Below are 64,859 nucleotides of genomic sequence, written 5' to 3'. Positions count from 1 at the left end.
GCCTCTCTGTTTCAGCCCCACTGTTTCAGCCCTTCTGTTTCAGCCCCTCTGTATCAGCCCCATCGTTTCAGCCCCTCTGTTTCGCGCCCTCTGTTTCAGCCCCTCTGTTTCAGCCCCTCTGTTTCAGCCCCTCTGTTTCTCGCCCTCTGTATCAGCCCCACTGTTTCTCGCCCTCTCTTTCAGCACCTCTGTTTCAGCCCCTCTGTTTCAGCCACTCTGTTTCCGCCCCTCTGTTTCTCGCCCTCTGTTTCAGCCCCTCTGTTTCTCGCCGTCTGTTTCAGCCCCTCTGTTTCAGCCCCGCTGTATCAGCCCCTCTGTATCAGCCCCTCTGTTTCAGCCCCTCTGTTTCTCGCCCTCTGTTTCTCGCCCTCTGTTTCTCGCCTTCTGTTTCTCGACCTCTGTTTCTCGCCCTCTGGTTCAGCCCATCTGTTTCAGCCCCTCTGTTTCAGCCCGTCTGTTTCTCGCCATCTGTTTCTAGCCCACTGTTTCTCGCCCTCAGTTTCAGCCCCTCTGTTTCAGCCCCTCTGTTTCAGCCCCTCTGCTTCAGCTCCTCTGTTTCTCGCCCTCTGTTTCAGCCCCTCTGTTTCAGCCTCTCTGTTTCAGCCCCACTGTTTCAGCCCTTCTGTTTCAGCCCCTCTGTATGAGCCCCATCGTTTCAGCCCCTCTGTTTCGCGCCCTCTGTTTCAGCCGCTCTGTTTCAGCCCCTCTGTTTCTGCCCCTCTGTTTCTCGCCCTCTGTTTCAGCCCCTCTGTTTCTCGCCCTCTCTTTCAGCACCTCTGTTTCAGCCCCTCTGTTTCAGCCACTCTGTTTCCGCCCCTCTGTTTCTCGCCCTCTGTTTCAGCCCCTCTGTTTCTCGCCCTCTGTTTCAGCCCCTCTGTTTCAGCCCCGCTGTATCAGCCCCTCTGTTTCAGCCCCTCTGTTTCAGCCCCTCTGTTTCTCGCCCTCTGTTTCTCGCCCTCTGTTTCTCGCCTTCTGTTTCTCGCCCTCTGTTTCTCGCCCTCTGTTTCAGCCCCTCTGTTTCAGCCCCTCTGTTTCAGCCCGTCTGTCTCTCGCCCTCTGTTTCTCGCCCACTGTTTCTCGCCCTCTGTTTCAGCCCCTCTGTTTCAGCCCCTCTGTTTCAGCCCCTCTATTTCAGCTCCTCTGTTTCTCGCCCTCTGTTTCAGCCCCTATGTTTCAGCCCCTCTGTTTCAGCCCCTCTGTTTCAGCCCCTCTGCTTCAGCCCCTCTGTTTCTCGCCCTCTTTTTCTCGCCCTCTGTTTCAGCCCATCTGTTTCAGCTCCTCTGTTTCAGCCCCTCTGTTTCAGCCCCTCTGTTTCATCCCCTCTGTATCTCGCCCTCTGTTTCTCGCCCTCTGTTTCTCGCCCACTGTTTCTCGCCCTTTGTTTCTCGCGCTCTGTTTCTCGCCCTCTGTTTCAGCAACTCTGTTTCAGCCCCTCTGTTTCAGCCCCTCTGTTTCTCGCCCTCTGTTTCAGCCCCTCTGTTTCAGCCCCTCTGTATCAGCCCCTCTGTTTCAGCCCCTCTGTTTCTCGCCCTCTGTTTCAGCCCCTCTGTTTCAGCCCCGCTGTATCAGCTCCTCTGTTTCAGCCCCTCTGTTTCAGCCCCTCTGTTTCTCGCCCTCTGTTTCTCGCCCTCTGTTTCTCGCCTTCTGTTTCTCGACCTCTGTTTCTCGCCCTCTGTTTCAGCCCCTCTGTTTCAGCCCCTCTGTTTCAGCCCGTCTGTTTCTCGCCATCTGTTTCTAGCCCACTGTTTCTCGCCCTCTGTTTCAGCCCCTCTGTTTCAGCCCCTCTGTTTCAGCCCCTCTGCTTCAGCTCCTCTGTTTCTCGCCCTCTGTTTCAGCCCCTCTGTTTCAGCCTCTCTGTTTCAGCCCCACTGTTTCAGCCCTTCTGTTTCAGCCCCTCTGTATCAGCCCCATCGTTTCAGCCCCTCTGTTTCGCGCCCTCTGTTTCAGCTCCTCTGTTTCAGCCCCTCTGTTTCAGCCCCTCTGTTTCACGCCCTCTGTTTCAGCCCCACTGTTTCTCGCCCTCTCTTTCAGCACCTCTGTTTCAGCCCCTCTGTTTCAGCCACTCTGTTTCCGCCCCTCTGTTTCTCGCCCAATGTTTCAGCCCCTCTGTTTCTCGCCGTCTGTTTCAGCCCCTCTGTTTCAGCCCCGCTGTATCAGCCCCTCTGTTTCAGCCCCTCTGTTTCAGCCCCTCTGTTTCTCGCCCTCTGTTTCTCGCCCTCTGTTTCTCGCCTTCTGTTTCTCGACCTCTGTTTCTCGCCCTCTGTTTCAGCCCATCTGTTTCAGCCCCTCTGTTTCAGCCCGTCTGTTTCTCGCCATCTGTTTCTAGCCCACTGTTTCTCGCCCTCAGTTTCAGCCCCTCTGTTTCAGCCCCTCTGTTTCAGCCCCTCTGCTTCAGCTCCTCTGTTTCTCGCCCTCTGTTTCAGCCCCTCTGTATCAGCCTCTCTGTTTCAGCCCCACTGTTTCAGCCCTTCTGTTTCAGCCCCTCTGTATGAGCCCCATCGTTTCAGCCCCTCTGTTTCGCGCCCTCTGTTTCAGCCGCTCTGTTTCAGCCCCTCTGTTTCAGCCCCTCTGTTTCTCGCCGTCTGTTTCAGCCCCTCTGTTTCTCGCCCTCTCTTTCAGCACCTCTGTTTCAGCCCCTCTGTTTCAGCCACTCTGTTTCCGCCCCTCTGTTTCTCGCCCTCTGTTTCAGCCCCTCTGTTTCTCGCCCTCTGTTTCAGCCCCTCTGTTTCAGCCCCGCTGTATCAGCCCCTCTGTTTCAGCCCCTCTGTTTCAGCCCCTCTGTTTCTCGCCCTCTGTTTCTCGCCCTCTGTTTCTCGCCTTCTGTTTCTCGCCCTCTGTTTCTCGCCCTCTGTTTCAGCCCCTCTGTTTCAGCCCCTCTGTTTCAGCCCGTCTGTCTCTCGCCCTCTGTTTCTCGCCCACTGTTTCTCGCCCTCTGTTTCAGCCCCTCTGTTTCAGCCCCTCTGTTTCAGCCCCTCTATTTCAGCTCCTCTGTTTCTCGCCCTCTGTTTCAGCCCCTATGTTTCAGCCCCTCTGTTTCAGCCCCTCTGTTTCAGCCCCTCTGCTTCAGCCCCTCTGTTTCTCGCCCTCTTTTTCTCGCCCTCTGTTTCAGCCCATCTGTTTCAGCTCCTCTGTTTCAGCCCCTCTGTTTCAGCCCCTCTGTTTCATCCCCTCTGTATCTCGCCCTCTGTTTCTCGCTCTCTGTTTCTCGCCCACTGTTTCTCGCCCTTTGTTTCTCGCGCTCTGTTTCTCGCCCTCTGTTTCAGCCCCTCTGTTTCAGCCCCTCTGTTTCAGCCCCTCTGTTTCTCGCCCTCTGTTTCAGCCCCTCTGTTTCAGCCCCTCTGTTTCAGACCCTCTGTTTCAGCCCCTCTGTTTCTCGCCCTCTGTTTCAGACCCTCTGTTTCAGCCCCTCTGTTTCAGCCCCTCTGTTTCTCGCCCTCTGTTTCTCGCCCTCTGTTTCAGCCCCTCTGTTTCAGCCCCTCTGTATCAGCCCCTCTGTTTCAGCCCCTCTGTTTCTCGCCCACTGTTTCTCGCCCTCTGTTTCTCGCCCTCTGTGTCTCGCCCTCTGTTTCAGCCCCTCTGTTTCAGCCCCTCTGTTTCAGCCCCTCTGTTTCAGCCCCTCTGTTTCTCGCTCTCTGTTTCAGCCCCTCTTTTTCAGCCCCTCTGTTTCAGCCCCTCATGTTTCAGCCCCTCAGTTTCTCGCCCTCTGGTTCTCGCCCTCTGTTTCAGCCCCTCTGTTTCTCGCCCTCTGTTTCAGCCCCTCTGTTTCTCGCCCTCTGTTTCAGCCCCTCTGTTTCAGCCTCGCTGTTTCAGCCCCTCTGTTTCAGCCCCTCTGTTTCAGCCCCTCTGTTTCAGCCCCTCTGTTTCAGCCCCTCTGTTTCTCGCCCTCTGTTTCAGCCCCTCTGTTTCTCGCCCTCTGTTGCAGCCCCTCTGTTTCAGCCCCTCTCTTTCAGCCCCTCTGTTTCAGCCCCTCTGTTTCTCGGCATCTTTTTCTCGCCCTCTGTTTCAGCCCATCTGTTTCAGCCCCTCTGTTTCAGCCCCTCTGTTTCAGCCCCTGTGTTTCAGCCCCTCTGTTTCAGCTCCTCTGTTTCAGCCCCTCTGTTTCAGCCCCTCTGTTTCTCGCCCTCTGTTTCTCGCCCTCTGTTTCAGCCCCTCTGTTTCTCGACCTCTGTTTCAGCCCCTCTGTTTCTCGCCCTCTGTTTCAGCCCCTCTGTTTCAGCCCCTCTGTTTCAGCCCCTCTGTTTCAGCCCCTCTGTTTCTCGCCCTCTGTTTCAGCCCCTGTGTTTCAGCCACTCTGTTTCTCGCCCTCTGTTTCAGCCCCTCTGTTTCAGCCCCTCTGTATCAGCCCCTCTGTTTCAGACCCTCTGTTTCTCGCCCTCTGTTTCTCGCCCTCTGTTTCAGCACCGCTGTTTCAGCCCCTCTGTTTCAGCCCCTCTGTTTCAGCCCCTCTGTTTCAGCCCGTCTGTCTCTCGCCCTCTGTTTCTCGCCCACTGTTTCTCGCCCTCTGTTTCAGCCCCTCTGTTTCAGCCCCTCTGTTTCAGCCCCTCTATTTCAGCTCCTCTGTTTCTCGCCCTCTGTTTCAGCCCCTCTGTTTCTCGCCCTCTCTTTCAGCACCTCTGTTTCAGCCCCTCTGTTTCAGCCACTCTGTTTCCGCCCCTCTGTTTCTCGCCCTCTGTTTCAGCCCCTCTGTTTCTCGCCCTCTGTTTCAGCCCCTCTGTTTCAGCCCCGCTGTATCAGCCCCTCTGTTTCAGCCCCTCTGTTTCAGCCCCTCTGTTTCTCGCCCTCTGTTTCTCGCCCTCTGTTTCTCGCCTTCTGTTTCTCGCCCTCTGTTTCTCGCCCTCTGTTTCAGCCCCTCTGTTTCAGCCCCTCTGTTTCAGCCCGTCTGTCTCTCGCCCTCTGTTTCTCGCCCACTGTTTCTCGCCCTCTGTTTCAGCCCCTCTGTTTCAGCCCCTCTGTTTCAGCCCCTCTATTTCAGCTCCTCTGTTTCTCGCCCTCTGTTTCAGCCCCTATGTTTCAGCCCCTCTGTTTCAGCCCCTCTGTTTCAGCCCCTCTGCTTCAGCCCCTCTGTTTCTCGCCCTCTTTTTCTCGCCCTCTGTTTCAGCCCATCTGTTTCAGCTCCTCTGTTTCAGCCCCTCTGTTTCAGCCCCTCTGTTTCATCCCCTCTGTATCTCGCCCTCTGTTTCTCGCCCTCTGTTTCTCGCCCACTGTTTCTCGCCCTTTGTTTCTCGCGCTCTGTTTCTCGCCCTCTGTTTCAGCCCCTCTGTTTCAGCCCCTCTGTTTCAGCCCCTCTGTTTCTCGCCCTCTGTTTCAGCCCCTCTGTTTCAGCCCCTCTGTTTCAGACCCTCTGTTTCAGCCCCTCTGTTTCTCGCCCTCTGTTTCAGACCCTCTGTTTCAGCCCCTCTGTTTCAGCCCCTCTGTTTCTCGCCCTCTGTTTCTCGCCCTCTGTTTCAGCCCCTCTGTTTCAGCCCCTCTGTATCAGCCCCTCTGTTTCAGCCCCTCTGTTTCTCGCCCACTGTTTCTCGCCCTCTGTTTCTCGCCCTCTGTGTCTCGCCCTCTGTTTCAGCCCCTCTGTTTCAGCCCCTCTGTTTCAGCCCCTCTGTTTCAGCCCCTCTGTTTCTCGCTCTCTGTTTCAGCCCCTCTTTTTCAGCCCCTCTGTTTCAGCCCCTCATGTTTCAGCCCCTCAGTTTCTCGCCCTCTGTTTCTCGCCCTCTGTTTCAGCCCCTCTGTTTCTCGCCCTCTGTTTCAGCCCCTCTGTTTCTCGCCCTCTGTTTCAGCCCCTCTGTTTCAGCCTCTCTGTTTCAGCCCCTCTGTTTCAGCCCCTCTGTTTCAGCCCCTCTGTTTCAGCCCCTCTGTTTCAGCCCCTCTGTTTCTCGCCCTCTGTTTCAGCCCCTCTGTTTCTCGCCCTCTGTTGCAGCCCCTCTGTTTCAGCCCCTCTCTTTCAGCCCCTCTGTTTCAGCCCCTCTGTTTCTCGCCCTCTTTTTCTCGCCCTCTGTTTCAGCCCATCTGTTTCACCCCCTCTGTTTCAGCCCCTCTGTTTCAGCCCCTCTGTTTCAGCCCCTCTGTTTCAGCTCCTCTGTTTCAGCCCCTCTGTTTCAGCCCCTCTGTTTCTCGCCCTCTGTTTCTCGCCCTCTGTTTCAGCCCCTCTGTTTCTCGACCTCTGTTTCAGCCCCTCTGTTTCTCGCCCTCTGTTTCAGCCCCTCTGTTTCAGCCCCTCTGTTTCAGCCCCTCTGTTTCAGCCCCTCTGTTTCTCGCCCTCTGTTTCAGCCCCTGTGTTTCAGCCACTCTGTTTCTCGCCCTCTGTTTCAGCCCCTCTGTTTCAGCCCCTCTGTATCAGCCCCTCTGTTTCAGACCCTCTGTTTCTCGCCCTCTGTTTCTCGCCCTCTGTTTCAGCACCGCTGTTTCAGCCCCTCTGTTTCAGCCCCTCTGTTTCAGCCCCTCTGTTTCAGCCCCTCTGTTTCTCGCCCTCTGTTTCTCGCCCTCTGTTTCTCGCCCTCTGTTTCTCGCTCTCTGTTTGTCGCCCTCTGTTTCTCGCCCTCTGTTTCAGCCCCTCTGTTTCAGTCCCTCTGTTTCAGCCCCTCTGTTTCAGCCGCTCTGTTTCTCGCCCTCTGTTTCAGCCCCTCTGTTTCTCGCCCTCTGTTTCAGCCCCTCTGTTTCTCGCCATCTGTTTCAGCCCCTCTGTTTCAGCCCCTCTGTTTCTCGCCCTCTGTTTCTCGCCCTCTGTTTCTCGCCCTCTGTTTCTCGCTCTCTGTTTCTCGCCCTCTGTTTCTCGCCCTCTGTTTCACCCCCTCTGTTTCAGCCCCTCTGTTTCAGCCCCTCTGTTTCGCTCCCTCTGTTTCAGCCCCTCTGTTTCAGCCCCTCTGTTTCAGCACCTCTGTTTCAGCCCCTCTGTTTCTCGCCATCTGTTAAAGCGCCTCTGTTTCTCGCCCTCTGTTTTAGCCCCTCTGTTTAAGCCCCGTTGTATCAGCACCTCTGTTTCAGCCCCTCTGTTTCAGCCCCTCTGTTTCTCGCCCTCTGTTTCTCGCCCTCTGTTTCTCGCCTTCTGTTTCTCGCCATCTGTTTCTCGCCCTCTGTTTCAGCCCCTCTGTTTCAGCCCCTCTGTTTCAGCCCGTCTGTTTTTCGCCCTCTGTTTCTCGCCCACTGTTTCTCGCCCTCTGTTTCAGCCCCTCTGTTTCAGCCCCTCTGTTTCAGCCCCTCTGTTTCAGCTCCTCTGTTTCTCGCCCTCTGTTTCAGCCCCTCTGTTTCAGCCTCTCTGTTTCAGCCCCACTGTTTCAGCGCCTCTGTTTCAGCCCCTCTGTTTCAGCCCCTCTGTTTCTCGCCCTCTGTTTCAGCCCCTCTGTTTCTCGCCCTCTGTTGCAGCCACACTGTTTCAGGCCCTCTGTTTCAGCCCCTCTGTTTTTGCCCTCTTTTTCTCGCCCTCTGTTTCAGCCCATCTGTTTCAGCCCCTCTGTTTCAGCCGCTCTGTTTCAGCCCCTCTGTTTCAGCCCCTCTGTATCTCGCCCTCTGTTTCTCGCCCTCTGTTTCTCGCCCACTGTTTCTCGCCCTCTGTTTCTCGCCCTCTGTTTCTCGCCCTCTGTTTCAGCCCCTCTGTTTCAGCCGCTCTGTTTCAGCCCCTCTGTTTCTCGCCCTCTGTTTCAGCCCCTCTGTTTCAGCCCCTCTGTTTCAGACCCTCTGTTTCAGCTCCCCTGTTTCTCGCCCTCTGTTTCAGACCCTCTGTTTCAGCCCCTCTGTTTCAGCCCCTCTGTTTCTCGCCCTCTGTTTCTCGACCTCTCTTTCAGCCCCTCTGTTTCAGCCCCTCTTTTTCAGCCCCTCTGTTTCAGCCCCTCATGTTTCAGCCCCTCAGTTTCTCGCCCTCTGTTTCTCGCCCTCTGTTTCAGCCCCTCTGTTTCTCGCCCTCTGTTTCAGCCCCTCTGTTTCTCGCCCTCTGTTTCAGCCCCTCTGTTTCTCGCCCTCTGTTTCAGCCCCTCTGTTTCAGCCTCTCTATTTCAGCCCCTCTGTTTCAGCCCCTCTGTTTCAGCCCCTCTGTTTCTCGCCCTCTGTTTCAGCCCCTCTGTTTCTCGCCCTCTGTTTCAGCCCCTCTGTTTCAGCCCCTCTGTTTCAGCCCCTCTGTTTCTCGCCCTCTTTTTCTCGCCCTCTGTTTCAGCCCATCTGTTACAGCCCCTCTGTTTCAGCCCCTCTGTTTCAGCCCCTCTGTTTCAGCCCCTCTGTTTCTCGCCCTCTGTTTCTCGCCCTCTGTTTCTCGCCCACTGTTTCTCGCCCTCTGTTTCTCGCTCTCTGTTTCTCGCCCTCAGTTTCAGCCCCTCTGTTTCAGCCCCTCTGTTTCAGCCCCTCTGTTTCTCGCCCTCTGTTTCTGCCCCTCTGTTTCATCCCCTCTGTTTCAGACCCTCTGTTTCAGCCCCTCTGTTTCTCGCCCTCTGTTTCAGACCCTCTGTTTCAGCCCCTCTGTTTCAGCCACTCTGTTTCTCGCCCTCTGTTTCTCGCCCTCTGTTTCAGCCCCTCTGTTTCTCGACCACTGTTTCAGCCCCTCTGTTTCTCGCCCTCTGTTTCAGCCCCTATGTTTCAGCCCCTCTGTTTCAGCCCCTCTGTTTCAGCCCCTCTGCTTCAGCCCCTCTGTTTCTCGCCCTCTTTTTCTCGCCCTCTGTTTCAGCCCATCTGTTTCAGCTCCTCTGTTTCAGCCCCTCTGTTTCAGCCCCTCTGTTTCATCCCCTCTGTATCTCGCCCTCTGTTTCTCGCCCTCTGTTTCTCGCCCACTGTTTCTCGCCCTTTGTTTCTCGCGCTCTGTTTCTCGCCCTCTGTTTCAGCCCCTCTGTTTCAGCCCCTCTGTTTCAGCCCCTCTGTTTCTCGCCCTCTGTTTCAGCCCCTCTGTTTCAGCCCCTCTGTATCAGCCCCTCTGTTTCAGCCCCTCTGTTTCTCGCCCTCTGTTTCAGCCCCTCTGTTTCAGCCCCGCTGTATCAGCTCCTCTGTTTCAGCCCCTCTGTTTCAGCCCCTCTGTTTCTCGCCCTCTGTTTCTCGCCCTCTGTTTCTCGCCTTCTGTTTCTCGACCTCTGTTTCTCGCCCTCTGTTTCAGCCCCTCTGTTTCAGCCCCTCTGTTTCAGCCCGTCTGTTTCTCGCCATCTGTTTCTAGCCCACTGTTTCTCGCCCTCTGTTTCAGCCCCTCTGTTTCAGCCCCTCTGTTTCAGCCCCTCTGCTTCAGCTCCTCTGTTTCTCGCCCTCTGTTTCAGCCCCTCTGTTTCAGCCTCTCTGTTTCAGCCCCACTGTTTCAGCCCTTCTGTTTCAGCCCCTCTGTATCAGCCCCATCGTTTCAGCCCCTCTGTTTCGCGCCCTCTGTTTCAGCTCCTCTGTTTCAGCCCCTCTGTTTCAGCCCCTCTGTTTCACGCCCTCTGTTTCAGCCCCACTGTTTCTCGCCCTCTCTTTCAGCACCTCTGTTTCAGCCCCTCTGTTTCAGCCACTCTGTTTCCGCCCCTCTGTTTCTCGCCCAATGTTTCAGCCCCTCTGTTTCTCGCCGTCTGTTTCAGCCCCTCTGTTTCAGCCCCGCTGTATCAGCCCCTCTGTTTCAGCCCCTCTGTTTCAGCCCCTCTGTTTCTCGCCCTCTGTTTCTCGCCCTCTGTTTCTCGCCTTCTGTTTCTCGACCTCTGTTTCTCGCCCTCTGTTTCAGCCCATCTGTTTCAGCCCCTCTGTTTCAGCCCGTCTGTTTCTCGCCATCTGTTTCTAGCCCACTGTTTCTCGCCCTCAGTTTCAGCCCCTCTGTTTCAGCCCCTCTGTTTCAGCCCCTCTGCTTCAGCTCCTCTGTTTCTCGCCCTCTGTTTCAGCCCCTCTGTATCAGCCTCTCTGTTTCAGCCCCACTGTTTCAGCCCTTCTGTTTCAGCCCCTCTGTATGAGCCCCATCGTTTCAGCCCCTCTGTTTCGCGCCCTCTGTTTCAGCCGCTCTGTTTCAGCCCCTCTGTTTCAGCCCCTCTGTTTCTCGCCGTCTGTTTCAGCCCCTCTGTTTCTCGCCCTCTCTTTCAGCACCTCTGTTTCAGCCCCTCTGTTTCAGCCACTCTGTTTCCGCCCCTCTGTTTCTCGCCCTCTGTTTCAGCCCCTCTGTTTCTCGCCCTCTGTTTCAGCCCCTCTGTTTCAGCCCCGCTGTATCAGCCCCTCTGTTTCAGCCCCTCTGTTTCAGCCCCTCTGTTTCTCGCCCTCTGTTTCTCGCCCTCTGTTTCTCGCCTTCTGTTTCTCGCCCTCTGTTTCTCGCCCTCTGTTTCAGCCCCTCTGTTTCAGCCCCTCTGTTTCAGCCCGTCTGTCTCTCGCCCTCTGTTTCTCGCCCACTGTTTCTCGCCCTCTGTTTCAGCCCCTCTGTTTCAGCCCCTCTGTTTCAGCCCCTATATTTCAGCTCCTCTGTTTCTCGCCCTCTGTTTCAGCCCCTATGTTTCAGCCCCTCTGTTTCAGCCCCTCTGTTTCAGCCCCTCTGCTTCAGCCCCTCTGTTTCTCGCCCTCTTTTTCTCGCCCTCTGTTTCAGCCCATCTGTTTCAGCTCCTCTGTTTCAGCCCCTCTGTTTCAGCCCCTCTGTTTCATCCCCTCTGTATCTCGCCCTCTGTTTCTCGCTCTCTGTTTCTCGCCCACTGTTTCTCGCCCTTTGTTTCTCGCGCTCTGTTTCTCGCCCTCTGTTTCAGCCCCTCTGTTTCAGCCCCTCTGTTTCAGCCCCTCTGTTTCTCGCCCTCTGTTTCAGCCCCTCTGTTTCAGCCCCTCTGTTTCAGACCCTCTGTTTCAGCCCCTCTGTTTCTCGCCCTCTGTTTCAGACCCTCTGTTTCAGCCCCTCTGTTTCAGCCCCTCTGTTTCTCGCCCTCTGTTTCTCGCCCTCTGTTTCAGCCCCTCTGTTTCAGCCCCTCTGTATCAGCCCCTCTGTTTCAGCCCCTCTGTTTCTCGCCCACTGTTTCTCGCCCTCTGTTTCTCGCCCTCTGTGTCTCGCCCTCTGTTTCAGCCCCTCTGTTTCAGCCCCTCTGTTTCAGCCCCTCTGTTTCAGCCCCTCTGTTTCTCGCTCTCTGTTTCAGCCCCTCTTTTTCAGCCCCTCTGTTTCAGCCCCTCATGTTTCAGCCCCTCAGTTTCTCGCCCTCTGGTTCTCGCCCTCTGTTTCAGCCCCTCTGTTTCTCGCCCTCTGTTTCAGCCCCTCTGTTTCTCGCCCTCTGTTTCAGCCCCTCTGTTTCAGCCTCTCTGTTTCAGCCCCTCTGTTTCAGCCCCTCTGTTTCAGCCCCTCTGTTTCAGCCCCTCTGTTTCAGCCCCTCTGTTTCTCGCCCTCTGTTTCAGCCCCTCTGTTTCTCGCCCTCTGTTGCAGCCCCTCTGTTTCAGCCCCTCTCTTTCAGCCCCTCTGTTTCAGCCCCTCTGTTTCTCGGCATCTTTTTCTCGCCCTCTGTTTCAGCCCATCTGTTTCAGCCCCTCTGTTTCAGCCCCTCTGTTTCAGCCCCTGTGTTTCAGCCCCTCTGTTTCAGCTCCTCTGTTTCAGCCCCTCTGTTTCAGCCCCTCTGTTTCTCGCCCTCTGTTTCTCGCCCTCTGTTTCAGCCCCTCTGTTTCTCGACCTCTGTTTCAGCCCCTCTGTTTCTCGCCCTCTGTTTCAGCCCCTCTGTTTCAGCCCCTCTGTTTCAGCCCCTCTGTTTCAGCCCCTCTGTTTCTCGCCCTCTGTTTCAGCCCCTGTGTTTCAGCCACTCTGTTTCTCGCCCTCTGTTTCAGCCCCTCTGTTTCAGCCCCTCTGTATCAGCCCCTCTGTTTCAGACCCTCTGTTTCTCGCCCTCTGTTTCTCGCCCTCTGTTTCAGCACCGCTGTTTCAGCCCCTCTGTTTCAGCCCCTCTGTTTCAGCCCCTCTGTTTCAGCCCGTCTGTCTCTCGCCCTCTGTTTCTCGCCCACTGTTTCTCGCCCTCTGTTTCAGCCCCTCTGTTTCAGCCCCTCTGTTTCAGCCCCTCTATTTCAGCTCCTCTGTTTCTCGCCCTCTGTTTCAGCCCCTCTGTTTCTCGCCCTCTCTTTCAGCACCTCTGTTTCAGCCCCTCTGTTTCAGCCACTCTGTTTCCGCCCCTCTGTTTCTCGCCCTCTGTTTCAGCCCCTCTGTTTCTCGCCCTCTGTTTCAGCCCCTCTGTTTCAGCCCCGCTGTATCAGCCCCTCTGTTTCAGCCCCTCTGTTTCAGCCCCTCTGTTTCTCGCCCTCTGTTTCTCGCCCTCTGTTTCTCGCCTTCTGTTTCTCGCCCTCTGTTTCTCGCCCTCTGTTTCAGCCCCTCTGTTTCAGCCCCTCTGTTTCAGCCCGTCTGTCTCTCGCCCTCTGTTTCTCGCCCACTGTTTCTCGCCCTCTGTTTCAGCCCCTCTGTTTCAGCCCCTCTGTTTCAGCCCCTCTATTTCAGCTCCTCTGTTTCTCGCCCTCTGTTTCAGCCCCTATGTTTCAGCCCCTCTGTTTCAGCCCCTCTGTTTCAGCCCCTCTGCTTCAGCCCCTCTGTTTCTCGCCCTCTTTTTCTCGCCCTCTGTTTCAGCCCATCTGTTTCAGCTCCTCTGTTTCAGCCCCTCTGTTTCAGCCCCTCTGTTTCATCCCCTCTGTATCTCGCCCTCTGTTTCTCGCCCTCTGTTTCTCGCCCACTGTTTCTCGCCCTTTGTTTCTCGCGCTCTGTTTCTCGCCCTCTGTTTCAGCCCCTCTGTTTCAGCCCCTCTGTTTCAGCCCCTCTGTTTCTCGCCCTCTGTTTCAGCCCCTCTGTTTCAGCCCCTCTGTTTCAGACCCTCTGTTTCAGCCCCTCTGTTTCTCGCCCTCTGTTTCAGACCCTCTGTTTCAGCCCCTCTGTTTCAGCCCCTCTGTTTCTCGCCCTCTGTTTCTCGCCCTCTGTTTCAGCCCCTCTGTTTCAGCCCCTCTGTATCAGCCCCTCTGTTTCAGCCCCTCTGTTTCTCGCCCACTGTTTCTCGCCCTCTGTTTCTCGCCCTCTGTGTCTCGCCCTCTGTTTCAGCCCCTCTGTTTCAGCCCCTCTGTTTCAGCCCCTCTGTTTCAGCCCCTCTGTTTCTCGCTCTCTGTTTCAGCCCCTCTTTTTCAGCCCTTCTGTTTCAGCCCCTCATGTTTCAGCCCCTCAGTTTCTCGCCCTCTGTTTCTCGCCCTCTGTTTCAGCCCCTCTGTTTCTCGCCCTCTGTTTCAGCCCCTCTGTTTCTCGCCCTCTGTTTCAGCCCCTCTGTTTCAGCCTCTCTGTTTCAGCCCCTCTGTTTCAGCCCCTCTGTTTCAGCCCCTCTGTTTCAGCCCCTCTGTTTCAGCCCCTCTGTTTCTCGCCCTCTGTTTCAGCCCCTCTGTTTCTCGCCCTCTGTTGCAGCCCCTCTGTTTCAGCCCCTCTCTTTCAGCCCCTCTGTTTCAGCCCCTCTGTTTCTCGCCCTCTTTTTCTCGCCCTCTGTTTCAGCCCATCTGTTTCACCCCCTCTGTTTCAGCCCCTCTGTTTCAGCCCCTCTGTTTCAGCCCCTCTGTTTCAGCTCCTCTGTTTCAGCCCCTCTGTTTCAGCCCCTCTGTTTCTCGCCCTCTGTTTCTCGCCCTCTGTTTCAGCCCCTCTGTTTCTCGACCTCTGTTTCAGCCCCTCTGTTTCTCGCCCTCTGTTTCAGCCCCTCTGTTTCAGCCCCTCTGTTTCAGCCCCTCTGTTTCAGCCCCTCTGTTTCTCGCCCTCTGTTTCAGCCCCTGTGTTTCAGCCACTCTGTTTCTCGCCCTCTGTTTCAGCCCCTCTGTTTCAGCCCCTCTGTATCAGCCCCTCTGTTTCAGACCCTCTGTTTCTCGCCCTCTGTTTCTCGCCCTCTGTTTCAGCACCGCTGTTTCAGCCCCTCTGTTTCAGCCCCTCTGTTTCAGCCCCTCTGTTTCAGCCCCTCTGTTTCTCGCCCTCTGTTTCTCGCCCTCTGTTTCTCGCCCTCTGTTTCTCGCTCTCTGTTTGTCGCCCTCTGTTTCTCGCCCTCTGTTTCAGCCCCTCTGTTTCAGTCCCTCTGTTTCAGCCCCTCTGTTTCAGCCGCTCTGTTTCTCGCCCTCTGTTTCAGCCCCTCTGTTTCTCGCCCTCTGTTTCAGCCCCTCTGTTTCTCGCCATCTGTTTCAGCCCCTCTGTTTCAGCCCCTCTGTTTCTCGCCCTCTGTTTCTCGCCCTCTGTTTCTCGCCCTCTGTTTCTCGCTCTCTGTTTCTCGCCCTCTGTTTCTCGCCCTCTGTTTCACCCCCTCTGTTTCAGCCCCTCTGTTTCAGCCCCTCTGTTTCGCTCCCTCTGTTTCAGCCCCTCTGTTTCAGCCCCTCTGTTTCAGCACCTCTGTTTCAGCCCCTCTGTTTCTCGCCATCTGTTAAAGCGCCTCTGTTTCTCGCCCTCTGTTTTAGCCCCTCTGTTTAAGCCCCGTTGTATCAGCACCTCTGTTTCAGCCCCTCTGTTTCAGCCCCTCTGTTTCTCGCCCTCTGTTTCTCGCCCTCTGTTTCTCGCCTTCTGTTTCTCGCCATCTGTTTCTCGCCCTCTGTTTCAGCCCCTCTGTTTCAGCCCCTCTGTTTCAGCCCGTCTGTTTTTCGCCCTCTGTTTCTCGCCCACTGTTTCTCGCCCTCTGTTTCAGCCCCTCTGTTTCAGCCCCTCTGTTTCAGCCCCTCTGTTTCAGCTCCTCTGTTTCTCGCCCTCTGTTTCAGCCCCTCTGTTTCAGCCTCTCTGTTTCAGCCCCACTGTTTCAGCGCCTCTGTTTCAGCCCCTCTGTTTCAGCCCCTCTGTTTCTCGCCCTCTGTTTCAGCCCCTCTGTTTCTCGCCCTCTGTTGCAGCCACACTGTTTCAGCCCCTCTGTTTCAGCCCCTCTGTTTTTGCCCTCTTTTTCTCGCCCTCTGTTTCAGCCCATCTGTTTCAGCCCCTCTGTTTCAGCCGCTCTGTTTCAGCCCCTCTGTTTCAGCCCCTCTGTATCTCGCCCTCTGTTTCTCGCCCTCTGTTTCTCGCCCACTGTTTCTCGCCCTCTGTTTCTCGCCCTCTGTTTCTCGCCCTCTGTTTCAGCCCCTCTGTTTCAGCCGCTCTGTTTCAGCCCCTCTGTTTCTCGCCCTCTGTTTCAGCCCCTCTGTTTCAGCCCCTCTGTTTCAGACCCTCTGTTTCAGCTCCCCTGTTTCTCGCCCTCTGTTTCAGACCCTCTGTTTCAGCCCCTCTGTTTCAGCCCCTCTGTTTCTCGCCCTCTGTTTCTCGACCTCTCTTTCAGCCCCTCTGTTTCAGCCCCTCTTTTTCAGCCCCTCTGTTTCAGCCCCTCATGTTTCAGCCCCTCAGTTTCTCGCCCTCTGTTTCTCGCCCTCTGTTTCAGCCCCTCTGTTTCTCGCCCTCTGTTTCAGCCCCTCTGTTTCTCGCCCTCTGTTTCAGCCCCTCTGTTTCTCGCCCTCTGTTTCAGCCCCTCTGTTTCAGCCTCTCTATTTCAGCCCCTCTGTTTCAGCCCCTCTGTTTCAGCCCCTCTGTTTCTCGCCCTCTGTTTCAGCCCCTCTGTTTCTCGCCCTCTGTTTCAGCCCCTCTGTTTCAGCCCCTCTGTTTCAGCCCCTCTGTTTCTCGCCCTCTTTTTCTCGCCCTCTGTTTCAGCCCATCTGTTACAGCCCCTCTGTTTCAGCCCCTCTGTTTCAGCCCCTCTGTTTCAGCCCCTCTGTTTCTCGCCCTCTGTTTCTCGCCCTCTGTTTCTCGCCCACTGTTTCTCGCCCTCTGTTTCTCGCTCTCTGTTTCTCGCCCTCAGTTTCAGCCCCTCTGTTTCAGCCCCTCTGTTTCAGCCCCTCTGTTTCTCGCCCTCTGTTTCTGCCCCTCTGTTTCATCCCCTCTGTTTCAGACCCTCTGTTTCAGCCCCTCTGTTTCTCGCCCTCTGTTTCAGACCCTCTGTTTCAGCCCCTCTGTTTCAGCCACTCTGTTTCTCGCCCTCTGTTTCTCGCCCTCTGTTTCAGCCCCTCTGTTTCTCGACCACTGTTTCAGCCCCTCTGTTTCTCGCCCTCTGTATCAGCCCCTCTGTTTCAGCCCCTCTGTTTCTCGCCCTCTGTTTCAGCCCCTCTGTTTCTCGCACTCTGTTTCAGCCCCTCTGTTTCTTCCCCTCTGTATCAGCCCCTCTGTTTCAGCCCCTCTGTGTCTCGCCGTCTGTTTCCCGCCGTCTGTATCTCGCCCTCTGTTTCTCGCACTTTGTTTCAGCCCCTCTGTTTCAGCCCCTCTGTTTCAGCTCCTCTGTTTCAGCCCCTCTGTTTCATCCCCTCTGTTTCTCGCTCTCTGTTTCAGCCCCTCTGTTTCAGCCCCTCTGTTTCAGCCCCTCTGTTTCAGCCCCTCTGTTTCTCGCCCTCTGTTTCTCGCCCTCTGTTTCAGCCCCTCTGTTTCTCGACCTCTGTTTCAGCCCCTCTGTTTCTCGCCCTCTGTTTCAGCCCCTCTGTTTCAGCCCCTCTGTTTCAGCCCCTCTGTTTCAGCCCCTCTGTTTCTCGCCCTCTGTTTCAGCCCCTCTGTTTCAGCCCCTCTGTCTCTCGCCCTCTGTTTCAGCCCCTCTGTTTCAGCCCCTCTGTATCAGCCCCTCTGTTTCAGACCCTCTGTTTCTCGCCCTCTGTTTCTCGCCCTCTGTTTCAGCCGCTCTGTTTCAGCCCCTCTGTTTCAGCCCCTCTGTTTCAGCCCCTCTGTTTCTCGCCCTCTGTTTCTCGCCCTCTGTTTCTCGCCCTCTGTTTCTCGCTCTCTGTTTGTCGCCCTCTGTTTCTCGCCCTCTGTTTCAGCCCCTCTGTTTCAGTCCCTCTGTTTCAGCCCCTCTGTTTCAGCCGCTCTGTTTCTCGCCCTCTGTTTCAGCCCCTCTGTTTCTCGCCCTCTGTTTCAGCCCCTCTGTTTCTGGCCATCTGTTTCAGCCCCTCTGTTTCAGCCCCTCAGTTTCTCGCCCTCTGTTTCTCGCCCTCGGTTTCTCGCCCTCTGTTTCTCGCTCTCTGTTTCTCGCCCTCTGTTTCTCGCCTTCTGTTTCACCCCCTCTGTTTCAGCCCCTCTGTTTCAGCCCCTCTGTTTCGCGCCCTCTGTTTCAGCCCCTCTGTTTCAGCACCTCTGTTTCAGCTCCTCTGTTTCAGACCCTCTGTTTCTCGCCATCTGTTTCAGCCCCTCTGTTTCAGCCCCTCTGTTTCAGCCCCTCTGTTTCCGCCCCTCTGTTTCTCGCTCTCTGTTTCAGCCCCTCTGTTTCTCGACCTCTGCTTCAGCCCTTCTGTTTCAGCCCCTCTGTATCAGCCCCTCTGTTTCAGCCCCTCTGTTTCTCGCCCTCTGTTTCAGCCCCTCTGTTTCAGCCCCGCTGTATCAGCCCCTCTGTTTCAGCCCCTCTGTTTCAGCCCCTCTGTTTCTCGCCCTCTGTTTCTCGCCCTCTGTTTCTCGCCTTCTGTTTCTCGACCTCTGTTTCTCGCCCTCTGTTTCAGCCCCTCTGTTTCAGCCCCTCTGTTTCAGCCCGTCTGTTTCTCGCCATCTGTTTCTAACCCACTGTTTCTCGCCCTCTGTTTCAGCCCCTCTGTTTCAGCCCCTCTGTTTCAGCCCCTCTGCTTCAGCTCCTCTGTTTCTCGCCCTCTGTTTCAGCCCCTCTGTTTCAGCCTCTCTGTTTCAGCCCCACTGTTTCAGCCCTTCTGTTTCAGCCCCTCTGTATCAGCCCCATCGTTTCAGCCCCTCTGTTTCGCGCCCTCTGTTTCAGCCCCTCTGTTTCAGCCCCTCTGTTTCAGCCCCTCTGTTTCTCGCCCTCTGTTTCAGCCCCACTGTTTCTCGCCCTCTCTTTCAGCACCTCTGTTTCAGCCCCTCTGTTTCAGCCACTCTGTTTCCGCCCCTCTGTTTCTCGCCCTCTGTTTCAGCCCCTCTGTTTCTCGCCGTCTGTTTCAGCCCCTCTGTTTCAGCCCCGCTGTATCAGCCCCTCTGTTTCAGCCCCTCTGTTTCAGCCCCTCTGTTTCTCGCCCTCTGTTTCTCGCCCTCTGTTTCTCGCCTTCTGTTTCTCGACCTCTGTTTCTCGCCCTCTGTTTCAGCCCATCTGTTTCAGCCCCTCTGTTTCAGCCCGTCTGTTTCTCGCCATCTGTTTCTAGCCCACTGTTTCTCGCCCTCAGTTTCAGCCCCTCTGTTTCAGCCCCTCTGTTTCAGCCCCTCTGCTTCAGCTCCTCTGTTTCTCGCCCTCTGTTTCAGCCCCTCTGTTTCAGCCTCTCTGTTTCAGCCCCACTGTTTCAGCCCTTCTGTTTCAGCCCCTCTGTATGAGCCCCATCGTTTCAGCCCCTCTGTTTCGCGCCCTCTGTTTCAGCCGCTCTGTTTCAGCCCCTCTGTTTCAGCCCCTCTGTTTCTCGCCCTCTGTTTCAGCCCCGCTGTTTCTCGCCCTCTCTTTCAGCACCTCTGTTTCAGCCCCTCTGTTTCAGCCACTCTGTTTCCGCCCCTCTGTTTCTCGCCCTCTGTTTCAGCCCCTCTGTTTCTCGCCCTCTGTTTCAGCCCCTCTGTTTCAGCCCCGCTGTATCAGCCCCTCTGTTTCAGCCCCTCTGTTTCAGCCCCTCTGTTTCTCGCCCTCTGTTTCTCGCCCTCTGTTTCTCGCCTTCTGTTTCTCGCCCTCTGTTTCTCGCCCTCTGTTTCAGCCCCTCTGTTTCAGCCCCTCTGTTTCAGCCCGTCTGTCTCTCGCCCTCTGTTTCTCGCCCACTGTTTCTCGCCCTCTGTTTCAGCCCCTCTGTTTCAGCCCCTCTGTTTCAGCCCCTCTATTTCAGCTCCTCTGTTTCTCGCCCTCTGTTTCAGCCCCTATGTTTCAGCCCCTCTGTTTCAGCCCCTCTGTTTCAGCCCCTCTGCTTCAGCCCCTCTGTTTCTCGCCCTCTTTTTCTCGCCCTCTGTTTCAGCCCATCTGTTTCAGCTCCTCTGTTTCAGCCCCTCTGTTTCAGCCCCTCTGTTTCATCCCCTCTGTATCTCGCCCTCTGTTTCTCGCCCTCTGTTTCTCGCCCACTGTTTCTCGCCCTTTGTTTCTCGCGCTCTGTTTCTCGCCCTCTGTTTCAGCCCCTCTGTTTCAGCCCCTCTGTTTCAGCCCCTCTGTTTCTCGCCCTCTGTTTCAGCCCCTCTGTTTCAGCCCCTCTGTATCAGCCCCTCTGTTTCAGCCCCTCTGTTTCTCGCCCTCTGTTTCAGCCCCTCTGTTTCAGCCCCGCTGTATCAGCCCCTCTGTTTCAGCCCCTCTGTTTCAGCCCCTCTGTTTCTCGCCCTCTGTTTCTCGCCCTCTGTTTCTCGCCTTCTGTTTCTCGACCTCTGTTTCTCGCCCTCTTTTTCAGCCCCTCTGTTTCAGCCCCTCTGTTTCAGCCCGTCTGTTTCTCGCCATCTGTTTCTAGCCCACTGTTTCTCGCCCTCTGTTTCAGCCCCTCTGTTTCAGCCCCTCTGTTTCAGCCCCTCTGCTTCAGCTCCTCTGTTTCTCGCCCTCTGTTTCAGCCCCTCTGTTTCAGCCTCTCTGTTTCAGCCCCACTGTTTCAGCCCTTCTGTTTCAGCCCCTCTGTATCAGCCCCATCGTTTCAGCCCCTCTGTTTCGCGCCCTCTGTTTCAGCCCCTCTGTTTCAGCCCCTCTGTTTCAGCCCCTCTGTTTCACGCCCTCTGTTTCAGCCCCACTGTTTCTCGCCCTCTCTTTCAGCACCTCTGTTTCAGCCCCTCTGTTTCTCGCCCTCTGTTTCAGCCCCTCTGTTTCAGCCCCTCTGTATCAGCCCCTCTGTTTCAGCCCCTCTGTTTCTCGCCCTCTGTTTCAGAACCTCTGTTTCAGCCCCTCTGTTTCAGCCCCTCTGTTTCTCGCCCTCTGTTTCTCGCCCTCTGTTTCAGCCCCTCTGTTTCAGCCCCTCTGTATCAGCCCCTCTGTTTCAGCCCCTCTGTTTCTCGCCCACTGTTTCTCGCCCTCTGTTTCTCGCCCTCTGTTTCTCGCCCTCTGTTTCTCGCCCTCTGTTTCTCGCCTTCTGTTTCTCGACCTCTGTTTCTCGCCCTCTGTTTCAGCCCCTCTGTTTCAGCCCCTCTGTTTCAGCCCCTCTGTTTCTCGCCCTCTGTTTCTCGCCCTCTGTTTCTCGCCTTCTGTTTCTCGCCCTCTGTTTCTCGCCCTCTGTTTCAGCCCCTCTGTTTCAGCCCCTCTGTTTCAGCCCGTCTGTCTCTCGCCCTCTGTTTCTCGCCCACTGTTTCTCGCCCTCTGTTTCAGCCCCTCTGTTTCAGCCCCTCTGTTTCAGCCCCTCTATTTCAGCTCCTCTGTTTCTCGCCCTCTGTTTCAGCCCCTATGTTTCAGCCCCTCTGTTTCAGCCCCTCTGTTTCAGCCCCTCTGCTTCAGCCCCTCTGTTTCTCGCCCTCTTTTTCTCGCCCTCTGTTTCAGCCCATCTGTTTCAGCTCCTCTGTTTCAGCCCCTCTGTTTCAGCCCCTCTGTTTCATCCCCTCTGTATCTCGCCCTCTGTTTCTCGCCCTCTGTTTCTCGCCCACTGTTTCTCGCCCTTTGTTTCTCGCGCTCTGTTTCTCGCCCTCTGTTTCAGCCCCTCTGTTTCAGCCCCTCTGTTTCAGCCCCTCTGTTTCTCGCCCTCTGTTTCAGCCCCTCTGTTTCAGCCCCTCTGTATCAGCCCCTCTGTTTCAGCCCCTCTGTTTCTCGCCCTCTGTTTCAGCCCCTCTGTTTCAGCCCCGCTGTATCAGCCCCTCTGTTTCAGCCCCTCTGTTTCAGCCCCTCTGTTTCTCGCCCTCTGTTTCTCGCCCTCTGTTTCTCGCCTTCTGTTTCTCGACCTCTGTTTCTCGCCCTCTGTTTCAGCCCCTCTGTTTCAGCCCCTCTGTTTCAGCCCGTCTGTTTCTCGCCATCTGTTTCTAGCCCACTGTTTCTCGCCCTCTGTTTCAGCCCCTCTGTTTCAGCCCCTCTGTTTCAGCCCCTCTGCTTCAGCTCCTCTGTTTCTCGCCCTCTGTTTCAGCCCCTCTGTTTCAGCCTCTCTGTTTCAGCCCCACTGTTTCAGCCCTTCTGTTTCAGCCCCTCTGTATCAGCCCCATCGTTTCAGCCCCTCTGTTTCGCGCCCTCTGTTTCAGCCCCTCTGTTTCAGCCCCTCTGTTTCAGCCCCTCTGTTTCACGCCCTCTGTTTCAGCCCCACTGTTTCTCGCCCTCTCTTTCAGCACCTCTGTTTCAGCCCCTCTGTTTCTCGCCCTCTGTTTCAGCCCCTCTGTTTCAGCCCTCTGTATCAGCCCCTCTGTTTCAGCCCCTCTGTTTCTCGCCCTCTGTTTCAGACCCTCTGTTTCAGCCCCTCTGTTTCAGCCCCTCTGTTTCTCGCCCTCTGTTTCTCGCCCTCTGTTTCAGCCCCTCTGTTTCAGCCCCTCTGTATCAGCCCCTCTGTTTCAGCCCCTCTGTTTCTCGCCCACTGTTTCTCGCCCTCTGTTTCTCGCCCTCTGTGTCTCGCCCTCTGTTTCAGCCCCTCTGTTTCAGCCCCTCTGTTTCAGCCCCTCTGTTTCAGCCCCTCTGTTTCTCGCTCTCTGTTTCAGCCCCTCTTTTTCAGCCCCTCTGTTTCAGCCCCTCATGTTTCAGCCCCTCAGTTTCTCGCCCTCTGTTTCTCGCCCTCTGTTTCAGCCCCTCTGTTTCTCGCCCTCTGTTTCAGCCCCTCTGTTTCTCGCCCTCTGTTTCAGACCCTCTGTTTCAGCCTCTCTGTTTCAGCCCCTCTGTTTCAGCCCCTCTGTTTCAGCCCCTCTGTTTCTCGCCCTCTGTTTCAGCCCCTCTGTTTCTCGCCCTCTGTTTCAGCCCCTCTGTTTCTCGCCCTCTGTTGCAGCCCCTCTGTTTCAGCCCCTCTCTTTCAGCACCTCTGTTTCAGCCCCTCTGTTTCTCGCCCTCTTTTTCTCGCCCTCTGTTTCAGCCCATCTGTTTCAGCCCCTCTGTTTCAGCCCCTCTGTTTCAGCCCCTCTGTTTCAGCCCCTCTGTTTCAGCTCCTCTGTTTCAGCCCCTCTGTTTCAGCCCCTCTGTTTCTCGCCCTCTGTTTCTCGCCCTCTGTTTCAGCCCCTCTGTTTCTCGACCTCTGTTTCAGCCCCTCTGTTTCTCGCCCTCTGTTTCAGCCCCTCTGTTTCAGCCCCTCTGTTTCAGCCCCTCTGTTTCAGCCCCTCTGTTTCTCGCCCTCTGTTTCAGCCCCTGTGTTTCAGCCACTCTGTTTCTCGCCCTCTGTTTCAGCCCCTCTGTTTCAGCCCCTCTGTATCAGCCCCTCTGTTTCAGACCCTCTGTTTCTCGCCCTCTGTTTCTCGCCCTCTGTTTCAGCACCGCTCTTTCAGCCCCTCTGTTTCAGCCCCTCTGTTTCAGCCCCTCTGTTTCAGCCCCTCTGTTTCTCGCCCTCTGTTTCTCGCCCTCTGTTTCTCGCCCTCTGTTTCTCGCTCTCTGTTTGTCGCCCTCTGTTTCTCGCCCTCTGTTTCAGCCCCTCTGTTTCAGTCCCTCTGTTTCAGCCCCTCTGTTTCAGCCGCTCTGTTTCTCGCCCTCTGTTTCAGCCCCTCTGTTTCTCGCCCTCTGTTTCAGCCCCTCTGTTTCTCGCCATCTGTTTCAGCCCCTCTGTTTCAGCCCCTCTGTTTCTCGCCCTCTGTTTCTCGCCCTCTGTTTCTCGCCCTCTGTTTCTCGCTCTCTGTTTCTCGCCCTCTGTTTCTCGACCTCTGTTTCACCCCCTCTGTTTCAGCCCCTCTGTTTCAGCCACTCTGTTTCGCGCCCTCTGTTTCAGCCCCTCTGTTTCAGCCCCTCTGTTTCAGCACCTCTGTTTCAGCCCCTCTGTTTCTCGCCCTCTGTTTCAGCCCCTCTGTTTCTCGCCCTCTGTTGCAGCCCCTCTGTTTCAGCCCCTCTCTTTCAGCACCTCTGTTTCAGCCCCTCTGTTTCTCGCCCTCTTTTTCTCGCCCTCTGTTTCAGCCCATCTGTTTCAGCCCCTCTGTTTCAGCCCCTCTGTTTCAGCCCCTCTGTTTCAGCCCCTCTGTTTCAGCTCCTCTGTTTCAGCCCCTCTGTTTCAGCCCCTCTGTTTCTCGCCCTCTGTTTCTCGCCCTCTGTTTCAGCCCCTCTGTTTCTCGACCTCTGTTTCAGCCCCTCTGTTTCTCGCCCTCTGTTTCAGCCCCTCTGTTTCAGCCCCTCTGTTTCAGCCCCTCTGTTTCAGCCCCTCTGTTTCTCGCCCTCTGTTTCAGCCCCTGTGTTTCAGCCACTCTGTTTCTCGCCCTCTGTTTCAGCCCCTCTGTTTCAGCCCCTCTGTATCAGCCCCTCTGTTTCAGACCCTCTGTTTCTCGCCCTCTGTTTCTCGCCCTCTGTTTCAGCACCGCTCTTTCAGCCCCTCTGTTTCAGCCCCTCTGTTTCAGCCCCTCTGTTTCAGCCCCTCTGTTTCTCGCCCTCTGTTTCTCGCCCTCTGTTTCTCGCCCTCTGTTTCTCGCTCTCTGTTTGTCGCCCTCTGTTTCTCGCCCTCTGTTTCAGCCCCTCTGTTTCAGTCCCTCTGTTTCAGCCCCTCTGTTTCAGCCGCTCTGTTTCTCGCCCTCTGTTTCAGCCCCTCTGTTTCTCGCCCTCTGTTTCAGCCCCTCTGTTTCTCGCCATCTGTTTCAGCCCCTCTGTTTCAGCCCCTCTGTTTCTCGCCCTCTGTTTCTCGCCCTCTGTTTCTCGCCCTCTGTTTCTCGCTCTCTGTTTCTCGCCCTCTGTTTCTCGACCTCTGTTTCACCCCCTCTGTTTCAGCCCCTCTGTTTCAGCCACTCTGTTTCGCGCCCTCTGTTTCAGCCCCTCTGTTTCAGCCCCTCTGTTTCAGCACCTCTGTTTCAGCCCCTCTGTTTCTCGCCATCTGTTAAAGCGCCTCTGTTTCTCGCCCTCTGTTTCAGCCCCTCTGTTTAAGCCCCGTTGTATCAGCACCTGTGTTTCAGCCCCTCTGTTTCAGCCCCTCTGTTTCTCGCCCTCTGTTTCTCGCCCTCTGTTTCTCGCCTTCTGTTTCTCGCCATCTGTTTCTCGCCCTCTGTTTCAGCCCCTCTGTTTCAGCCCCTCTGTTTCAGCCCGTCTGTTTTTCGCCCTCTGTTTCTCGCCCACTGTTTCTCGCCCTCTGTTTCAGCCCCTCTGTTTCAGCCCCTCTGTTTCAGCCCCTCTGTTTCAGCTCCTCTGTTTCTCGCCCTCTGTTTCAGCCCCTCTGTTTCAGCCTCTCTGTTTCAGCCCCACTGTTTCAGCGCCTCTGTTTCAGCCCCTCTGTTTCAGCCCCTCTGTTTCTCGCCCTCTGTTTCAGCCCCTCTGTTTCTCGCCCTCTGTTGCAGCCACTCTGTTTCAGCCCCTCTGTTTCAGCCCCTCTGTTTTTGCCCTCTTTTTCTCGCCCTCTGTTTCAGCCCATCTGTTTCAGCCCCTCTGTTTCAGCCGCTCTGTTTCAGCCCCTCTGTTTCAGCCCCTCTGTATCTCGCCCTCTGTTTCTCGCCCTCTGTTTCTCGCCCACTGTTTCTCGCCCTCTGTTTCTCGCCCTCTGTTTCTCGCCCTCTGTTTCAGCCCCTCTGTTTCAGCCGCTCTGTTTCAGCCCCTCTGTTTCTCGCCCTCTGTTTCAGCCCCTCTGTTTCAGCCCCTCTGTTTCAGACCCTCTGTTTCAGCTCCCCTGTTTCTCGCCCTCTGTTTCAGACCCTCTGTTTCAGCCCCTCTGTTTCAGCCCCTCTGTTTCTCGCCCTCTGTTTCTCGACCTCTGTTTCAGCCCCTCTGTTTCAGCCCCTCTGTATCAGCCCCTCTGTTTCAGCCCCTCTGTTTCTCGACGTCTGTTTCTCGCCGTCTGTATCTCGCCCTCTGTTTCTCGCCCTTTGTTTCAGCCCCTCTGTTTCAGCCCCTCTGTTTCAGCCCCTCTGTTTCAGCCCCTCTGTTTCATCCCCTCTGTTTCTCGCTCTCTGTTTCAGCCCCTATGTTTCAGCCCCTCTGTTTCAGCCCCTCTGTTTCAGCCCCTCTGCTTCAGCCCCTCTGTTTCTCGCCCTCTTTTTCTCGCCCTCTGTTTCAGCCCATCTGTTTCAGCCCCTCTGTTTCAGCCCCTCTGTTTCAGCCCCTCTGTTTCAGCCCCTCTGTTTCTCCCCCTCTGTTTTAGCCCCTCTGTTTCTCGCCCACTGTTTCTCGCCCTCTGTTTCTCGCGCTCTGTTTCTCGCCCTCTGTTTCAGCCCCTCTGTTTCAGCCCCTCTGTTTCTCGCCCTCTGTTTCAGCCCCTCTGTTTCAGCCCCTCTGTTTCAGACCCTCTGTTTCAGCCCCTCTGTTTCTCGCCCTCTGTTTCAGACCCTCTGTTTCAGCCCCTCTGTTACAGCCCCTCTGTTTCCGCCCCTCTGTTTCTCGCCCTCTGTTTCAGCCCCTCTGTTTCAGCCCCTCTGTATCAGCCCCTCTGTTTCAGCCCCTCTGTTTCTCGCCCGCTGTTTCTCGCCCTCTGTTTGTCGCCCTCTGTTTCTCGCCCTCTGTTTCAGCCCCTCTGTTTCAGCCCCTCTGTTTCAGCCCCTCTGTTTCAGCCCCTCTGTTTCTCGCTCTCTGTTTCAGACCCTCTTTTTCAGCCCCTCTGTTTCAGCCCCTCATGTTTCAGCCCCTCAGTTTCTCGCCCTCTGTTTCTCGCCCTCTGTTTCAGCCCCTCTGTTTCTCGCCCTCTGTTTCAGCCCCTCTGTTTCTCGCCCTCTGTTTCAGCCCCTCTGTTTCAGCCTCTCTATTTCAGCCCCTCTGTTTCAGCCCCTCTGTTTCAGCCCCTCTGTTTCTCGCCCTCTGTTTCAGCCCCTCTGTTTCTCGCCCTCTGTTTCAGCCCCTCTGTTTCAGCCCCTCTGTATCAGCCCCTCTGTTTCTCGCCCTCTTTTTCTCGCCCTCTGTTTCAGCCCATCTGTTACAGCCCCTCTGTTTCAGCCCCTCTGTTTCAGCCCCTCTGTTTCAGCCCCTCTGTTTCTCGCCCTCTCTTTCTCGCCCACTGTTTCTCGCCCTCTGTTTCTCGCCCTCTGTTTCTCGCCCTCTGTTTCAGCCCCTCTGTTTCAGCCCCTCTGTTTCAGCCCCTCTGTTTCTCGCCCTCTGTTTCTGCCCCTCTGTTTCAGCCCCTCTGTTTCAGACCCTCTGTTTCAGCCCCTCTGTTTCTCGCCCTCTGTTTCAGACCCTCTGTTTCAGCCCCTCTGTTTCAGCCACTCTGTTTCTCGCCCTCTGTTTCTCGCCCTCTGTTTCAGCCCCTCTGTTTCTCGACCACTGTTTCAGCCCCTCTGTTTCTCGCCCTCTGTATCAGCCCCTCTGTTTCAGCCCCTCTGTTTCTCGCCCTCTGTTTCAGCCCCTCTGTTTCTCGCACTCTGTTTCTGCCCCTCTGTTTCTTCCCCTCTGTATCAGCCCCTCTGTTTCAGCCCCTCTGTGTCTCGCCGTCTGTTTCCCGCCGTCTGTATCTCGCCCTCTGTTTCTCGCACTTTGTTTCAGCCCCTCTGTTTCAGCCCCTCTGTTTCAGCTCCTCTGTTTCAGCCCCTCTGTTTCATCCCCTCTGTTTCTCGCTCTCTGTTTCAGCCCCTCTGTTTCAGCCCCTCTGTTTCAGCCCCTCTGTTTCAGCCCCTCTGTTTCTACCCCTCTGTTTCTCGCCCTCTGTTTCAGCCCCTCTGTTTCTCGACCTCTGTTTCAGCCCCTCTGTTTCTCGCCCTCTGTATCAGCCCCTCTGTTTCAGCCCCTCTGTTTCAGCCCCTCTGTTTCAGCCCCTCTGTTTCTCGCCCTCTGTTTCAGCCCCTCTGTTTCAGCCCCTCTGTCTCTCGCCCTCTGTTTCAGCCCCTCTGTTTCAGCCCCTCTGTATCAGCCCCTCTGTTTCAGACCCTCTGTTTCTCGCCCTCTGTTTCTCGCCCTCTGTTTCAGCCCCTCTGTTTCAGCCCCTCTGTTTCAGCCCCTCTGTTTCAGCCCCTCTGTTTCTCGCCCTCTGTTTCTCGCCCTCTGTTTCTCGCCCTCTGTTTCTCGCTCTCTGTTTGTCGCCCTCTGTTTCTCGCCCTCTGTTTCAGCCCCTCTGTTTCAGTCCCTCTGTTTCAGCCCCTCTGTTTCAGCCGCTCTGTTTCTCGCCCTCTGTTTCAGCCCCTCTGTTTCTCGCCCTCTGTTTCAGCCCCTCTGTTTCTCGCCATCTGTTTCAGCCCCTCTGTTTCAGCCCCTCTGTTTCTCGCCCTCTGTTTCTCGCCCTCTGTTTCTCGCCCTCTGTTTCTCGCTCTCTGTTTCTCGCCCTCTGTTTCTCGCCATCTGTTTCACCCCCTCTGTTTCAGCCCCTCTGTTTCAGCCCCTCTGTTTCGCGCCCTCTGTTTCAGCCCCTCTGTTTCAGCACCTCTGTTTCAGCCCCTCTGTTTCAGACCCTCTGTTTCTCGCCATCTGTTTCAGCCCCTCTGTTTCAGCCCCTCTGTTTCAGCCCCTCTGTTTCCGCCCCTCTGTTTCTCGCTCTCTGTTTCAGCCCCTCTGTTTCTCGACCTCTGCTTCAGCCCTTCTGTTTCAGCCCCTCTGTATCAGCCCCTCTGTTTCAGCCCCTCTGTTTCTCGCCCTCTGTTTCAGCCCCTCTGTTTCAGCCCCGCTGTCTCAGCCCCTCTGTTTCAGCCCCTCTGTTTCAGCCCCTCTGTTTCTCGCCCTCTGTTTCTCGCCCTCTGTTTCTCGCCTTCTGTTTCTCGACCTCTGTTTCTCGCCCTCTGTTTCAGCCCCTCTGTTTCAGCCCCTCTGTTTCAGCCCGTCTGTTTCTCGCCATCTGTTTCTAGCCCACTGTTTCTCGCCCTCTGTTTCAGCCCCTCTGTTTCAGCCCCTCTGTTTCAGCCCCTCTGCTTCAGCTCCTCTGTTTCTCGCCCTCTGTTTCAGCCCCTCTGTTTCAGCCTCTCTGTTTCAGCCCCACTGTTTCAGCCCTTCTGTTTCAGCCCCTCTGTATCAGCCCCATCGTTTCAGCCCCTCTGTTTCGCGCCCTCTGTTTCAGCCCCTCTGTTTCAGCCCCTCTGTTTCTCGCCCTCTGTTTCAGCCCCACTGTTTCTCGCCCTCTCTTTCAGCACCTCTGTTTCAGCCCCTCAGTTTCAGCCACTCTGTTTCCGCCCCTCTGTTTCTCGCCCTCTGTTTCAGCCCCTCTGTTTCTCGCCGTCTGTTTCAGCCCCTCTGTTTCAGCCCCGCTGTATCAGCCCCTCTGTTTCAGCCCCTCTGTTTCAGCCCCTCTGTTTCTCGCCCTCTGTTTCTCGCCCTCTGTTTCTCGCCTTCTGTTTCTCGACCTCTGTTTCTCGCCCTCTGTTTCAGCCCATCTGTTTCAGCCCCTCTGTTTCAGCCCGTCTGTTTCTCGCCATCTGTTTCTAGCCCACTGTTTCTCGCCCTCAGTTTCAGCCCCTCTGTTTCAGCCCCTCTGTTTCAGCCCCTCTGCTTCAGCTCCTCTGTTTCTCGCCCTCTGTTTCAGCCCCTCTGTTTCAGCCTCTCTGTTTCAGCCCCACTGTTTCAGCCCTTCTGTTTCAGCCCCTCTGTATGAGCCCCATCGTTTCAGCCCCTCTGTTTCGCGCCCTCTGTTTCAGCCGCTCTGTTTCAGCCCCTCTGTTTCAGCCCCTCTGTTTCTCGCCCTCTGTTTCAGCCCCTCTGTTTCTCGCCCTCTCTTTCAGCACCTCTGTTTCAGCCCCTCTGTTTCAGCCACTCTGTTTCCGCCCCTCTGTTTCTCGCCCTCTGTTTCAGCCCCTCTGTTTCTCGCCCTCTGTTTCAGCCCCTCTGTTTCAGCCCCGCTGTATCAGCCCCTCTGTTTCAGCCCCTCTGTTTCAGCCCCTCTGTTTCTCGCCCTCTGTTTCTCGCCCTCTGTTTCTCGCCTTCTGTTTCTCGCCCTCTGTTTCTCGCCCTCTGTTTCAGCCCCTCTGTTTCAGCCCCTCTGTTTCAGCCCGTCTGTCTCTCGCCCTCTGTTTCTCGCCCACTGTTTCTCGCCCTCTGTTTCAGCCCCTCTGTTTCAGCCCCTCTGTTTCAGCCCCTCTATTTCAGCTCCTCTGTTTCTCGCCCTCTGTTTCAGCCCCTATGTTTCAGCCCCTCTGTTTCAGCCCCTCTGTTTCAGCCCCTCTGCTTCAGCCCCTCTGTTTCTCGCCCTCTTTTTCTCGCCCTCTGTTTCAGCCCATCTGTTTCAGCTCCTCTGTTTCAGCCCCTCTGTTTCAGCCCCTCTGTTTCATCCCCTCTGTATCTCGCCCTCTGTTTCTCGCCCTCTGTTTCTCGCCCACTGTTTCTCGCCCTTTGTTTCTCGCGCTCTGTTTCTCGCCCTCTGTTTCAGCCCCTCTGTTTCAGCCCCTCTGTTTCAGCCCCTCTGTTTCTCGCCCTCTGTTTCAGCCCCTCTGTTTCAGCCCCTCTGTTTCAGACCCTCTGTTTCAGCCCCTCTGTTTCTCGCCCTCTGTTTCAGACCCTCTGTTTCAGCCCCTCTGTTTCAGCCCCTCTGTTTCTCGCCCTCTGTTTCTCGCCCTCTGTTTCAGCCCCTCTGTTTCAGCCCCTCTGTATCAGCCCCTCTGTTTCAGCCCCTCTGTTTCTCGCCCACTGTTTCTCGCCCTCTGTTTCTCGCCCTCTGTGTCTCGCCCTCTGTTTCAGCCCCTCTGTTTCAGCCCCTCTGTTTCAGCCCCTCTGTTTCAGCCCCTCTGTTTCTCGCTCTCTGTTTCAGCCCCTCTTTTTCAGCCCCTCTGTTTCAGCCCCTCATGTTTCAGCCCCTCAGTTTCTCGCCCTCTGTTTCTCGCCCTCTGTTTCAGCCCCTCTGTTTCTCGCCCTCTGTTTCAGCCCCTCTGTTTCTCGCCCTCTGTTTCAGCCCCTCTGTTTCAGCCTCTCTGTTTCAGCCCCTCTGTTTCAGCCCCTCTGTTTCAGCCCCTCTGTTTCTCGCCCTCTGTTTCAGCCCCTCTGTTTCTCGCCCTCTGTTTCAGCCCCTCTTTTTCTCGCCCTCTGTTGCAGCCCCTCTGTTTCAGCCCCTCTCTTTCAGCCCCTCTGTTTCAGCCCCTCTGTTTCTCGCCCTCTTTTTCTCGCCCTCTGTTTCAGCCCATCTGTTTCAGCCCCTCTGTTTCAGCCCCTCTGTTTCAGCCCCTCTGTTTCTCGTCCTCTGTTTCTCGCCCTCTGTTTCTCGCCCACTGTTTCTCGCCCTCTGTTTCTCGCCCTCTGTTTCTCGCCCTCTGTTTCAGCCCCTCTGTTTCAGCCCCTCTGTTTCAGCCCCTCTGTTTCTCGCCCTCTGTTTCTGCCCCTGTGTTTCAGCCCCTCTGTTTCAGACCCTCTGTTTCAGCCTCTCTGTTTCTCGCCCTCTGTTTCAGACCCTCTGTTTCAGCCCCTCTGTTTCAGCCACTCTGTTTCTCGCCCTCTGTTTCTCGCCCTCTGTTTCTGCCCCTCTGTTTCTCGACCACTGTTTCAGCCCCTCTGTTTCTCGCCCTCTGTATCCGCCCCTCTGTTCCAGCCCCTCTGTTTCTCGCCCTCTGTTTCAGCCCCTCTGTTTCTCGCCCTCTGTTTCAGCCCCTCTGTTTCATCCCCTCTGTATCAGCCCCTCTGTTTCAGCCCCTCTGTGTCTCGCCGTCTGTTTCCCGCCGTCTGTTTCTCGCCCTCTGTTTCTCGCCCTTTGTTTCAGCCCCTCTGTTTCAGCCCCTCTGTTTCAGCTCCTCTGTTTCAGCCCCTCTGTTTCATCCCCTCTGTTTCTCGCTCTCTGTTTCAGCCCCTCTGTTTCAGCCCCTCTGTTTCAGCCCCTCTGTTTCAGCCCCTCTGTTTCTCGCCCTCTGTTTCTCACCCTCTGTTTCAGCCCCTCTGTTTCTCGACCTCTGTTTCAGCCCCTCTGTTTCTCGCCCTCTGTTTCAGCCCCTCTGTTTCAGCTCCTCTGTTTCAGCCCCTCTGTTTCAGCCCCTCTGTTTCTCGCCCTCTGTTTCAGCCCCTCTGTTTCAGCCACTCTGTTTCTCGCCCTCTGTTTCAGCCCCTCTGTTTCAGCCCCTCTGTATCAGCCCCTCTGTTTCAGACCCTCTGTTTCTCGCCCTCTGTTTCTCGCCCTCTGTTTCAGCACCTCTGTTTCAGCCCCTCTGTTTCAGCCGCTCTGTTTCTCGCCCTCTGTTTCAGCCCCTCTGTTTCTCGCCCTCTGTTTCAGCCCCTCTGTTTCTCGCCATCTGTTTCAGCCCCTCTGTTTCAGCCCCTCTGTTTCTCGCCCTCTGTTTCTCGCCCTCTGTTTCTCGCCCTCTGTTTCTCGCTCTCTGTTTCTCGCCCTCTGTTTCTCGACCTCTGTTTCACCCCCTCTGTTTCAGCCCCTCTGTTTCAGCCACTCTGTTTCGCGCCCTCTGTTTCAGCCCCTCTGTTTCAGCCCCTCTGTTTCAGCACCTCTGTTTCAGCCCCTCTGTTTCTCGCCATCTGTTTCAGCCCCTCTGTTTCAGCCCCTCTCTTTCAGCCCCTCTGTTTCCGCCCCTCTGTTTCTAGCTCTCTGTTTCAGCCCCTCTATTTCTCCACCTCTGCTTCAGCCCTTCTGTTTCAGCCCCTCTGTATCAGCCCCTCTATTTCAGCCCCTCTGTTTCTCGCCCTCTGTTTCAGCCCCTCTGTTTCAGCCCCTCTGTTTCAGCCCCTCTGTTTCTCGCCCTCTGTTTCAGCCCCTCTGTTTCTCGCCCTCTCTTTCAGCACCTCTGTTTCAGCCCCTCTGTTTCAGCCACTCTGTTTCCGCCCCTCTGTTTCTCGCCCTCTGTTTCAGCCCCTCTGTTTCTCGCCCTCTGTTTCAGCCCCGCTGTTTCAGCCCCGCTGTATCAGCCCCTCTGTTTCAGCCCCTCTGTTTCAGCCCCTCGGTTTCTCGCCCTCTGTTTCTCGCCCTCTGTTTCTCGCCTTCTGTTTCTCGACCTCTGTTTCTCGCCTTCTGTTTCAGCCCCTCTGTTTCAGCCCCTCTGTTTCAGCCCGTCTGTTTCTCGCCCTCTGTTTCTCGCCCACTGTTTCTCGCCCTCTGTTTCAGCACCTCTGTTTCAGCCCCTCTGTTTCAGCCCCTCTGCTTCAGCTCCTCTGTTTCTCGCCCTCTGTTTCAGCCCCTCTGTTTCAGCCTCTCTGTTTCAGCCCCACTGTTTCAGCCCTTCTGTTTCAGCCCCTCTGTATCAGCCGCTCTGTTTCAGCCCCTCTGTTTCTCGCCCTCTGTTTCAGCCCCTCTGTTTCAGCCCCTCTGTTTCCGCCCCTCTGTATCTCGCCCTCTGTTTCAGCCCCTCTGTTTCTCGCCCTCTGTTTCAGCTCCTCTGTTTCAGCCCCGCTGTATCAGCCCCTCTGTTTCAGCCCCTCTGTTTCAGCCCCTCTGTTTCTCGCCCTCTGTTTCTCGCCCTCTGTTTCTCGCCTTCTGTTTCTCGCCCTCTGTTTCTCGCCCTCTGTTTCAGCCCCTCTGTTTCAGCACCTCTGCTTCAGCCCGTCTGTTTCTCGCCCTCTGTATCTCGCCCACTGTTTCTCGCCCTCTGTTTCAGCCCCTCTGTTTCAGCCCCTCTATTTCAGCTCCTCTGTTTCTCGCCCTCTGTTTCAGCCCCTCTGTTTCAGCCTCTCTGTTTCAGCCCCACTGTTTCAGCCCCTCTGTTTCAGCCCCTCTGTTTCAGCCCCTCTGTTTCTCGCCCTCTGTTTCAGCCGCTCTGTTTCTCGCCCTCTGTTTCAGCCCCTCTGTTTCTCGCCCTCTGTTGCAGCCCCTCTGTTTCAGCCCCTCTGTTTCAGCCCCTCTGTTTCTCGCCCTCTTTTTCTCGCCCTCTGTTTCAGCCCATCTGTTTCAGCCCCTCTGTTTCAGCCCCTCTGTTTCAGCCCCTCTGTTTCAGCCACTCTGCATCTCGCCCTCTGTTTCTCGCCCTCTGTTTCTCGCCCACTGTTTCTCGCCCTCTGTTTCTCGCCCTCTGTTTCTCGACCTCTGTTTCAGCCCCTCTGTTTCAGCCCCTCTGTTTCAGCCCCTCTGTTTCTCGCCCTCTGTTTCAGCCCCTCTGTTTCAGCCCCTCTGTTTCAGACCCTCTGTTTCAGCCCCTCTGTTTCTCGCCCTCTGTTTCAGACCCTCTGTTTCAGCCCCTCTGTTTCAGCCCCTCTGTTTCTCGCCCTCTGTTTCTCGCCCTCTGTTTCAGCCCCTCTGTTTCAGCCCCTCTGTATCAGCCCCTCTGTTTCAGCCCCTCTGTTTCTCGACGTCTGTTTCTCGCCGTCTGTATCTCGCCCTCTGTTTCTCGCCCTATGTTTCAGCCCCTCTGTTTCAGCCCCTCTGTTTCAGCCCCTCTGTTTCAGCCCCTCTGTTTCATCCCCTCTGTTTCTCGCTCTCTGTTTCAGCCCCTATGTTTCAGCCACTCTGTTTCAGCCCATCTGTTTCAGCCCCTCTGCTTCAGCCCCTCTGTTTCTCGCCCTCTTTTTCTCGCCCTCTGTTTCAGCCCATCTGTTTCAGCCCCTCTGTTTCAGCCCCTCTGTTTCAGCCCCTCTGTAACTCGCCCTCTGTTTCTCGCCCTCTGTTTCTCGCCCACTGTTTCTCGCCCACTGTTTCTCGCGCTCTGTTTCTCGCCCGCTGTTTCAGCCCCTCTGTTTCAGCCCGTCTGTTTCAGCCCCTCTGTTTCTCGCCCTCTGTTTCTGCCCCTCTGTTTCAGCCCCTCTGTTTCAGACCCTCTGTTTCAGCCCCTCTGTTTCTCGCCCTCTGTTTCAGACCCTCTGTTTCAGCCCCTCTGTTTCAGCCCCTCTGTTTCTCACCCTCTGTTTCTCGCCCTCTGTTTCAGCCCCTCTGTTTCAGCCCCTCTGTATCAGCCCCTCTGTTTCAGCCCCTCTGTTTCTCGCCCGCTGTTTCTCGCCCTCTGTTTCTCGCCCTCTGTGTCTCGCCCTCTGTTTCAGCCCCTCTGTTTCAGCCCCTCTGTTTCAGCCCCTCTGTTTCAGCCCCTCTGTTTCTCGCTCTCTGTTTCAGCCCCTCTTTTTCAGCCCCTCTGTTTCAGCCCCTCATGTTTCAGCCCCTCAGTTTCTCGCCCTCTGTTTCTCGCCCTCTGTTTCAGCCCCTCTGTTTCTCGCCCTCTGTTTCAGCCCCTCTGTTTCTCGACCTCTGTTTCAGCCCCTCTGTTTCTCGCCCTCTGTTTCAGCCCCTCTGTTTCAGCCCCACTGTTTCAGCCCCTCTGTTTCAGCCCCACTGTTTCTCGCCCTCTGTTTCAGCCCCTCTGTTTCAGCCCCTCTGTTTCTCGCCCTCTGTTTCAGCCCCTCTGTATCAGCCCCTCTGTATCAGCCCCTCTGTTTCAGACCCTCTGTTTCTCGCCCTCTGTTTCTCGCCCTCTGTTTCAGCCCCTCTGTTTCAGACCCTCTGTTTCAGCCCCTCTGTTTCAGCCCCTCTGTTTCTCGCACTCTGTTTCTCGCCCTCTGTTTCTCGCCCTCTGTTTCTCGCTCTCTGTTTGTCGCCCTCTGTTTCTCGCCCTCTGTTTCAGCCCCTCTGTTTCAGTCCCTCTGTTTCAGCCCCTCTGTTTCAGCCGCTCTGTTTCTCGCCCTCTGTTTCAGCCCCTCTGTTTCTCGCCCTCTGTTTCAGCCCCTCTGTTTCTCGCCATCTGTTTCAGCCCCTCTGTTTCAGCCCCTCTGTTTCTCGCCCTCTGTTTCTCGCCCTCTGTTTCTCGCCCTCTGTTTCTGGCCTTCTGTTTCACCCCCTCTGTTTCAGCCCCTCTGTTTCAGCCCCTCTGTTTCGCGCCCTCTGTTTCAGCCCCTCTGTTTCAGCACCTCTGTTTCAGCCCCTCTGTTTCAGCCCCTCTGTTTCTCGCCATCTGTTTCAGCCCCTCTGTTTCAGCCCCTCTGTTTCAGCCCCTCTGTTTCCGCCCCTCTGTTTCTCGCTCTCTGTTTCAGCCCCTCTGTTTCTCGACCTCTGCTTCAGCCCTTCTGTTTCAGCCCCTCTGTATCAGCCCCTCTGTTTCAGCCCCTCTGTTTCTCGCCCTCTGTTTCAGCCCCTCTGTTTCAGCCCAACTGTTTCAGCCCCTCTGTTTCTCGCCCTCTGTTTCAGCCCCTCTGTTTCTCGCCCTCTCTTTCAGCACCTCTGTTTCAGCCCCTCTGTTTCAGCCACTCTGTTTCCGCCCCTCTGTTTCTCGCCCTCTGTTTCAGCCCCTCTGTTTCTCGCCCTCTGTTTCAGCCCCTCTGTTTCAGCCCCGCTGTATCAGCCTCTCTGTTTCAGCCCCTCTGTTTCAGCCCCTCTGTTTCTCGCCCTCTGTTTCTCGCCCTCTGTTTCTCGCCTTCTGTATCTCGACCTCTGTTTCTCGCCCTCTGTTTCAGCCCCTCTGTTTCAGCCCCTCTGTTTCAGCCCGTCTGTTTCTCGCCATCTGTTTCTAGCCAACTGTTTCTCGCCCTCTGTTTCAGCCCCTCTGTTTCAGCCCCTCTGTTTCAGCCCCTCTGCTTCAGCTCCTCTGTTTCTCGCCCTCTGTTTCAGCCCCTCTGTTTCAGCCTCTCTGTTTCAGCCCCACTGTTTCAGCCCTTCTGTTTCAGCCCCTCTGTATCAGCCCCATCGTTTCAGCCCCTCTGTTTCTCGCCCTCTGTTTCAGCCCCTCTGTTTCAGCGCCTCTGTTTCAGCCCCTCTGTTTCTCGCCCTCTGTTTCAGCCCCTCTGTTTCTCGCCCTCTCTTTCAGCACCTCTGTTTCAGCCCCTCTGTTTCAGCCACTCTGTTTCCGCCCCTCTGTTTCTCGCCCTCTGTTACAGCCCCTCTGTTTCTCGCCCTCTGTTTCAGCCCCTCTGTTTCAGCCCCGCTGTATCAGCCCCTCTGTTTCAGCCCCTCTGTTTCAGCCCCTCTGTTTCTCGCCCTCTGTTTCTCGCCCTCTGTTTCTCGCCTTCTGTTTCTCGCCCTCTGTTTCTCGCCCTCTGTTTCAGCCCCTCTGTTTCAGCCCCTCTGTTTCAGCCCGTCTGTCTCTCGCCCTCTGTTTCTCGCCCACTGTTTCTCGCCCTCTGTTTCAGCCCCTCTGTTTCAGCCCCTCTGTTTCAGCCCCTCTATTTCAGCTCCTCTGTTTCTCGCCCTCTGTTTCAGCCCCTATGTTTCAGCCCCTCTGTTTCAGCCCCTCTGTTTCAGCCCCTCTGCTTCAGCCCCTCTGTTTCTCGCCCTCTTTTTCTCGCCCTCTGTTTCAGCCCATCTGTTTCAGCTCCTCTGTTTCAGCCCCTCTGTTTCAGCCCCTCTGTTTCATCCCCTCTGTATCTCGCCCTTTGTTTCTCGCCCTCTGTTTCTCGCCCATTGTTTCTCGCCCTCTGTTTCTCGCGCTCTGTTTCTCGCCCTCTGTATCAGCCCCTCTGTTTCAGCCCCTCTGTATCAGCCCCTCTGTTTCTCGCCCTCTGTTTCAGCCCCTCTGTTTCAGCCCCTCTGTTTCAGACCCTCTGTTTCAGCCCCTCTGTTTCTCGCCCTCTGTTTCAGACCCTCTGTTTCAGCCCCTCTGTTTCAGCCCCTCTGTTTCTCGCCCTCTGTTTCTCGCCCTCTGTTTCAGCCCCTCTGTTTCAGCCCCTCTGTATCAGCCCCTCTGTTTCAGCCCCTCTGTTTCTCGCCGCTGTTTCTCGCCCTCTGTTTCTCGCCCTCTGTGTCTCGCCCTCTGTTTCAGCCCCTCTGTTTCAGCCCCTCTCTTTCAGCCCCTCTGTTTCTCGCTCTCTGTTTCAGCCCCTCTTTTTCAGCCCCTCTGTTTCAGCCCCTCATGTTTCAGCCCCTCAGTTTCTCGCCCTCTGTTTCTCGCCCTCTGTTTCTGTCCCTCTGTTTCACTCCCTCTGTTTCAGCCCCTCTGTTTCAGCCCCTCGGTTTCAGCCCCACTGTTTCAGCCCATCTGTTTCTCGCCCTCTGTTTCTCGCCCTCTGTTTCTCGCCCACTGTTTCTCGCCCTCTGTTTCTCGCCCTCTGTTTCTCGCCCTCTTTTTCAGCCCCTCTGTTTCAGCCCCTCTGTTTCAGCCCCTCTGTTTCTCGCCCTCTGTTTCTGCCCCTCTGTTTCAGCCCCTCTGTTTCAGACCCTCTGTTTCAGCCCCTCTGTTTCTCGCCCCCTGTTTCAGACCCTCTGTTTCAGCACCTCTGTTTCAGCCACTCTGTTTCTCGCCCTCTGTTTCTCGCCCTCTGTTTCAGCCCCTCTGTTTCTCGACCACTGTTTCAGCCCCTCTGTTTCTCGCCCTCTGTATCAGCCCCTCTGTTTCAGCCCCTCTGTTTCTCGCCCTCTGTTTCAGCCCCTCTGTTTCTCGCCCTCTGTTTCAGCCCCTCTGTTTCATCCCCTCTGTATCAGCCCCTCTGTTTCAGCCCCTCTGTGTCTCGCCGTCTGTTTCCCGCCGCCTGTTTCTCGCCCTCTGTTTCTCGCCCTTTGTTTCAGCCCCTCTGTTTCAGCCCCTCTTTTTCAGCTCCTCTGTTTCAGCCCCTCTGTTTCATCCCCTCTGTTTCTCGCTCTCTGTTTCAGCCCCTCTGTTTCAACCCCTCTGTTTCAGCCCCTCTGTTTCAGCCCCTCTGTTTCTCGCCCTCTGTTTCTCGCCCTCTGTTTCAGCCCCTCTGTTTCTCGACCTCTGTTTCAGCCCCTCTGTTTCTCGCCCTCTGTTTCAGCCCCTCTGTTTCAGCCCCTCTGTTTCAGCCCGTCTGTTTCAGCCCCTCTGTTTCTCGCCCTCTGTTTCAGCCCCTCTGTTTCAGCCACTCTGTTTCTCGCCCTCTGTTTCAGCCCCTCTGTTTCAGCCCCTCTGTATCAGCCCCTCTGTTTCAGACCCTCTGTTTCTCGCCCTCTTTTTCTCGCCCTCTGTTTCAGCCCATCTGTTTCAGCCCCTCTGTATTAGCCCCTCTGTTTCAGCCCCTCTGTTTCAGCCCCTCTGTTTCTCGCCCTCTGTTTCTCGCCCTCTGTTTCTCGCCCCCTGTTTCTCGCCCTCTGTTTCTCGCCCTCTGTTTCTCGCCCTCTGTTTCAGCCCCTCTGTTTCAGCCCCTCTCTTTCAGCCCCTCTGTTTCTCGCCCTCTGTTTCAGCCCCTCTGTTTCAGCCCCTCTGTTTCAGACCCTCTGTTTCAGCCCCTCTGTTTCTCGCCCTCTGTTTCAGACCCTCTGTTTCAGCCCCTCTGTTTCAGCCACTCTGTTTCTCGCCCTCTGTTTCTCGCCGTCTGTTTCATCCCCTCTGTTTCTCGGCCACTGTTTCAGCCTCTCTGTTTCTCGCCCTCTGTTTCAGCCCCTCTGTTTCAGCCCCTCTGTTTCTCGCCCTCTGTTTCAGCCCCTCTGTTTCTCGCCCTCTGTTTCAGCCCCTCTGTTTCATTCCCTCTGTATCAGCCCCTCTGTTTCAGCCCCTCTGTGTCTCGCCGTCTGTTTCCCGCCGTCTGTTTCTCGCCCTCTGTTTCTCGCCCTTTGTGTCAGCCCCTCTGTTTCAGCCCCTCTGTTTCAGCCCCTCTGTTTCAGCCCCTCTGTTTCTCGCCCTCTGTTTCTCGCCCTCTGTTTCAGCCCCTCTGTTTCTCGACCTCTGTTTCAGCCCCTCTGTTTCTCGCCCTCTGTTTCAGCCCCTCTGTTTCAGCCCCTCTGTTTCAGCCCCTCTGTTTCAGCCCCTCTGTTTCTCGACCTCTGTTTCAGCCCCTCTGTTTCAGCCCCTCTGTTTCTCACCCTCTGTTTCAGCCCCTCTGTTTCAGCCCCTCTGTATCAGCCCCTCTGTTTCAGACCCTCTGTTTCTCGCCCTCTGTTTCTCGCCCTCTGTTTCAGCACCTCTGTTTCAGCCCCTCTGTTTCAGCCCCTCTGTTTCAGCCCCTCTGTTTCAGCCCCTCTGTTTCTCGCCCTCTGTTTCTCGCCCTCTGTTTCTCGCCCCCTGTTTCTCGCTCTCTGTTTGACGCCCTCTGTTTCTCGCCCTCTGTTTCTCGCCCCCTGTTTCTCGCTCTCTGTTTGACGCCCTCTGTTTCTCGCCCTCTGTTTCAGCCCCTCTGTATCAGCCCCTCTGTTTCAGCCCCTCTGTTTCTCGCCGCTGTTTCTCGCCCTCTGTTTCTCGCCCTCTGTGTCTCGCCCTCTGTTTCAGCCCCTCTGTTTCAGCCCCTCTGTTTCAGCCCCTCTGTTTCTCGCTCTCTGTTTCAGCCCCTCTTTTTCAGCCCCTCTGTTTCAGCCCCTCATGTTTCAGCCCCTCAGTTTCTCGCCCTCTGTTTCTCGCCCTCTGTTTCAGCCCCTCTGTTTCTCGCCCTCTGTTTCAGCCCCTCTGTTTCTCGCCCTCTGTTTCAGCCCCTCTGTTTCAGCCTCTCTGTTTCAGCCCCTCTGTTTCAGCCCCTGTGTTTCAGCCCCTCTGTTTCTCGCCCTCTGTTTCAGCCCCTCTGTTTCTCGCCCTCTGTTTCAGCCCCTCTGTTTCTCGCCCTCTGTTGCAGCCCCTCTGTTTCAGCCCCTCTGTTTCAGCCCCTCTGTTTCTCGCCCTCTTTTTCTGTCCCTCTGTTTCACTCCCTCTGTTTCAGCCCCTCTGTTTCAGCCCCTCGGTTTCAGCCCCACTGTTTCAGCCCATCTGTTTCTCGCCCTCTGTTTCTCGCCCTCTGTTTCTCGCCCACTGTTTCTCGCCCTCTGTTTCTCGCCCTCTGTTTCTCGCCCTCTTTTTCAGCCCCTCTGTTTCAGCCCCTCTGTTTCAGCCCCTCTGTTTCTCGCCCTCTGTTTCTGCCCCTCTGTTTCAGCCCCTCTGTTTCAGACCCTCTGTTTCAGCCCCTCTGTTTCTCGCCCCCTGTTTCAGACCCTCTGTTTCAGCACCTCTGTTTCAGCCACTCTGTTTCTCGCCCTCTGTTTCTCGCCCTCTGTTTCAGCCCCTCTGTTTCTCGACCACTGTTTCAGCCCCTCTGTTTCTCGCCCTCTGTATCAGCCCCTCTGTTTCAGCCCCTCTGTTTCTCGCCCTCTGTTTCAGCCCCTCTGTTTCTCGCCCTCTGTTTCAGCCCCTCTGTTTCATCCCCTCTGTATCAGCCCCTCTGTTTCAGCCCCTCTGTGTCTCGCCGTCTGTTTCCCGCCGCCTGTTTCTCGCCCTCTGTTTCTCGCCCTTTGTTTCAGCCCCTCTGTTTCAGCCCCTCTTTTTCAGCTCCTCTGTTTCAGCCCCTCTGTTTCATCCCCTCTGTTTCTCGCTCTCTGTTTCAGCCCCTCTGTTTCAACCCCTCTGTTTCAGCCCCTCTGTTTCAGCCCCTCTGTTTCTCGCCCTCTGTTTCTCGCCCTCTGTTTCAGCCCCTCTGTTTCTCGACCTCTGTTTCAGCCCCTCTGTTTCTCGCCCTCTGTTTCAGCCCCTCTGTTTCAGCCACTCTGTTTCTCGCCCTCTGTTTCAGCCCCTCTGTTTCAGCCCCTCTGTATCAGCCCCTCTGTTTCAGACCCTCTGTTTCTCGCCCTCTTTTTCTCGCCCTCTGTTTCAGCCCATCTGTTTCAGCCCCTCTGTATTAGCCCCTCTGTTTCAGCCCCTCTGTTTCAGCCCCTCTGTTTCTCGCCCTCTGTTTCTCGCCCTCTGTTTCTCGCCCCCTGTTTCTCGCCCTCTGTTTCTCGCCCTCTGTTTCTCGCCCTCTGTTTCAGCCCCTCTGTTTCAGCCCCTCTCTTTCAGCCCCTCTGTTTCTCGCCCTCTGTTTCAGCCCCTCTGTTTCAGCCCCTCTGTTTCAGACCCTCTGTTTCAGCCCCTCTGTTTCTCGCCCTCTGTTTCAGACCCTCTGTTTCAGCCCCTCTGTTTCAGCCACTCTGTTTCTCGCCCTCTGTTTCTCGCCGTCTGTTTCATCCCCTCTGTTTCTCGGCCACTGTTTCAGCCTCTCTGTTTCTCGCCCTCTGTTTCAGCCCCTCTGTTTCAGCCCCTCTGTTTCTCGCCCTCTGTTTCAGCCCCTCTGTTTCTCGCCCTCTGTTTCAGCCCCTCTGTTTCATTCCCTCTGTATCAGCCCCTCTGTTTCAGCCCCTCTGTGTCTCGCCGTCTGTTTCCCGCCGTCTGTTTCTCGCCCTCTGTTTCTCGCCCTTTGTGTCAGCCCCTCTGTTTCAGCCCCTCTGTTTCAGCCCCTCTGTTTCAGCCCCTCTGTTTCTCGCCCTCTGTTTCTCGCCCTCTGTTTCAGCCCCTCTGTTTCTCGACCTCTGTTTCAGCCCCTCTGTTTCTCGCCCTCTGTTTCAGCCCCTCTGTTTCAGCCCCTCTGTTTCAGCCCCTCTGTTTCAGCCCCTCTGTTTCTCGACCTCTGTTTCAGCCCCTCTGTTTCAGCCCCTCTGTTTCTCACCCTCTGTTTCAGCCCCTCTGTTTCAGCCCCTCTGTATCAGCCCCTCTGTTTCAGACCCTCTGTTTCTCGCCCTCTGTTTCTCGCCCTCTGTTTCAGCACCTCTGTTTCAGCCCCTCTGTTTCAGCCCCTCTGTTTCAGCCCCTCTGTTTCAGCCCCTCTGTTTCTCGCCCTCTGTTTCTCGCCCTCTGTTTCTCGCCCCCTGTTTCTCGCTCTCTGTTTGACGCCCTCTGTTTCTCGCCCTCTGTTTCTCGCCCCCTGTTTCTCGCTCTCTGTTTGACGCCCTCTGTTTCTCGCCCTCTGTTTCAGCCCCTCTGTATCAGCCCCTCTGTTTCAGCCCCTCTGTTTCTCGCCGCTGTTTCTCGCCCTCTGTTTCTCGCCCTCTGTGTCTCGCCCTCTGTTTCAGCCCCTCTGTTTCAGCCCCTCTGTTTCAGCCCCTCTGTTTCTCGCTCTCTGTTTCAGCCCCTCTTTTTCAGCCCCTCTGTTTCAGCCCCTCATGTTTCAGCCCCTCAGTTTCTCGCCCTCTGTTTCTCGCCCTCTGTTTCAGCCCCTCTGTTTCTCGCCCTCTGTTTCAGCCCCTCTGTTTCTCGCCCTCTGTTTCAGCCCCTCTGTTTCAGCCTCTCTGTTTCAGCCCCTCTGTTTCAGCCCCTGTGTTTCAGCCCCTCTGTTTCTCGCCCTCTGTTTCAGCCCCTCTGTTTCTCGCCCTCTGTTTCAGCCCCTCTGTTTCTCGCCCTCTGTTGCAGCCCCTCTGTTTCAGCCCCTCTGTTTCAGCCCCTCTGTTTCTCGCCCTCTTTTTCTGTCCCTCTGTTTCACTCCCTCTGTTTCAGCCCCTCTGTTTCAGCCCCTCGGTTTCAGCCCCACTGTTTCAGCCCATCTGTTTCTCGCCCTCTGTTTCTCGCCCTCTGTTTCTCGCCCACTGTTTCTCGCCCTCTGTTTCTCGCCCTCTGTTTCTCGCCCTCTTTTTCAGCCCCTCTGTTTCAGCCCCTCTGTTTCAGCCCCTCTGTTTCTCGCCCTCTGTTTCTGCCCCTCTGTTTCAGCCCCTCTGTTTCAGACCCTCTGTTTCAGCCCCTCTGTTTCTCGCCCCCTGTTTCAGACCCTCTGTTTCAGCACCTCTGTTTCAGCCACTCTGTTTCTCGCCCTCTGTTTCTCGCCCTCTGTTTCAGCCCCTCTGTTTCTCGACCACTGTTTCAGCCCCTCTGTTTCTCGCCCTCTGTATCAGCCCCTCTGTTTCAGCCCCTCTGTTTCTCGCCCTCTGTTTCAGCCCCTCTGTTTCTCGCCCTCTGTTTCAGCCCCTCTGTTTCATCCCCTCTGTATCAGCCCCTCTGTTTCAGCCCCTCTGTGTCTCGCCGTCTGTTTCCCGCCGCCTGTTTCTCGCCCTCTGTTTCTCGCCCTTTGTTTCAGCCCCTCTGTTTCAGCCCCTCTTTTTCAGCTCCTCTGTTTCAGCCCCTCTGTTTCATCCCCTCTGTTTCTCGCTCTCTGTTTCAGCCCCTCTGTTTCAACCCCTCTGTTTCAGCCCCTCTGTTTCAGCCCCTCTGTTTCTCGCCCTCTGTTTCTCGCCCTCTGTTTCAGCCCCTCTGTTTCTCGACCTCTGTTTCAGCCCCTCTGTTTCTCGCCCTCTGTTTCAGCCCCTCTGTTTCAGCCCCTCTGTTTCAGCCCGTCTGTTTCAGCCCCTCTGTTTCTCGCCCTCTGTTTCAGCCCCTCTGTTTCAGCCACTCTGTTTCTCGCCCTCTGTTTCAGCCCCTCTGTTTCAGCCCCTCTGTATCAGCCCCTCTGTTTCAGACCCTCTGTTTCTCGCCCTCTGTTTCTCGCCCTCTGTTTCAGCACCTCTGTTTCAGCCCCTCTGTTTCAGCCCCTCTGTTTCAGCCCCTCTGTTTCAGCCCCTCTGTTTCTCGCCCTCTGTTTCACGCCCTCTGTTTCTCGCCCTCTGTTTCTCGCTCTCTGTTTGTCGCCCTCTGTTTCTCGCCCTCTGTTTCAGCCCCTCTGTTTCAGTCCCTCTGTTTCAGCCCCTCTGTTTCAGCCGCTCTGTTTCTCGCCCTCTGTTTCTCGCCCTCAGTTTCTCGCCCTCTGTTTCAGCCCCTCTGTTTATCGCCATCTGTTTCAGCCCCTCTGTTTCAGCCCCTCTGTTTCTCGCCCTCTGTTTCTCGCCCTCTGTTTCTCGCACTCTGTTTCTCGCTCTCTGTTTCTCGCCCTCTGTTTCTCGCCCTCTGTTTCACCCCCTCTGTTTCAGCCCCTCTGTTTCAGCCCCTCTGTTTCGCGCCCTCTGTTTCAGCCCCTCTGTTTCAGCCCCTCTGTTTCATCACCTCTGTTTCAGCCCCTCTGTTTCTCGCCATCTGTTTCAGCCCCTCTGTTTCAGCCCCTCTGTTTCAGCCCCTCTGTTTCCGCCCCTCTGTTTCTAGCTCTCTGTTTCAGCCCCTCTGTTTCTCGACCTCTGCTTCAGCCCTTCTGTTTCAGCCCCTCTGTATCAGCCCCTCTGTTTCAGCCCCTCTGTTTCTCGCCCTCTGTTTCAGCCCCTCTGTTTCAGCCCCTCTGTTTCAGCCCCTCTGTTTCTCGCCCTCTGTTTCAGCCCCTCTGTTTCTCGCCCTCTCTTTCAGCACCTCTGTTTCAGCCCCTCTGTTTCAGCCACTCTGTTTCCGCCCCTCTATTTCTCGCCCTCTGTTTCAGCCCCTCTGTTTCTCGCCCTCTGTTTCAGCCCCTCTGTTTCAGCCCCGCTCTATCAGCCCCTCTGTTTCAGCCCCTCTGTTTCAGCCCCTCGGTTTCTCGCCCTCTGTTTCTCGCCCTCTGTTTCTCGCCTTCTGTTTCTCGACCTCTGTTTCTCGCCCTCTGTTTCAGCCCCTCTGTTTCAGCCCCTCTGTTTCAGCCCGTCTGTTTCTCGCCCTCTGTTTCTCGCCCACTGTTTCTCGCCGTCTGATTCAGCCCCTCTGTTTCAGCCCCTCTGTTTCAGCCCCTCTGCTTCAGCTCCTCTGTTTCTCGCCCTCTGTTTCAGCCCCTCTGTTTCAGCCTCTCTGTTTCAGCCCCACTGTTTCAGCCCTTCTGTTTCAGCCCCTCTGTATCAGCCCCTCTGTTTCAGCCCCTCTGTTTCTCGCCCTCTGTTTCAGCCCCTCTGTTTCAGCCCCTCTGTTTCAGCCCCTCTGATTCTCGCCCTCTGTTTCAGCCCCTCTGTTTCTCGCCCTCTCTTTCAGCACCTCTGTTTCAGCCCCTCTGTTTCAGCCACTCTGTTTCCGCCCCTCTGTTTCTCGCCCTCTGTTTCAGCCCCTCTGTTTCTCGCCCTCTGTTTCAGCCCCTCTGTTTCAGCCCCGCTGTATCAGCCCCTCTGTTTCAGCCCCTCTGTTTCAGCCCCTCTGTTTCTCGCCCTCTGTTTCTCGCCCTCTGTTTCTCGCCTTCTGTTTCTCGCCCTCTGTTTCTCGCCCTCTGTTTCAGCCCCTCTGTTTCAGCCCCTCTGTTTCAGCCCGTCTGTTTCTCGACCTCTGTTTCTCGCCCACTGTTTCTCGCCCTCTGTTTCAGCCCCTCTGTTTCAGCCCCTCTGTTTCAGCCCCTCTATTTCAGCTCCTCTGTTTCTCGCCCTCTGTTTCAGCCCCTCTGTTTCAGCCTCTCTGTTTCAGCCCCACTGTTTCAGCCCCTCTGTTTCAGCCCCTCTGTTTCAGCCCCTCTGTTTCTCGCACTCTGTTTCAGCCGCACTGTTTCTCGCCCTCTGTTTCAGCCCCTCTGTTTCTCGCCCTCTGTTGCAGCCCCTCTGTTTCAGCCCCTCTGTTTCTCGCCCTCTTTTTCTCGCCCTCTGTTTCAGCCCAACTGTTTCAGCCCCTCTGTTTCAGCCCCTCTGTTTCAGCCCCTCTGTTTCAGCCCCTCTGCATCTCGCCCTCTGTTTCTCGCCCTCTGTTTCTCGCCCACTGTTTCTCGCCCTCTGTTTCTCGCCCTCTGTTTCTCGCCCTCTGTTTCAGCCCCTCTGTTTCAGCCCCTCTGTTTCAGCCCCTCTGTTTCTCGCCCTCTGTTTCAGCCCCTCTGTTTCAGCCCCTCTGTTTCAGACCCTCTGTTTCAGCCCCTCTGTTTCTCGCCCTCTGTTTCAGACCCACTGTTTCAGCCCCTCTGTTTCAGCCCCTCTGTTTCTCGCCCTCTGTTTCTCGCCCTCTGTTTCAGCCCCTCTGTTTCAGCCCCTCTGTATCAGCCCCTCTGTTTCAGCCCCTCTGTTTCTCGACGTCTGTTTCTCGCCGTCTGTATCTCGCCCTCTGTTTCTCGCCCTTTGTTTCAGCCCCTCTGTTTCAGCCCCTCTGTTTCAGCCCCTCTGTTTCATCCCCTCTGTTTCTCGCTCTCTGTTTCAGCCCCTATGTTTCAGCCCCTCTGTTTCAGCCCATCTGTTTCAGCCCCTCTGCTTCAGCCGCTCTGTTTCTCGCCCTCTTTTTCTCGCCCTCTGTTTCAGCCCATCTGTTTCAGCCCCTCTGTTTCAGCCCCTCTGTTTCAGCCCCTCTGTTTCAGCCCCTCTGTAACTCGCCCTCTGTTTCTCGCCCTCTGTTTCTCGCCCACTGTTTCTCGCCCTCTGTTTCTCGCGCTCTGTTTCTCGCCCTCTGTTTCAGCCCCTCTGTTTCAGCCCCTCTGTTTCAGCCCCTCTGTTTCTCGCCCTCTGTTTCAGCCCCTCTGTTTCAGCCCCTCTGTTTCAGACCCTCTGTTTCAGCCCCTCTTTTTCTCGCCCTCTGTTTCAGACCCTCTGTTTCAGCCCCTCTGCTTCAGCCCCTCTGTTTCTCGCCCTCTGTTTCTCGCCCTCTGTTTCAGCCCCTCTGTTTCAGCCCCTCTGTATCAGCCCCACTGTTTAAGCCCCTCTGTTTCTCGCCCGCTGTTTCTCGCCCTCTGTTTCTCGCCCTCTGTGTCCCGCCCTCTGTTTCAGCCCCTCTGTTTCAGCCCCTCTGTTTCAGCCCCTCTGTTTCAGCCCCTCTGTTTCTCGCTCTCTGTTTCAGCCCCTCTTTTTCAGCCCCTCTGTTTCAGCCCCTCATGTTTCAGCGCCTCAGTTTCTCGCCCTCTGTTTCTCGCCCTCTGTTTCAGCCCCTCTGTTTCTCGCCCTCTGTTTCAGCCCTTCTGTTTCAGCCTCTCTGTTTCAGCCCCTCTGTTTCAGCCCCTCTGTTTCAGCCCCTCTGTTTCTCGCCCTCTTATACAGCCCCTCTGTTTCTCGCCCTCTGTTTCAGCCCCTCTGTTTCTCGCCCTCTGTTGCAGCCCCTCTGTTTCAGCCCCTCTGTTTCAGCCCCTCTGTTTCAGCCCCTCTGTTTCTCGCCCTCTTTTTCTCGCCCTCTGTTTCAGCCCATCTGTTTCAGCCCCTCTGTATTAGCCCCTCTGTTTCAGCCCCTCTGTTTCAGCCCCTCTGTTTCTCGCCCTCTGTTTCTCGCCCTCTGTTTCTCGCCCCCTGTTTCTCGCCCTCTGTTTCTCGCCCTCTGTTTCTCGCCCTCTGTTTCAGCCCCTCTGTTTCAGCCCCTCTCTTTCAGCCCCTCTGTTTCTCGCCCTCTGTTTCAGCCCCTCTGTTTCAGCCCCTCTGTTTCAGACCCTCTGTTTCAGCCTCTCTGTTTCTCGCCCTCTGTTTCAGACCCTCTGTTTCAGCCCCTCTGTTTCAGCCACTCTGTTTCTCGCCCTCTGTTTCTCGCCGTCTGTTTCATCCCCTCTGTTTCTCGGCCACTGTTTCAGCCTCTCTGTTTCTCGCCCTCTGTTTCAGCCCCTCTGTTTCAGCCCCTCTGTTTCTCGCCCTCTGTTTCAGCCCCTCTGTTTCTCGCCCTCTGTTTCAGCCCCTCTGTTTCATTCCCTCTGTATCAGCCCCTCTGTTTCAGCCCCTCTGTGTCTCGCCGTCTGTTTCCCGCCGTCTGTTTCTCGCCCTCTGTTTCTCGCCCTTTGTGTCAGCCCCTCTGTTTCAGCCCCTCTGTTTCAGCCCCTCTGTTTCAGCCCCTCTGTTTCTCGCCCTCTGTTTCTCGCCCTCTGTTTCAGCCCCTCTGTTTCTCGACCTCTGTTTCAGCCCCTCTGTTTCTCGCCCTCTGTTTCAGCCCCTCTGTTTCAGCCCCTCTGTTTCAGCCCCTCTGTTTCAGCCCCTCTGTTTCTCGACCTCTGTTTCAGCCCCTCTGTTTCAGCCCCTCTGTTTCTCACCCTCTGTTTCAGCCCCTCTGTTTCAGCCCCTCTGTATCAGCCCCTCTGTTTCAGACCCTCTGTTTCTCGCCCTCTGTTTCTCGCCCTCTGTTTCAGCACCTCTGTTTCAGCCCCTCTGTTTCAGCCCCTCTGTTTCAGCCCCTCTGTTTCAGCCCCTCTGTTTCTCGCCCTCTGTTTCTCGCCCTCTGTTTCTCGCCCCCTGTTTCTCGCTCTCTGTTTGACGCCCTCTGTTTCTCGCCCTCTGTTTCAGCCCCTCTGTTTCAGTCCCTCTGTTTCAGCCCCTCTGTTTCAGCCGCTCTGTTTCTCACCCTCTGTTTCAGCCCCTCTGTTTCTCGCCCTCTGTTTCAGCCCCTCTGTTTCTCGCCCTCTGTTTCAGCCCCTCTGTTTCAGCCCCTCTGTTTCTCGCCCTCTGTTTCTCGCCCTCTGTTTCTCGCCCTCTGTTTCTCGCTCTCTGTTTCTCGCCCTCTGTTTCTCGCCCTCTGTTTCACACCCTCTGTTTCAGCCCCTCTGTTTCAGCACCTCTGTTTCGCGCCCGCTGTTTCAGCCCCTCTGTTTCAGCACCTCTGTTTCAGCCCCTCTGTTTCAGCCCCTCTGTTTCTCGCCATCTGTTTCAGCCCCACTGTTTCAGCCCATCTGTTTCAGCCCCTCTGTTTCCGCCCCTCAGTTTCTCGCTCTCTGTTTCAGCCCCTCTGTTTCTCGACCTCTGCTTCACCCCTTCTGTTTCAGCCCCTCTGTATCAGCCCCTCTGTTTCAGCCCCTCTGTTTCTCGCCCTCTGTTTCAGCCCCTCTGTTTCAGCCCCTCTGTTTCAGCCCCTCTGTTTCTCGCCCTCTGTTTCAGCCCCTCTGATTCTCGCCCTCTCTTTCAGCACCTCTGTTTCAGCCCCTCTGTTTCAGCCAATCTGTTTCCGCCCCTCTGTTTCTCGCCCTCTGTTTCAGCCCCTCTGTTTCTCGCCCTCTGTTTCAGCCCCGCTGTATCAGCCCCTCTGTTTCAGCCCCTCTGTTTCAGCCCCTCTGTTTCTCGCCCTCTGTTTCTCGACCTCTGTTTCTCGCCTTCTGTTTCTCGACCTCTGTTTCTCGCCCTCTGTTTCAGCCCCTCTGTTTCAGCCCCTCTGTTTCAGCCCGTCTGTTTCTCGCCCTCTGTTTCTCGCCCACTGTTTCTCGCCCTCTGTTTCAGCCCCTCTGTTTCGCCCCTCTGTTTCAGCCCCTCTGCTTCAGCTCCTCTGTTTCTCGCCCTCTGTTTCAGCCCCTCTGTTTCAGCCTCTCTGTTTCAGCCCCACTGTTTCAGCCCTTCTGTTTCAGCCCCTCTGTATCAGCCCCTCTGTTTCAGCCCCTCTGTTTCTCGCCCTCTGTTTCAACCCCTCTGTTTCAGCCCCTCTGTTTCAGCCCCTCTGTTTCTCGCCCTCTGTTTCAGCCCCTCTGTTTCTCGACCTCTCTTTCAGCACCTCTGTTTCAGCCCCTCTGTTTCAGCCACTCTGTTTCCGCCCCTCTGTTTCTCGCCCTCTGTTTCAGCCCCTCTGTTTCTCGCCCTCTGTTTCAGCCCCTCTGTTTCAGCCAAGCTGTATCAGCCCCTCTGTTTCAGCCCCTCTGTTTCAGCCCCTCTGTTTCTCGCCCTCTGTTTCTCGCCCTCTGTTTCTCGCCTTCTGTTTCTCGCCCTCTGTTTCTCGCCCTCTGTTTCAGCCCCTCTGTTTCAGCCCCTCTGTTTCAGCCCGTCTGTTTCTCGCCCTCTGTTTCTCGCCCACTGTTTCTCGCCCTCTGTTTCAGCCCCTCTGTTTCAGCTCCTCTGTTTCTCGCCCTCTGTTTCAACCCCTCTGTTTCAGCCTCTCTGTTTCAGCCCCACTGTTTCAGCCCCTCTGTTTCAGCCCCTCTGTTTCAGCCCCTCTGTTTCTCGCCCTCTGTTTCAGCCGCTCTGTTTCTCGCCCTCTGTTTCAGCCCCTCTGTTTCTCGCCCTCTGTTGCAGCCCCTCTGTTTCAGCCCCTCTGTTTCAGCCCCTATGTTTCTCGCCCTCTTTTTCTCGCCCTCTGTTTCAGCCCATCTGTTTCAGCCCGTCTGTTTCAGCCCCTCTGTTTCAGCCCCTCTGTTTCAGCTCCTCTGTATCTCGCCCTCTGTTTCTCGCCCTCTGTTTCTCGCCCACTGTTTCTCGCCCTCTGTTTCTCGCCCTCTGTTTCTCGCCCTCTGTTTGCGCCCTCTGTTTCAGCCCCTCTGTTTCAGCCCCTCTGTTTCTCGCCCTCTGTTTCAGCTCCTCTGTTTCAGACCCTCTGTTTCAGCCCCTCTGTTTCAGCCCCTCTGTTTCTCGCCCTCTGTTTCTCGCCCTCTGTTTCAGCCCCTCTGTTTCAGCCCTTTCTGTATCAGCCCCTCTGTTTCAGCCCCTCTGTTTCTCGACGTCTGTTTCTCGCCGTCTGTATCTCGCCCTCTGTTTCTCGCCCTTTGTTTCAGCCCCGCTGTTTCAGCCCCTCTGTTTCAGCCCCTCTGTTTCAGCCCCTCTGTTTCATCCCCTCTGTTTCTCGCTCTCTGTTTCAGCCCCTCTGTTTCAGCCCCTCTGTTTCAGCCCCTCTGTTTCAGCCCCTCTGTTTCTCGCCCTCTGTTTCTCGCCCTCTGTTTCAGCCCCTCTGTTTCTCGACCTCTGTTTCAGCCCCTCTGTTTCTCGCCCTCTGTTTCAGCCCCTCTGTTTCAGCCCCTCTGTTTCAGCCCCTCTGTTTCAGCCCCTCTGTTTCTCGCCCTCTGTTTCAGCCCCTCTGTTTCAGCCCCTCTGTTTCTCGCCCTCTGTTTCAGCCCCTCTGTTTCAGCCCCTCTGTATCAGCCCCTCTGTTTCAGCCCCTCTGTTTCTCGCCCTCTGTTTCTCGCCCTCTGTTTCAGCACCTCTGTTTCAGCCCCTCTGTTTCAGCCCCTCTGTTTCAGCCCCTCTGTTTCAGCCCCTCTGTTTCTCGCCCTCTGTTTCTCGCCCTCTGTTTCTCGCCCTCTGTTTCTCGCTCTCTGTTTGTCGCCCTCTGTTTCTCGCCCTCTGTTTCAGCCCCTCTGTTCCTCGAACTCTGTTTCAGCCCCTCTGTTTCAGCCCCTCTGTTTCTCGCCCTCTGTTTCAGCTCCTCTGTTTCTCGCCCTCTGTTTCAGACCCTTTGTTTCAGCCCCTCTGTATCAGCCCCTCTGTTTCAGCCCCTCTGTTTCTCGCCCTCTGTTTCTCGCCCTCTGTTGCAGCCCCTCTGTTTCAGCCCCTCTGCTTCAGCCCCTCTGTTTCAGCCCCAGTGTTTCTCGCCCTCTGTTTCTCGCCCTCTGTTTCTCGCCCTCTGTTTCAGCCCCTCTGTTTCAGCACCTCTGTTTCAGCCCCTCTGTTTCTCGCCCTCTGTTTCAGACCCTCTGTTTCAGCCCCTCTGTTTCAGACCCTCTGTTTCAGCCCCTCTGTTTCTCGCCCTCTGTTTCAGACCCTCTGTTTCAGCCCCTCTGTTTCAGCCCCTCTGTTTCTCGCCCTCTGTTTCTCGCCCTCTGTTTCAGCCCCTCTGTTTCAGCCCCTCTGTATCAGCCCCTCTGTTTCAGCCCCTCTGTTTCTCGACGTCTGTTTCTCGCCGTCTGTATCTCGCCCTCTGTTTCTCGCCCTTTGTTTCAGCCCCTCTGTTTCAGCCCCTCTGTTTCAGCCCCTCTGTTTCAGCCCCTATGTTTCATCCCCTCTGTTTCTCGCTCTCTGTTTCAGCCCCTATGTTTCAGCCCCTCTGTTTCAGCCCATCTGTTTCAGCCCCTCTTCTTCAGCCCCTCTGTTTCTCGCCCTCTTTTTCTCGCCCTCTGTTTCAGCCCATCTGTTTCAGCCCCTCTGTTTCAGCCCCTCTGTTTCAGCCCCTCTGTTTCAGCCCCTCTGTAACTCGCCCTCTGTTTCTCGCCCTCTGTTTCTCGCCCACTGTTTCTCGCCCTCTGTTTCTCGCGCTCTGTTTCTCGCCCTCTGTTTCAGCCCCTCTGTTTCAGCCCCTCTGTTCCAGCCCCTCTGTTTCTCGCCCTCTGTTTCAGCCCCTCTGTTTCAGCCCCTCTGTTTCAGACCCTCTGTTTCAGCCCCTCTGTTTCTCGCCCTCTGTTTCAGACCCTCTGTTTCAGCCCCTCTGCTTCAGCCCCTCTGTTTCTCGCCCTCTGTTTCTCGCCCTCTGTTTCAGCCCCTCTGTTTCAGCCCCTCTGTATCAGCCCCTCTGTTTCAGCCCCTCTGTTTCTCGCCCGCTGTTTCTCGCCCTCTGTTTCTCGCCCTCTGTGTCTCGCCCTCTGTTTCAGCCCCTCTGTTTCAGCCCCTCTGTTTCAGCCCCTCTGTTTCAGCCCCTCTGTTTCTCGCTCTCTGTTTCAGCCCCTCTTTTTCAGCCCCTCTGTTTCAGCCCCTCATGTTTCAGCCCCTCAGTTTCTCGCCCTCTGTTTCTCGCCCTCTGTTTCAGCCCCTCTGTTTCTCGCCCTCTGTTTCAGCCCCTCTGTTTCAGCCTCTCTGTTTCAGCCCCTCTGTTTCAGCCCCTCTGTTTCAGCCCCTCTGTTTCTCGCCCTCTTATACAGCCCCTCTGTTTCTCGCCCTCTGTTTCAGCCCCTCTGTTTCTCGCCCTCTGTTGCAGCCCCTCTGTTTCAGCCCCTCTGTTTCAGCCCCTCTGTTTCAGCCCCTCTGTTTCTCGCCCTCTTTTTCTCGCCCTCTGTTTCAGCCCATCTGTTTCAGCCCCTCTGTTTTAGCCCCTCTGTTTCAGCCCCTCTGTTTCAGCCCCTCTGTTTCTCGCCCTCTGTTTCTCGCCCTCTGTTTCTCGCCCCCTGTTTCTCGCCCTCTGTTTCTCGCCCTCTGTTTCTCGCCCTCTGTTCCAGCCCCTCTGTTTCAGCCCCTCTGTTTCAGCCCCTCTGTTTCTCGCCCTCTGTTTCTGCCCCTCTGTTTCAGCCCCTCTGTTTCAGACCCACTGTTTCAGCCCCTCTGTTTCTCGCCCTCTGTTTCAGACCCTCTGTTTCAGCCCCTCTGTTTCAGCCACTCTGTTTCTCGCCCTCTGTTTCTCGCCCTCTGTTTCAGCCCCTCTGTTTCTCGGCCACTGTTTCAGCCTCTCTGTTTCTCGCCCTCTGTTTCAGCACCTCTGTTTCAGCCCCTCTGTTTCTCGCCCTCTGTTTCAGCCCCTCTGTTTCTCGCCCTCTGTTTCAGCCCCTCTGTTTCATTCCCTCTGTATCAGCCCCTCTGTTTCAGCCCCTCTGTGTCTCGCCGTCTGTTTCCTGCCGTCTGTTTCTCGCCCTCTGTTTCTCGCCCTTTGTTTCAGCCCCTCTGTTTCAGCCCCTCTGTTTCAGCCCCTCTGTTTCAGCCCCTCTGTTTCTCGCCCTCTGTTTCTCGCCCTCTGTTTCAGCCCCTCTGTTTCTCGACCTCTGTTTCAGCCCCTCTGTTTCTCGCCCTCTGTTTCAGCCCCTCTGTTTCAGCCCCTCTGTTTCAGCCCCTCTGTTTCAGCCCCTCTGTTTCTCGCCCTCTGTTTCAGCCCCTCTGTTTCAGCCCCTCTGTTTCTCACCCTCTGTTTCAGCCCCTCTGTTTCAGCCCCTCTGTATCAGCCCCTCTGTTTCAGACCCTCTGTTTCTCGCCCTCTGTTTCTCGCCCTCTGTTTCAGCACCTCTGTTTCAGCCCCTCTGTTTCAGCCCCTCTGTTTCAGCCCCTCTGTTTCAGCCCCTCTGTGTCTCGCCCTCTGTTTCCTGCCGTCTGTTTCTCGCCCTCTGTTTCTCGCCCTTTGTTTCAGCCCCTCTGTTTCAGCCCCTCTGTTTCAGCCCCTCTGTTTCAGCCCCTCTGTTTCTCGCCCTCTGTTTCTCGCCCTCTGTTTCAGCCCCTCTGTTTCTCGACCTCTGTTTCAGCCCCTCTGTTTCTCGCCCTCTGTTTCAGCCCCTCTGTTTCAGCCCCTCTGTTTCAGCCCCTCTGTTTCAGCCCCTCTGTTTCTCGCCCTCTGTTTCAGCCCCTCTGTTTCAGCCCCTCTGTTTCTCACCCTCTGTTTCAGCCCCTCTGTTTCAGCCCCTCTGTATCAGCCCCTCTGTTTCAGACCCTCTGTTTCTCGCCCTCTGTTTCTCGCCCTCTGTTTCAGCACCTCTGTTTCAGCCCCTCTGTTTCAGCCCCTCTGTTTCAGCCCCTCTGTTTCAGCCCCTCTGTTTCTCGCCCTCTGTTTCTCGCCCTCTGTTTCTCGCCCTCTGTTTCTTGCTCTCTGTTTGTCGCCCTCTGTTTCTCGCCCTCTGTTTCAGCCCCTCTGTTTCAGTCCCTCTGTTTCAGCCCCTCTGTTTCAGCCGCTCTGTTTCTCACCCTCTGTTTCAGCCCCTCTGTTTCTCGCCCTCTGTTTCAGCCCCTCTGTTTCTCGCCCACTGTTTCAGCCCCTCTGTTTCAGCCCCTCTGTTTCTCGCCCTCTGTTTCTCGCCCTCTGTTTCTCGCCCTCTGTTTCTCGCTCTCTGTTTCTCGCCCTCTGTTTCTCGCCCTCTGTTTCACACCCTCTGTTTCAGCCCCTCTGTTTCAGCCCCTCTGTTTCGCGCCCGCTGTTTCAGCCCCTCTGTTTCAGCCCCTCTGTTTCAGCCCCTCTGTTTCTCGCCATCTGTTTCAGCCCCTCTGTTTCAGCCCCTCTGTTTCAGCCCCTCTGTTTCCGCCCCTCAGTTTCTCGCTCTCTGTTTCAGCCCCTCTGTTTCTCGACCTCTGCTTCAGCCCTTCTGTTTCAGCCCCTCTGTATCAGCCCCTCTGTTTCAGCCCCTCTGTTTCTCGCCCTCTGTTTCAGCCCCTCTGTTTCAGCCCCTCTGTTTCAGCCCCTCTGTTTCTCGCCCTCTGTTTCAGCCCCTCTGATTCTCGCCCTCTCTTTCAGCACCTCTGTTTCAGCCCCTCTGTTTCAGCCAATCTGTTTCCGCCCCTCTGTTTCTCGCCCTCTGTTTCAGCCCCTCTGTTTCTCGCCCTCTGTTTCAGCCCCTCTGTTTCAGCCCCGCTGTATCAGCCCCTCTGTTTCAGCCCCTCTGTTTCAGCCCCTCTGTTTCTCGCCCTCTGTTTCTCGCCCTCTGTTTCTCGCCTTCTGTTTCTCGACCTCTGTTTCTCGCCCTCTGTTTCAGCCCCTCTGTTTCAGCCCCTCTGTTTCAGCCCGTCTGTTTCTCGCCCTCTGTTTCTCGCCCACTGTTTCTCGCCCTCTGTTTCAGCCCCTCTGTTTCAGCCCCTCTGTTTCAGCCCCTCTGCTTCAGCTCCTCTGTTTCTCGCCCTCTGTTTCAGCCCCTCTGTTTCAGCCTCTCTGTTTCAGCCCCACTGTTTCAGCCCTTCTGTTTCAGCCCCTCTGTATCAGCCCCTCTGTTTCAGCCCCTCTGTTTCTCGCCCTCTGTTTCAAACCCTCTGTTTCAGCCCCTCTGTTTCAGCCCCTCTGTTTCTCGCCCTCTGTTTCAGCCCCTCTGTTTCTCGCCCTCTCTTTCAGCACCTCTGTTTCAGCCCCTCTGTTTCAGCCACTCTGTTTCCGCCCCTCTGTTTCTCGCCCTCTGTTTCAGCCCCTCTGTTTCTCGCCCTCTGTTTCAGCCCCTCTATTTCAGCCCCGCTGTATCAGCCCCTCTGTTTCAGCCCCTCTGTTTCAGCCCCTCTGTTTCTCGCCCTCTGTTTCTCGCCCTCTGTTTCTCGCCTTCTGTTTCTCGCCCTCTGTTTCTCGCCCTCTGTTTCAGCCCCTCTGTTTCAGCCCCTCTGTTTCAGCCCGTCTGTTTCTCGCCCTCTGTTTCTCGCCCACTGTTTCTCGCCCTCTGTTTCAGCCTCTCTGTTTCAGCCCCACTGTTTCAGCCCCTCTGTTTCAGCCCCTCTGTTTCAGCCCCTCTGTTTCTCGCCCTCTGTTTCAGCCGCTCTGTTTCTCGCCCTCTGTTTCAGCCCCTCTGTTTCTCGCCCTCTGTTGCAGCCCCTCTGTTTCAGCCCCTCTGTTTCAGCCCCTCTGTTTCTCGCCCTCTTTTTCTCGCCCTCTGTTTCAGCCCATCTGTTTCAGCCCGTCTGTTTCAGCCCCTCTGTTTCAGCCCCTCTGTTTCAGCTCCTCTGTATCTCGCCCTCTGTTTCTCGCCCTCTGTTTCTCGCCCAATGTTTCTCGCCCTCTGTTTCTCGCCCTCTGTTTCTCGCCCTCTGTTTCTCGCCCTCTGTTTCAGCCCCTCTGTTTCAGCCCCTCTGTTTCTCGCCCTCTGTTTCAGCTCCTCTGTTTCAGACCCTCTGTTTCAGCCCCTCTGTTTCAGCCCCTCTGTTTCTCGCCCTCTGTTTCTCGCCCTCTGTTTCAGCCCCTCTGTTTCAGCCCTTTCTGTATCAGCCCCTCTGTTTCAGCCCCTCTGTTTCTCGACGTCTGTTTCTCGCCGTCTGTATCTCGCCCTCTGTTTCTCGCCCTTTGTTTCAGCCCCTCTGTTTCAGCCCCTCTGTTTCATCCCCTCTGTTTCAGCCCCTCTGTTTCATCCCCTCTGTTTCTCGCTCTCTGTTTCCGCCCCTCTGTTTCAGCCCCTCTGTTTCAGCCCCTCTGTTTCAGCCCCTCTGTTTCTCGCCCTCTGTTTCTCGCCCTCTCTTTCAGCCCCTCTGTTTCTCGACCTCTGTTTCAGCCCCTCTGTTTCTCGCCCTCTGTTTCAGCCCCTCTGTTTCAGCCCCTCTGTTTCAGCCCCTCTGTTTCAGCCCCTCTGTTTCTCGCCCTCTGTTTCAGCCCCTCTGTTTCAGCCCCTCTGTTTCTCGCGCTCTGTTTCAGCCCCTCTGTTTCAGCCCCTCTGTATCAGCCCCTCTGTTTCAGCCCCTCTGTTTCTCGCCCTCTGTTTCTCGCCCTCTGTTTCAGCACCTCTGTTTCAGCCCCTCTGTTTCAGCCCCTCTGTTTCAGCCCCTCTGTTTCAGCCCCTCTGTTTCTCGCCCTCTGTTTCTCGCCCTCTGTTTCTCGCCCTCTGTTTCTCGCTCTCTGTTTGTCGCCCTCTGTTTCTCGCCCTCTGTTTCAGCCCCTCTGTTTCTCGAACTCTGTTTCAGCCCCTCTGTTTCAGCCCCTCTGTTTCTCGCCCTCTGTTTCAGCCCCTCTGTTTCTCGCCCTCTGTTTCAGACCCTTTGTTTCAGCCCCTCTGTATCAGCCCCTCTGTTTCAGCCCCTCTGTTTCTCGCCCTCTGTTTCTCGCCCTCTGTTGCAGTCCCTCTGTTTCAGCCCCTCTGTTTCTCGACCTCTGTTTCAGCCCCTCTGTTTCTCGCCCTCTGTTTCAGCCCCTCTGTTTCAGCCCCTCTGTTTCAGCCCCTCTGTTTCAGCTCCTCTGTTTCTCGCCCTCTGTTTCAGCCCCTCTGTTTCAGCCCCTCTGTTTCTCGCGCTCTGTTTCAGCCCCTCTGTTTCAGCCCCTCTGTATCAGCCCCTCTGTTTCAGCCCCTCTGTTTCTCGCCCTCTGTTTCTCGCCCTCTGTTTCAGCACCTCTGTTTCAGCCCCTCTGTTTCAGCCCCTCTGTTTCAGCCCCTCTGTTTCAGCCCCTCTGTTTCTCGCCCTCTGTTTCTCGCCCTCTGTTTCTCGCCCTCTGTTTCTCGCTCTCTGTTTGTCGCCCTCTGTTTCTCGCCCTCTGTTTCAGCCCCTCTGTTTCTCGCCCTCTGTTTCAGACCCTTTATTTCAGCCCCTCTGTATCAGCCCCTCTGTTTCAGCCCCTCTGTTTCTCGCCCTCTGTTTCTCGCCCTCTGTTGCAGCCCCTCTGTTTCAGCCCCTCTGTTTCAGCCCCTCTGTTTCAGCCCCAGTGTTTCTCGCCCTCTGTTTCTCGCCCTCTGTTTCTCGCCCTCTGTTTCTCGCTCTCTGTTTCTCGCCCTCTGTTTCTCGCCCTCTGTTTCAGCCACTCTGTTTCAGCCCCTCTGTTTCAGCCCATCTGTTTCTCGCCCTCTTTTTCTCGCCCTCTGTTTCAGACTCTCTGTTTCAGACCCTCTGTATCAGCCCCTCTGTTTCAGTCCCTCTGTTTCTCGCCCTCTGTTTCTCGCCCTCTCTTTCAGCACCTCTGTTTCAGCCCCTCTGTTTCAGCCACTCTGTTTCCGCCCCTCTGTTTCTCGCCCTCTGTTTCAGCCCCTCTGTTTCTCGCCCTGTGTTTCAGCCCCTCTGTTTCAGCCCCTCTGTTTCAGCCCCTCTGTTTCAGCCCCTCTGTTTCTCGCCCTCTGTTTCTCGCCCTCTGTTTCAGCCCCTCTGTTTCTCGACCTCTGTTTCAGCCCCTCTGTTTCTCGCCCTCTGTTTCAGCCCCTCTGTTTCAGCCCCTCTGTTTCAGCCCCTCTGTTTCAGCCCCTCTGTTTCTCGCCCTCTGTTTCAGCCCCTCTGTTTCAGCCCCTCTGTTTCTTGCGCTCTGTTTCAGCCCATCTGTTTCAGCCCCTCTGTATCAGCCCCTCTGTTTCAGCCCCTCTGTTTCTCGCCCTCTGTTTCTCGCCCACTGTTTCAGCACCTCTGTTTCAGCCCCTCTGTTTCAGCCCCTCTGTTTCAGCCACTCTGTTTCAGCCCCTCTGTTTCTCGCCCTCTGTTTCTCGCCCTCTGTTTCTCGCCCTCTGTTTCTCGCTCTCTGTTTGTCGCCCTCTGTTTCTCGCCCTCTGTTTCAGCCCCTCTGTTTCTCGAACTCTGTTTCAGCCCCTCTGTTTCAGCCCCTCTGTTTCTCGCCCTCTGTTTCAGCCCCTCTGTTTCTCGCCCTCTGTTTCAGACCCTTTGTTTCAGCCCCTCTGTATCAGCCCCTCTGTTTCAGCCCCTCTGTTTCAGCCCCTCTGCTTCAGCTCCTCTGTTTCTCGCCCTCTGTTTCAGCCCCTCTGTTTCAGCCCCTCTGTTTCAGCCCCACTGTTTCAGCCCTTCTGTTTCAGCCCCTCTGTATCAGCCCCTCTGTTTCAGCCCCTCTGTTTCTCGCCCTCTGTTTCAAACCCTCTGTTTCAGCCCCTCTGTTTCAGCCCCTCTGTTTCTCGCCCTCTGTTTCAGCCACTCTGTTTCTCGCCCTCTCTTTCAGCACCTCTGTTTCAGCCCCTCTGTTTCAGCCACTCTGTTTCCGCCCCTCTGTTTCTCGCCCTCTGTTTCAGCCCCTCTGTTTCTCGCCCTCTGTTTCAGCCCCTCTGTTTCAGCCCCGCTGTATCAGCCCCTCTGTTTCAGCCCCTCTGTTTCAGCCCCTCTGTTTCTCGCCCTCTGTTTCTCGCCCTCTGTTTCTCGCCTTCTGTTTCTCGCCCTCTGTTTCTCGCCCTCTGTTTCAGCCCCTCTGTTTCAGCCCCTCTGTTTCAGCCCGTCTGTTTCTCGCCCTCTGTTTCTCGCCCACTGTTTCTCGCCCTCTGTTTCAGCCCCTCTGTTTCAGCCCCTCTGTTTCAGCCCCTCTGTTTCAGCTCCTCTGTTTCTCGCCCTCTGTTTCAGCCCCTCTGTTTCAGCCTCTCTGTTTCAGCCCCACTGTTTCAGCCCCTCTGTTTCAGCCCCTCTGTTTCAGCCCCTCTGTTTCTCGCCCTCTGTTTCAGCCGCTCTGTTTCTCGCCCTCTGTTTCAGCCCCTCTGTTTCTCGCCCTCTGTTGCAGCCCCTCTGTTTCAGCCCCTCTGTTTCAGCCCCTCTGTTTCTCGCCCTCTTTTTCTCGCCCTCTGTTTCAGCCCATCTGTTTCAGCCCGTCTGTTTCAGCCCCTCTGTTTCAGCCCCTCTGTTTCAGCTCCTCTGTATCTCGCCCTCTGTTTCTCGCCCTCTGTTTCTCGCCCACTGTTTCCCGCCCTCTGTTTCTCGCCCTCTGTTTCTCGCCCTCTGTTTCTCGCCCTCTGTTTCAGCCCCTCTGTTTCAGCCCCTCTGTTTCTCGCCCTCTGTTTCAGCTCCTCTGTTTCAGACCCTCTGTTTCAGCCCCTCTGTTTCAGCCCCTCTGTTTCTCGCCCTCTGTTTCTCGCCCTCTGTTTCAGCCCCTCTGTTTCAGCCCTTTCTGTATCAGCCCCTCTGTTTCAGCCCCTCTGTTTCTCGACGTCTGTTTCTCGCCGTCTGTATCTCGCCCTCTGTTTCTCGCCCTTTGTTTCAGCCCCTCTGTTTCAGCCCCTCTGTTTCATCCCCTCTGTTTCAGCCCCTCTGTTTCATCCCCTCTGTTTCTCGCTCTATGTTTCAGCCCCTCTGTTTCAGCCCCTCTGTTTCAGCCCCTCTGTTTCAGCCCCTCTGTTTCTCGCCCTCTGTTTCTCGCCCTCTGTTTCAGCCCCTCTGTTTCTCGACCTCTGTTTCAGCCCCTCTGTTTCGCGCCCTCTGTTTCAGCCCCTCTGTTTCAGCCCCTCTGTTTCAGCCCCTCTGTTTCAGCCCCTCTGTTTCTCGCCCTCTGTTTCAGCCCCTCTGTTTCAGCCCCTCTGATTCTCGCGCTCAGTTTCAGCCCCTCTGTTTCAGCCCTCTGTATCAGCCCCTCTGTTTCAGCCCCTCTGTTTCTCGCCCTCTGTTTCTCGCCCTCTGTTTCAGCACCTCTGTTTCAGCCCCTCTGTTTCAGCCCCTCTGTTTCAGCCCCTCTGTTTCTCGCCCTCTGTTTCTCGCCCTCTGTTTCTCGCCCTCTGTTTCTCGCTCTCTGTTTGTCGCCCTCTGTTTCTCGCCCTCTGTTTCAGCCCCTCTGTTTCTCGAACTCAGTTTCAGCCCCTCTGTTTCAGCCCCTCTGTTTCTCGCCCTCTGTTTCAGCCCCTCTGTTTCTCGCCCTCTGTTTCAGACCCTTTGTTTCAGCCCCTCTGTATCAGCCCCTCTGTTTCAGCCCCTCTGTTTCTCGCCCTCTGTTTCTCGCCCTCTGTTGCAGCCCCTCTGTTTCAGCCCCTCTGTTTCAGCCCCTCTGTTTCAGCCCCAGTGTTTCTCGCCCTCTGTTTCAGCCCCTCTGTTTCTCGCCCTCTGTTTCAGACCCTCTGTTTCAGCCCCTCTGTTTCAGCCACTCTGTTTCTCGCCCTCTGTTTCTCGCCCTCTGTTTCAGCCCCTCTGTTTCTCGACCACTGTTTCAGCCCCTCTGTTTCTCGCCCTCTGTATCAGCCCCTCTGTTTCAGCCCCTCTGTTTCTCGCCCTCTGTTTCAGCCCCTCTGTTTCTCGCCCTCTGTTTCAGCCCCTCTGTTTCATCCCCTCTGTATCAGCCCCTCTGTTTCAGCCCCTCTGTGTCTCGCCGTCTGTTTCCCGCTGTCTGTTTCTCGCCCTCTGTTTCTCGCCCTTTGTTTCAGCCCCTCTGTTTCAGCCCCTCTGTTTCAGCTCCTCTGTTTCAGACCCTCTGTTTCAGCCCCTCTGTTTCTCGCCCTCTGTTTCTCGCCCTCTGTTTCAGCCCCTCTGTTTCTCGACCTCTGTTTCAGCCCCTCTGTTTCTCGCCCTCTGTTACAGCCCCTCTGTTTCACCCCCTCTGTTTCAGCCCCTCTGTTTCAGCCCCTCTGTTTCTCGCCCTCTGTTTCAGCCCCTCTGTTTCAGCCACTCTGTTTCTCGCCCTCTGTTTCAGCCCCTCTGTTTCAGCCCCTCTGTATCAGCCCCTCTGTTTCAGACCCTCTGTTTCTCGCCCTCTGTTTCTCGCCCTCTGTTTCAGCACCGCTGTTTCAGCCCCTCTGTTTCAGCCCCTCTGTTTCAGCCCCTCTGTTTCAGCCCCTCTGTTTCACGCCCTCTGTTTCTCGCCCTCTGTTTCTCGCCCTCTGTTTCTCGCTCTCTGTTTGTCGCCCTCTGTTTCTCGCCCTCTGTTTCAGCCCCTCTGTTTCAGTCCCTCTGTTTCAGCCCCTCTGTTTCAGCCGCTCTGTTTCTCGCCCTCTGTTTCAGCCCCTCTGTTTCTCGCCCTCTGTTTCAGCCCCTCTGTTTCTCGCCATCTGTTTCAGCCCCTCTGTTTCAGCCCCTCTGTTTCTCGCCCTCTGTTTCTCGCCCTCTGTTTCTCGCCCTCTGTTTCTCGCTCTCTGTTTCTCGCCCTCTGTTTCTCGCCCTCTGTTTCACCCCCTCTGTTTCAGCCCCTCTGTTTCAGCCCCTCTGTTTCGCGCCCTCTGTTTCAGCCCCTCTGTTTCTCGCCCTCTGTTTCAGCACCTCTGTATCAGCCCCTCTGTTTCTCGCCATCTGTTAAAGCGCCTCTGTTTCTCGCCCTCTGTTTCAGCCCCTCTGTTTAAGCCCCGTTGTATCAGCACCTCTGTTTCAGCCCCTCTGTTTCAGCCCCTCTGTTTCTCGCCCTCTGTTTCTCGCCCTCTGTTTCTCGCCTTCTGTTTCTCGCCATCTGTTTCTCGCCCTCTGTTTCAGCCCCTCTGTTTCAGCCCCTCTGTTTCAGTCCGTCTGTTTTTCGCCCTCTGTTTCTCGCTCACTGTTTCTCGCCCTCTGTTTCAGCCCCTCTGTTTCAGCCCCTCTGTTTCAGCCCCTCTGTTTCAGCCCCTCTGTTTCAGCCCCTCTGTTTCTCGCTCTCTGTTTCAGCCCCTCTTTTTCAGCCCCTCTGTTTCAGCCCCTCATGTTTAAGCCCCTCTGTTTCAGCCCCTCTGTTTCAGCCCCTCTGTTTCAGCCCCTCTGTTTCTCGCCCTCTGTTTCAGCCCCTCTGTTTCTCGCCCTCTCTTTCAGCACCTCTGTTTCAGCCCCTCTGTTTCAGCCACTCTGTTTCCGCCCCTGTGTTTCTCGCCCTCTGTTTCAGCCCCTCTGTTTCTCGCCCTCTGTTTCAGCCCCTCTGTTTCAGCCCAGCTCTATCAGCCCCTCTGTTTCAGCCCCTCTGTTTCAGCCCCTCTGTTTCTCGCCCAGTGTTTCTCGCCCTCTGTTTCTCGCCTTCTGTTTCTCGACTTCTGTTTCTCGCCCTCTGTTTCAGCCCCTCTGTTTCAGCCCCTCTGTTTCAGCCCGTCTGTTTCTCGCCATCTGTTTCTAGCCCACTGTTTCTCGCCCTCTGTTTCAGCCCCTCTGTTTCAGCCCCTCTGTTTCAGCCCCTCTGCTTCAGCTCCTCTGTTTCTCGCCCTCTGTTTCAGCCCCTCTGTTTCAGCCTCTCTGTTTCAGCCCCACTGTTTCAGCCCTTCTGTTTCAGCCCCTCTGTATCAGCCCCATCGTTTCAGCCCCTCTGTTTCTCGCCCTCTGTTTCAGCCCCTCTGTTTCAGCCCCTCTGTTTCAGCCCCTCTGTTTCTCGCCCTCTGTTTCAGCCCCTCTGTTTCTCGCCCTCTCTTTCAGCACCTCTGTTATAGCCCCTCTGTTTCAGCCACTCTGTTTCCGCCCCTCTGTTTCTCGCCCTCTGTTTCATCCCCTCTGTTTCTCGCCCTCTGTTTCAGCCCCTCTGTTTCAGCCCCGCTGTATCAGCCCCTCTGTTTCAGCCCCTCTGTTTCAGCCCCTCTGTTTCTCGCCCTCTGTTTCTCGCCCTCTGTTTCTCGCCTTCTGTTTCTCGCCCTCTGTTTCTCGCCCTCTGTTTCAGCCCCTCTGTTTCAGCCCCTCTGTTTCAGCCCGTCTGTCTCTCGCCCTCTGTTTCTCGCCCACTGTTTCTCGCCCTCTGTTTCAGCCCCTCTGTTTCAGCCCCTCTGTTTCAGCCCCTCTATTTCAGCTCCTCTGTTTCTCGCCCTCTGTTTCAGCCCCTATGTTTCAGCCCCTCTGTTTCAGCCCCTCTGTTTCAGCCCCTCTGCTTCAGCCCCTCTGTTTCTCGCCCTCTTTTTCTCGCCCTCTGTTTCAGCCCATCTGTTTCAGCTCCTCTGTTTCAGCCCCTCTGTTTCAGCCCCTCTGTTTCAGCCCCTCTGTATCTCGCCCTCTGTTTCTCGCCCTCTGTTTCTCACGCACTGTTTCTCGCCCTCTGTTTCTCGCGTTCTGTTTCTCGCCCTCTGTTTCAGCCCCTCTGTTTCAGCCCCTCTGTTTCAGCCCCTCTGTTTCTCGCCCTCTGTTTCAGCCCCTCTGTTTCAGCCCCTCTGTTTCAGACCCTCAGTTTCAGCCCCTCTGTTTCTCGCCCTCTGTTTCAGACCCTCTGTTTCAGCCCGTCTGTTTCAGCCCCTCTGTTTCTCGCCCTCTGTTTCTCGCCCTCTGTTTCAGCCCCGCTGTTTCAGCCCCTCTGTATCAGCCCCTCTGTTTCAGCCCCTCTGTTTCTCGCCCGCTGTTTCTCGCCCTCTGTTTCTCGCCCTCTGTGTCTCGCCCTCTGTTTCAGCCCCTCTGTTTCAGCCCCTCTGTTTCAGCCCCTCTGTTTCAGCCCCTCTGTTTCTCGCTCTCTGTTTCAGCCCCTCTTTTTCAGCCCCTCTGTTTCAGCCCCTCATGTTTCAGCCCCTCAGTTTCTCGCCCTCTGTTTCTCGCCCTCTGTTTCAGCCCCTCTGTTTCTCGCCCTCTGTTTCAGCCCCTCTGTTTCTCGCCCTCTGTTTCAGCCCCTCTGTTTCAGCCTCTCTGTTTCAGCCCCTCTGTTTCAGCCCCTCTGTTTCAGCCCCTCTGTTTCTCGCCCTCTGTTTCAGCCCCTCTGTTTCTCGCCCTCTGTTTCAGCCCCTCTGTTTCTCGCCCTCTTTTTCTCGCCCTCTGTTTCAGCCCATCTGTTTCAGCCCCTCTGTTTCAGCCCCTCTGTTTCAGCCCCTCTGTTTCAGCCCCTCTGTTTCTCGCCCTCTGTTTCTCGCCCTCTGTTTCTCGCCCACTGTTTCTCGCCCTCTGTTTCTCGCCCTCTGTTTCTCGCCCTCTGTTTCAGCCCCTCTGTTTCAGCCCCTCTGTTTCAGCCCCTCTGTTTCTCGCCCTCTGTTTCTGCCCCTCTGTTTCAGCCCCTCTGTTTCAGACCCTCTGTTTCAGCCCCTCTGTTTCTCGCCCTCTGTTTCAGACCCTCTGTTTCAGCCCCTCTGTTTCAGCCACTCTGTTTCTCGCCCTCTGTTTCTCGCCCTCTGTTTCAGCCCCTCTGTTTCTCGACCACTGTTTCAGCCCCTCTGTTTCTCGCCCTCTGTATCAGCCCCTCTGTTTCAGCCCCTCTGTTTCTCGCCCTCTGTTTCAGCCCCTCTGTTTCTCGCCCTCTGTTTCAGCCCCTCTGTTTCATCCCCTCTGTATCAGCCCCTCTGTTTCAGCCCCTCTGTGTCTCGCCGTCTGTTTCCCGCTGTCTGTTTCTCGCCCTCTGTTTCTCGCCCTTTGTTTCAGCCCCTCTGTTTCAGCCCCTCTGTTTCAGCTCCTCTGTTTCAGACCCTCTGTTTCAGCCCCTCTGTTTCTCGCCCTCTGTTTCTCGCCCTCTGTTTCAGCCCCTCTGTTTCTCGACCTCTGTTTCAGCCCCTCTGTTTCTCGCCCTCTGTTACAGCCCCTCTGTTTCAGCCCCTCTGTTTCAGCCCCTCTGTTTCAGCCCCTCTGTTTCTCGCCCTCTGTTTCAGCCCCTCTGTTTCAGCCACTCTGTTTCTCGCCCTCTGTTTCAGCCCCTCTGTTTCAGCCCCTCTGTATCAGCCCCTCTGTTTCAGACCCTCTGTTTCTCGCCCTCTGTTTCTCGCCCTCTGTTTCAGCACCGCTGTTTCAGCCCCTCTGTTTCAGCCCCTCTGTTTCAGCCCCTCTGTTTCAGCCCCTCTGTTTCTCGCCCTCTGTTTCTCGCCCTCTGTTTCTCGCCCTCTGTTTCTCGCTCTCTGTTTGTCGCCCTCTGTTTCTCGCCCTCTGTTTCAGCCCCTCTGTTTCAGTCCCTCTGTTTCAGCCCCTCTGTTTCAGCCGCTCTGTTTCTCGCCCTCTGTTTCAGCCCCTCTGTTTCTCGCCCTCTGTTTCAGCCCCTCTGTTTCTCGCCATCTGTTTCAGCCCCTCTGTTTCAGCCCCTCTGTTTCTCGCCCTCTGTTGCTCGCCCTCTGTTTCTCGCCCTCTGTTTCTCGCTCTCTGTTTCTCGCCCTCTGTTTCTCGCCCTCTGTTTCACCCCCTCTGTTTCAGCCCCTCTGTTTCAGCCCCTCTGTTTCGCGCCCTCTGTTTCAGCCCCTCTGTTTCTCGCCCTCTGTTTCAGCACCTCTGTTTCAGCCCCTCTGTTTCTCGCCATCTGTTAAAGCGCCTCTGTTTCTCGCCCTCTGTTTCAGCCCCTCTGTTTAAGCCCCGTTGTATCAGCACCTCTGTTTCAGCCCCTCTGTTTCAGCCCCTCTGTTTCTCGCCCTCTGTTTCTCGCCCTCTGTTTCTCGCCTTCTGTTTCTCGCCATCTGTTTCTC

The sequence above is a fragment of the Stegostoma tigrinum genome, chromosome 34, assembly GCF_030684315.1.
Source record: "Stegostoma tigrinum isolate sSteTig4 chromosome 34, sSteTig4.hap1, whole genome shotgun sequence".
NCBI classification, from domain to species: domain Eukaryota; kingdom Metazoa; phylum Chordata; class Chondrichthyes; order Orectolobiformes; family Stegostomatidae; genus Stegostoma; species Stegostoma tigrinum.
Note: the sequence above shows the minus strand (reverse complement) of the source record.